Source organism: Chaetodon trifascialis, chromosome 16, assembly GCF_039877785.1.
Source record: "Chaetodon trifascialis isolate fChaTrf1 chromosome 16, fChaTrf1.hap1, whole genome shotgun sequence".
Lineage (NCBI taxonomy): Eukaryota > Metazoa > Chordata > Actinopteri > Chaetodontiformes > Chaetodontidae > Chaetodon > Chaetodon trifascialis.
The window spans coordinates 3,342,062-3,409,410 of NC_092071.1; the positions used below are offsets into that span (position 1 = coordinate 3,342,062).

At 44.7% G+C, this 67,349-nt stretch overlaps 2 protein-coding genes across 2 annotated transcripts; both read right to left on the minus strand.

The window, feature by feature from the left end:
- Nucleotides 1-45,533: 45,533 nt before the first annotated feature.
- LOC139344955 (serine/threonine-protein kinase pim-2-like) lies at nucleotides 45,534-47,615 on the minus strand. The gene is made up of 7 exons (XM_070983399.1): nucleotides 47,123-47,615; nucleotides 46,943-47,037; nucleotides 46,813-46,860; nucleotides 46,470-46,691; nucleotides 46,042-46,219; nucleotides 45,722-45,895; nucleotides 45,534-45,631 (listed from the first exon to the last, which is right to left on the minus strand). The coding sequence occupies exons 1-7, from the start codon at nucleotides 47,613-47,615 to the stop codon at nucleotides 45,534-45,536; spliced, it is 1,308 nt and encodes a 435-aa protein (XP_070839500.1).
- Nucleotides 47,616-56,789: 9,174 nt separating this feature from the next.
- On the minus strand, nucleotides 56,790-57,903 carry LOC139344257 (protein sprouty homolog 3). The gene has a single exon (XM_070982237.1). It carries the CDS (start codon nucleotides 57,823-57,825, stop codon nucleotides 56,905-56,907), a length of 921 nt encoding a protein of 306 aa, XP_070838338.1. The 5' UTR covers nucleotides 57,826-57,903; the 3' UTR covers nucleotides 56,790-56,904.
- Nucleotides 57,904-67,349: the final 9,446 nt, after the last annotated feature.

The window sequence follows — 67,349 nt, forward strand, 5'->3', positions numbered from 1 at the left end:
GAGATGATTATTAGGACTTTGCTCTCGTCTCGCTCTCTTTATCACTGTGTCTCCCCGAATCCTCTCACTTCCTGTCGTCCTCAGTCACATCTCCCACCCACTCATCTTACTTCCTCCCTCCCCTCCCAGTCCCCGTCTCTCCGTCCAACCCTCCATGTTTCTCTTTTTCTTTCATAGATGATTTGTAAGCATTGATCGCGTCTCGTGCCGCCTCCGTCCCCGCTGACAGAGGCTCGGCGTCGCTCACATCATCATCATCATCATCATCATCATCATCATCATCATCATCATCATCATCATCCCGGCTGTGTTTTCTTTTAATCCCTCCATCGTCCAATCATTCTGCCATCCTTCCTTCCATCATCCGTCCCTCTTTGCCTCCCTGGTGAGTTCGGCTGGGGGGAGAATTTGAATTTCACAGAAGCTCATTGGAGATTTGGGTTTTTTTGCTCAGCTTGTGGGGGGGGGGGGGGGGGGGCTCTTATTTCCCTCTGTGTGCGTTGTTTGTGTTTCAGTCTCCTGATTTTTTCTCTGGGTTATTAAGCACCCGCTGCCATTCAAGCCAAGAGCTGAAAATAAGCATCAGCCTAAGATCTTTGGCTTTGCCTTCAGCCACTGCATTTACAGCTCAGTAGTATTCTGGATGGATTTCACTGCTGACTTCTGGCAATATTTGAATTACACTCGATATGTCTTTACAAGCACTCTGCTGCACCGGCCCCTTTTGCCCCAAAAGCTTCACTTTTTGAACTTGTGTTGTATTAAGGTTGTCTTTTGATTTACGTTGTATGCTTTGCTCTTACCTGATCAAGTGGCTGTGATCAAAGTCACTGATGGGACCAACAGGGAGCTTTTGAATTATTTAAATAGGAGCCAAGCTGGTAAACTTCAAGCTAACTTCTCGTGATGCCTGACCAGCAGAGTTGCTTGTCTGCTGGTTATTCTCCACAGATGCAGATTTTGACCAACTGTGCCATTTGCCTCCAGTATAATAAAAGCCTGAGTCTGGCATCCAGGTTTTGTGAATAGGGCTGTTGCTCAATGACCCTCCAAACAACAGCCACGCTCGACGAATATATGGCCTTTGAGTTTCCCCTGAAGCTTAGTGTTATTCTCTGAAGTTAGGTCTTGGCAATAAATTAATAAGACAATAGTGATAAGAATATCATAAAATGGCAAATTGTGTCAATTAACTGTTCCACAATATACTATAAAACCAGTTAAATTCTGCACACTGTTGGTCACATGAACTCCATTCGACCTTCCTTTAGACCTTCAACTGATGAGTTTTACCTGAGAAGCGTAGTTGTGAGAGCAAGGACTCGCTGCTTCCTTCTGGATCAATAGTTTTTTTGATCTTACACACCTTTTGATAAGACTTTATTATGTATAAAAACTTTGACCATTCACAGAAGCTTGACCTCGTCATTAATATGATTTCACTGACAATGAATTCAATTCAATTCAATATACCTTTATTAGTCCCACAAGGGGAAATTCCAAATTACAGCAGCATCAGTAAGAAAAAATAGACAAGGTAGACAATCAGTAAGTATATACAAGTATAAATAAAAAAAAGTGTGATAGAAATAAGTGTCTCTAAATTAGAAATTGTGTTTGCAGACTGTTATATACAGGATGTATTGTACAGATTATTGCATAGATAATTGTTTTGAGCCACAACATCTTAATTAAGTGTTCAATATAATGACCAACATCTTTGTATTTGTCTTTGTGTGAGTGTGTGTGTGTGTGTGTGTGTGTGTGTGTGTGTGTGTGTGTGTGTGTGTGTGTGTGTGTGTGTGCATATGGGTTACTGAGTTCTCTTGTTTTTACTTGTCTGTGTGCATTATTATTAGACTGTTTTCCTCAGCTTGTGTGTGTCTTCATTATGAAGTGTGTGCGTGTGCGTGTGTGTGTGTGTGTGTGTGTGTGTGTGTGTGTGTGTGTGTGTGTGTGTGTGTGTGTGTGTGTGTGTGTGTGTGTGTGTGAACCAGAGTCGACCGGGGGGAAGGCTGAATTATTGATAGAGTTTCGCTGTTGAACTGTGTGACAGTTAGCTTTAATTTCCCATTTAGCTGGAATAGGGAGAGACAACAGTGCGCTAACTAATCAATACAACACAGTGCAGCGATACACACTGCTGCTGACGCACACACACACATATGACGAGCCCTGCAAACGCACACGAATGCATTCACAGAGAGAATATAAAAAGGCACACATGTTGACTCCAGACGTCATCCTGCGTGGAAACACACACACGCGTCCTGACAAAGAGGCCAATCACAGAGGCAAAGAGCACACACAGTGAGAAAATACTGATCTTTAAGAGAATCTACAGCACGAATTTTCTCTGCCATCTTTGACTCAGCTTACCTGTTAAAGCCCCTTCGTCCTGCAGTCCACCCTCACACAGGTGTTTCCAATCAGGACTGTGCACACTAGACAGACTAGGACAAGCACTGGTGAAAATACTAAGAATAAAGATGGCTGCATTCCATTTAGCGTCCTGGTGTTTGGGCATACTGGGTAACTGTTACACTGCCATGGTTGACTGGGCCACATGAATGTTATCAGCACTAGTCAATGCTATAAAAACGGTTATAGACACTCAATAGTTTTCTGGTTAGTGAGCAGTAAACTGATATTCCTGATGCTCACTGACTCGTCGTCATGCTGCATCAGTGTTAACAGAAAGAAGTGACATTACAAAGGCCTCTTTTTCTTCCCATTGTCAGACTCTCAGGGCACATTATAGAGGTTAGTATAGCTGGTATATGAAACATTGCTGTGAGGTTTTAATTCTTTTTACCTCCTCCACCTGCTCATCCCTCCGTATTGATCTCCACCCGAAGTTGGATGATGATCGGAGCCGCTACGCCTCAAAGAACAATTAATTGTGCATGTGATCGATGTTCATCCAGAAATCAATAGACACTCTGCTCCTCTCTCCGTCTCTTTGAGTGTATCAGTGTTTGTGAGTGCACTCATGTAGGTGTGCAAAAGTATGATAGTGCACGTGAGTGTGTGTATAGATGTGTATTACTGATGTTGTGGGGACATACATTTGTTTACACAGGCATATTGTGTGGACTCGCCTTCCTTATAGGGACGCCTTCTAATGTTACACTCTGCAAAATCTACTAAATCTAGTGGAGCAGCCCTGCTGCAGCCCATCTTTAAGATCATAATGTCTCCTTTTTGTTGACCTGCTGTGTCGTTTCTTGTCCTCTTCAGTCCCGTCCAGCCCGGCTGATAGAGAAAGAGAAAGGATCAGAGGTGTAGCACAGATTCTCAGATGTAATCATGCACACAAAGACAGATGCACGTGCCTAGATGTGAAAAAATCCGACTCGTGCAAGAATCCATACACATTTTCAGCGTACACAACATGTTCCAGGCTGCGGTTTATCTTCATGCACAAACACACAGAAAAACACAATCTGATACAGGTGGATACAAGTCTGCATCAGCTCCACCAGTGCTGCCTTTTCAGGATGTAAAATCAATCATCCATCCTTATGGATGATACGGAACCACAGAGCAACCTTGGAATTTTGTTTTCTCCATCAAATCGTTGTTTTCCACTTTGTTTTTGTTTTGTTCTGTTTTCTGTTTCGTAGCTGCTGGATGTATGAAGAGACTCTGGGAGGAAACAACAAAACTGAACAGTCGAATAAACAAAGATGTAGAGCCAGAAAATGGTAATTTAAGGATGGTCTTGCAAAGTTTTTTTTTAAGAGAGTGAAAGTTTGTGGATGTCACGTACAACAGATGCAGCACAGATTCATCAACTGTGCAGCCAGTGTTTGCTGTAAGGTTAGTTATGAAACTGTTTACATTCAGCACGTAATACGCAAATTAAACTGAGTTTTGACCGATGACGCACTGAGGAAAAGAGCAGAGGGGAGATAGCTCGAGGGTGATTGCAGAATGGACAAAATAGCAGAGACGCTTAATGACGTCCACTGATGAATATTTTCCTTATTGGTTTCCAAATGTAAAGGCAATGTAGGAGCAAGATGAGCTGAGGAGGAAGACAGGCAAGGCCACCCAACTGAGCGGCCTCATGAAAAAGTAAACAGGAAAATTGGCACCCGGGATGGGGTGTTTCCCTTCTGCCACCCACCAGCAGCGTTGGGTGGGGGGGTCATGAAGTAGGGGTGCCCAGTTCCTCTGCCCTGCCAGGCTGAGGCGAACCTCAGACCCTCCCCTCCCCCTCAGGGCCAAAGTCAGACAGAGAGGGTGGATGCAGAGATAAATTTTTGATTTGGGAAATGGAAAAATGATAAAAAATACATCATAAAAATACATGATAGCACTATAGAGTGTTGCTTTAAAACAGAGCTTTCAATTGATGAAATGGAATCGCAGGATTTTATGTCATTAATTATGTTTTCTTTTTGAGCGTGCAGCCTCGAATTAACATGTCTTCTTTTAGGTAATGACTATTTTTGACCGTTTAAGCTACACACATTAAAACAAACGCTCAAGAGATGAATAATACGATCACAGCAAAGATGGATTGGAGTTTCGTTTGGAAAACTTTAACTGGAGCTCCACCTTTCTCTGAATGTCTCCACAAAACAGTTTGCAAGGTGGTTAAGCTGATACCCAGCATGTCAACCAGGAATTAATCGCTGCCTGACAGGCACATTTCAGGGCAGCAAAGTGCCATAAGTGCGTTTCCACTGTCAGTTTGGAGGTGATTTGTTGAATTACATTCATCTTCTGCAACTGGGCTAAAGGACATGTTGATGTATATATAAACATGGACACACACAAATGATCAGAGGAGCAGATGAAGACAACTGCGAGGACACTTTTCAGTCTGGGATTTTGTGAAAAACACCCAGTGCATGCTGGGAGATATCCATGGCGAGACACGGACGAGTGAAATATTAATGAGACGTAACATTTTTGCAGTGAGGTAATTTTTTTTCTTTCCTCATTCGGCGTCATCAGGTATGTTGTCACCCCCTGACACACACATGACGACCACACGCACACGCACACAATGCACTTCCGCTGGTCCTGTGTGTGTGCGTGTGTGTGTGGAGGCCATTTACAGGTAGGGAAATGAACACGTTGTGGCACTCAGAGGGCAGCTGCAGCCTTTCAGTGTGCGAGATGCGTGATGCGCCCTGAGCTGGCAGCAGAGGCAGGGAACGAGAAGTGTTGTGAATGTGAAAGGTAAAGCGGAGCGTTTCAGAGTGTGTGTGTGTGTGTGTGTGTGTGTGTGTGTGTGTGTGTGTGTGTGTGAGGGAGGTGAAGTAGTCTATAGTCGCTCAGCCATCATCCGTTTTAGGATGAAAAAACCCTCCGATGAATCACGTCCCTCTCTGCTGCATCATCGTCTGTCCTCCCTCAGACAGACGCATTCAGATGGTGGTTCAACGCATTCAGATAGCAAGTTAACAGTTTCACATTTAAACATTTCCTGCTGCTCTTTTGAACAATTTTAAGATCTTAATTTCTCGGGTTTGTGCAAACTTGAAACCAGAACGTCGCAGCTGACACTGAAGGACAAGCACCAACAGACGCTTACTGATTAAACGCTTTACATCGCCTTAACTTACAAACCCTGTATTTAAACAAGTCTCCAGCCTGTGCAGTTCTGGTGATAGCACATGCCTTCATAGCTCCTATTTCCTCCATTCTGACCATAGCGGAGTTTTCTGTTCAAACAGAGTCCTGACGTGCTTGCACAGTAGCTGTGTCACAGCATGGATATTAGCTGTACGGGGTCCTGGAAGGTCAAACCGCCATGTCAGAGTCACACAGCAGACAGACTGCATAAGTCTGTCAGTGCATTTATCCTGGATGGTAGCGAAGCAGAGAGGGTGTTGTTGTGTTGACTGCAGGTTTGGTGATGCTTACAGTGGGTTATTTAGGAAATGTTGTCTCTGCACATAACTTCATAAAACAAACACCTTTTTCCCCTGAATAATTCCTGTTTGGGTCCATGTTGATGACGAAGACGTAGGTAGTCGAATGAGGAGATACAAATGGGAAAAGTGGTGAGCAGCTTGGATGGAGAAATGAGGCTGATGTCTGAGAGAACGACCTGATCCAAAGAAAGAAAGAAAAAGGGTAGAGACAAAGAGAATGAGCGAGGGAAGGAGAGCGAAGAGAGAGAAGGAGGACAAGGCCCACCACACTCAGCTGCAGGAAAGACTGCAATTAATAATTTACATCATCTGTCACTGTGCGCTCCACTGGACCACTCAACAAACAGCACCCGTAATTTAAGGCAAAAACACACACACTCACACACATGCAAGGACGCTACGCACACACACGCTCACAAAAGAAATGCATGCGTGTAAGGAGCCGCATTAACACACACATGCACAAACAATCGTGGTCGCATGCAAGTGGCTGCACACACTCACACACATGCAACACTGCAGCTCACCGGTTCGCTCTGCGCCCGGCTTCCTTCTAAAGGCGAAACAGCAGAGATCAAACGGCTGCACCGCGGCCCTCTCCTCTCTTTTATATCCGTTGTTTCACATCCCAACCCGGACCTCTGTCTCTCCGAGTTTACACTCCAGGAAGCGTGCTTCTCACAGTCCTGCCTTTTGTCTCCGCGGCGGCCATGTTAAATTTATGCAGTGTATGTCACTGCTAGCTAGCACCCGACAGTAAATATTTGATACGTTTCCCATCCCTCGGAGAAATTCCCCCAAGCATATGATTAAACCTGTTGGGGGCAGACCAAAAGCGATAGCAGCCATGTTAAATTTACAACGTTTGTTTTGGAGAGGAAAAATCCAGCAAATACCCATGTGAAAAGTCATAATTGATCTGCTGCGTCTACAGCCCGGTTCAGACGAAAGTGGTTTGGATATTCATCGCTTACAGTCACTTTAGTTTCATTTTCCGAGGAGCCCGCTAACCCTAGAGGAACACAGGCGCTGTCATAGACAACATGCACATGATCCATGCAGCAGATCTGAACAATTACAGTCCACAATTATTCATAAACCTCTCTGAAAGGCTTTCAGAGACCTTTCAGAGTAAAAGCTTTGGCTTACACTTTTAAAGCTCCTTTTAAAGCAGGACCATTTAGCCTGGTTTAGCTCATTGCTTCGGTCTTCGTCAACCTTGTTTCTAACAGCAGCAGGCAGCTTTTGCAGTGAAAGCGTCAAATGACAGATGAAGGTAGTGACCAGGTGAAGGAAAGAGCCAGATATTTTCATCTGGAGTTGGTGGAGACCAAAAGCAAAGCTAGAAGGATGGTTCACTTTGCACGCGGTGACAGTCTTTGGAAGTGACACGCGACTTGAAGTGAGATGATGATGATGATGATGATGATGATGATGATGATGATGATGATGATGATGATGATGATGAGGTTAGCATGTTGTTCCATGTCTGCCGGATGTGTAAATAGGGAATTGTTTGCGAACACGTTCACCATCAATTTTTAAGGTGATAATTTGTCAATGTGGTGTTTACAGTTCGTTGGGATGCCAACAATGATGAATAATGCAGGCATGAGAAAAAAAGAGGATTTCAGACATATCACATTATCACGGACGTACTGGAGACTTGAACCTGTAAAGACTTGATGCTCATTAAGTTAATTGGTGACTCTTAATTGTCCTTAGGTGAGAGTGTGAGTGTGAATGGTTGTCTGTCTTTGTAAGTTGTCCTGCGATTGACTGGCGACCGGTTCAGGGTGTACCCCACCTCTCGCCTGTTGACAGCTGGGATAGACTCCAGCCCCCCCGCAACCCCGAAAGGGATGGTCGGTAGAGACAATGGATGGATGGATGGTTGCCTTGTTGGACCTCTTCTCAGGGCAGAGCTTGATTGACATCTCCCTCACGCTGCTGTACCTGTGGGCGGGGCAACTTACATTGTTGTGTTATATATACTGTATTTTGCTGCATGTAAGTCTCAGCTCAGCTCCACCCAGCTACAGCCTGACAAGTTGATCAGCCAGAATAATCAAAAACACATAAAAGCGCACAAGTGCAACTTGGTATGAGGAGAGGTTTCCCATCCAGCCAATTCTCATAAGGATTTACATCAACTAGAACATTTTATTGATAAAAAGTTCTAGTTAAAAATGTTCTGGTTGCTAAGTTTGGACAGTATTCATCATTTGTCACGTGAGGGTTTTTCCAGGCGCTTGTCCCTTAAGACTTTCACACAAGGTGCAGAGAGACAGCTTGTATGTGTGAAAAAAACAGGACTGCAGTGACCACTTTTAAATGCAAACACTTCAGGACGCGGCGTGGCAGAGAATCCTGTATATTTCTATGGTTTAGTCATAATGTGGAGCAAGTCTTCAGCAGCAATGCTGTTTGCTGCCATGCGTAGGTTTCTGCATGATGTCTGTATGATAACACAGCAACAATACCACAGTGAACAGCGACAGTGACTTCAAAATTTTCCACAAAATCCATGATCATGGCTCCAAAACTCATACCTGCATCAAGGTGTTTCTTCTGCCTTGTGACTCAGTATGTTTTCCACACTGCGTGACTCATCATTCCAGCCTCATATTAACGTTCAGGAAATACTAGCAGAACAAAGTTGAGTGCCAAGAAGCCCGTCCAGGTGTTTTATTATTAAATACCCCATACCTCATACACAAAAACCAAACCTATGAAACACTCCAGCTCACTTTAGCCATGATGACACCTTCCTTTGTGGCGATGACATCATAGGTAAATGACATCATGTGTGCTGAAAAGCGGCATGTTGCTAAAAGAAGGAGACTGAGAAGTGACTTCACAGGCTGAATAGTTTATGAACAGCCGGGTGGAAAAAGTCCAAGTGTGTGTCCGGTGTTTTTTACAGCACACAGGAAACGTGTGGCGGAGGCACCTGGACGGCGAGCTCTGAGGTAAGGTGCAGCGTGAGATATGTAAAATATATTCAGCACGAAAAGTAGAACAGACTTTTATCATCTGACTTCCACATGAAGGGCGGTGTGGCCTTCAGGTGTCATTAGAATATTCAGGAATTTTAATACATATTTGAATTTTGACAAGGCTGTCGGGAGCGATCGCACATCGAGACAAGGTCAGCGACACACACGAGCCCGGATGGAAAACATTTCAATTTCACACTTCATCTGTCGTAAAAATATCTGTCCCTGTCCCTGACACACGCACACACACGCACACACACGCACACACACACACACACACACACACACACACACACACACACACACACACACACACACACACAGAAGTGCTGTCAGTCACTCACCATTGCACTGCTTTCCAGATTATTTCAGGTGCACTCGAATGGGATGGGGTGATTTAACACCTGAGCCAAAACTTTGCTTTCAAATACAGTTTCAAGAGGAATGCCGCTTATTGAAGGGACTCCTCGCTGACAAAACACAATGTGCATTTTAGAGGTTTTAGTTATAGTTATTTAGTGGACAGTGAACCTGTCGGTGCTCGAAACATGTCAAATAAAGAGGTGATGGACGGTTTTGAGGGTGTAACCTTAAATCAAATTTTGTGACTTAATTTCTGAAGTCTCCAAAATGTTCAGCTGGTCATTAACTTGTCCTGTCTGCTGTTTGGTGCTGTGCTGTTTAATGTACTGTAGGTTCATCAGAGGGTTTTGGTGAAAAACAGCTGCCTGCTGCTGCTAAAAGTGACGCCAGTCAGGGCGGTTAGTGAATCTAAAGCTTGTTTTTACATTGCTGACATGCATATTGATTAGTGCAGCTTTAACAAGAGTCTGGTATCTGCACATGGAGCCCTGGAGCTCACATTCAGAGATCCTTCTGGTCACATCAGGACACAGATTTTAAAATCAAAACATTTAACAGCGACTTATTCTGCAGTGGAGGAAGGTGACTGACACAGACTGTGAGATAAATCCAATCTGTAAACTCGTCTTCAGATGTAACACAACAGAGGATAATAAAAAGAACAATTCTCCAAAAGAAATTCCATACAGCAGATACTACATTATGAGAGGAGCCTTTAATCCTGCGTGTTTGCTCTACGGGTATTCATGAATAGTGTGTTTGACCTGAGGCTATGAAAGTCTTGACTGCGCTGCTGTATTGTATGACAGCTCGCGCTGAGAGATTGCTTTGCTGTTTAATTCGTCTGATCTTTTGATCCTGGATAAATTTAAAGCGAGACCACACCAAACAGACAGCAGAGAGAGAGAGGATGAAAGGTGGTAATTGCCGCGTGGAGGACCCTCAGGTTGTGTTCTTAACATCCAATGAGCTACATCACAGACCTCACTTCCCCGTGTCAATTCATCTTTACAGGAAGGAGCCAGACTTACGAGTACGAGGTGTTGTTGCTGCTGAGTGAAGGCCACGAAACTTTTTGTTTGCATTTGTGCTTTTTAGACCCTAAAGGGCACCTTACTGAGGTATTTTCTTACATTTAATCTTCCCTCTGGTGGTATCTTGAATGTTGTTTTGCTTTTACTTGCCCAGATTTCATCGGATCTGCTTTCTAACAGCGATAGTGAAATGGCTCCTGGAAAGAGAGGCTGAATTTTTAGCCATGGCTCCGTGGATGGTTGGTTGGTCCACCACTTTGGCTCATATCTCATCGAGAACCAAATGGATCGCCGTGAGGTTTTGAGGGTGTGTGCGCAGTTGGTTCCATGATTCAAAAAAGCAGGATGGAGACAAGACAAGGCTAGAGACATGAAAACAACCTTCTGTTGGTTTGTCAACGTTTAACTACGTGTTTGTCCTCATGGATGTTACATACACGCAAAACGCCAACCGCCTCTGTGGAAGTTCCTGTAAAACAACGGCTGAGCGTTTGCTCCACGCTGATATTAATCTCAGTCCAGGTGAAAAAACACAAAACCTCCCTCTGTGTCGAGGCATGTCTATTTTTCTAGGAACTCCAATCATTCATGACCAGAGCGCCGTGCACAGAAACTGTGGTTTTGGGAATATTTTACTGTAGCTTGTATTTGTCCATATGTAGTGATCCTCCGTGAAACTGGGGGGCTCATCATAAATAAGGTTAAAAGGCAAAAAATACGTCAGTGTCCTTCTACATATGAACTGTAAAAGTCGGCATCGCACATCAGCACACACATCATAACCCCCAACACGTCTTTAAATACACAAAGCACTCTAACACACTTACCGTGTAAGAAGCCCCCCAGACTGTGTGTCCTGCTGTTGGTTGGACCTCCAGGCCTCATCAATATTGTAAACTGGTACTTAGCGGACAAAAGACAGCAAAGACCGGAGCAGAGGACACCTGGGGCAGAGAGAGAGCAGCGAGGCGGCGGGAAGAAAGTGGCAAAGATCTGCTGTGTGAGTCTGTTTATCAGACTGTGCGTGCATGCGTGTGTGTGTTTGGACAGATGGGTGTTTAGGTAAGTAGGTCTGCAGCTGTCTGCTTCAGCATGTTTGTGTGGAGTCTCACTGACCAGTTTTACACGTTTAAATAGAGTATGTTGGCTTTAAAATTAACTTTCCACACACGTCCACACAACATAACATTTCTGCATCTTCCTAATGTGTCGCGCATATCGCTGCAGTAATGCTGATGTTTGTTTCTCTGCAGGGACACTGAGCTCTACAGCAGAGGTTAACAGAAAATTCATCTGTTTTACACCCCGCGTCGTTTTTTGGTTGTTTTGGTCGTGTTTCAGTCCATATAATCTCTTCTTCTGGCTTCTTTAATCCGTCTTTCTGAACCTTTCCTGATTCTACAGCCTCAGTTCCAAAAAGGCTGAGACGCTGGGTTAAGCATAAATAAAACAGAAAGTGATGATGAGCTAATCCTTTTTCACAAATACTTAACAGAAAACAGCACAAAGACAACATATTTAATGTTTTACCTCATCAGCTTCGTTGTTTTTTGTAAATATCTGCTTATTGTGAATCTGATGCAGCAACACGTTTCAAAGACTGGGAAAAATGTGGAACGCTCCAGAAACACCTGTTTGGAACGCTCCACAGGTAAACAGGCTCATTGGTAACAGGTGAGAGGATCATGACTGGGTATGAAAGGGGCATCCTGGAAAGGCTCAGTCGTTCACAAGCAAGGATGGAGCGAGGTTCACCTCTTTGTGAACACATGATTGGATGAGGGAGATTAATACATGGGCTCAGGAACACCTCAGGAAGCGTAACCCAACTTTTGGGCATGAACTGAAAATGTCATCCTGAAGCTGTATGAATTTCCAGAGGCGAGAGGAAAAAACTCACATTAAATATCAGATTATTGTAATATTTGAGGCCAGAGCTGTTGAGCTGTGAGCTAACAGCACAGTTACTAGAGTTAATGTCCATGTAGTCATTGGCTGTTTGCGCTGAATGAACACACGCTGCAAAAACACTCCAGCAGGATTCACTAATAAAGTCAAATAAAGCCTGAGAGCCCCTTGAGAGGATGCTGGAGAGATCAGCTCAATGAATGCTAATTATTTTTGTGCTTATATAATATAATGCAAGTACAAACACATCCACAGTCTCAGCAAGGGACTGTCAGTATCCCCCGTGAATGAGTTACTGAACCCTGAGCTGCTGTAGTGCACCAGCAGCATGCTGTGGTTGTACTGGGCAGCTCAGAGGTAAGAACAGGGTGAATATGAAGAAGGCCAAAGCCGACAAGGCGTGTGCACGCTCACCCGGCCGTCCCTGACGCAAGAATAAAGGGGAATAAAAAGACGTGTCCTCGCTGATTGACAGACAGTCAGAGATGTGAGAGGATGTGTTTACTTCTTCTCCTCCTAAACCCTGCCACTCAGCCTGTGTGTCCACAGCATCGGCTCAGTTAACAAAATCAATAAGCCTGCGTGTGTGTGAACGTGTCGTGAGGAGTGTATGAGCGCGAGAGGGGGAGGACGGGGGAGGCCAGTGTATCTGTGTGTGTGCAGGTGAGAGAGATGTTCCCAAGGCGGGACGTCCCTTTCCCTCACATCAATTATTGAGGCGTCAGGACACACTGAGAGCTCCGGGAGGGGGGTCACAGGTCAGGAGACCAGGACTCCAACGGGCTTTCAGGGGCCTCGGTGTCCCTCACCCCATCCACACACACACATTCACATAAACACACACTTCTATCGGTGAAATGTTCTACTAGAAGTCCAGATCGTGGAGGTTGGTCTGAATGATCCAGTGTATCAGCACGCATTGCTCATGGACACTTCAGCAGAGCGGATGCCCGGCGTTTGACGAGACTGAGTCATCTCTTCATCTGCTGAGGGTCGTGAAACTCCCGCGCTGCTCAGAAATAACATCGAATCAGTAACAAAACTGCAGTTATGAGGTTTTGCAGCGTCTGCAGTGTTATGTGTTCATCTTGAAGTGCGCTCCGAGCAGCAGATGTACTGTACCTCTCAGAGCAGCCCTGCAATTGTACTTCAGCTCCTCAAACTGCTGTAAATCCCTTCCTGAAATCCCTTTTTCTCTCGGCAGCACAGCAGCTGTCCAGCTCTGAGGGGTTTTGAGGACTTTATACCCCATCAGGACTTACTACATTTGCCTCCTCTCTCGCCCTCTCTCCACATCTCGATTTCGACACGCTTTGAGGGAGTTATTCTACCGTGAGACTCCCACTCCGTCTTCATCATGTCTTTCCCTCGCCTCTTCTTCCTCCCCTTCGTTTTTAGGGAGGCTATTCTGGCCCGAGACCACCAAGATACCCCCTCACCTCTCACCTCACTTTACCATCACCCCCCACCACCACCACCGCTGGCTACATTAAAGGTAGGATGGCTGATGCGTGTAGCGTTAAAGGGGCGGGCGGCCCAGCAGCGCCTGCCTGTGTCTGGGCCGGGGCCCGGCTCATGAAATATTGACGGGCGAGTGTCCCTTCCAGGAGCTGGCTCGCTCGGAGGAGGAGGGAGGAGGAGGAGCAGGGGGGGCCACATTAATATTTCAGACTGCAATCTCCTGCTTGACAAACTCTCCCACGTGATTGGGTAAAAAGCTGCTTGCATTGCCTAGCAAGCACCAGCCCTGCCCCCCCCCCCCCCCCCCCATCACATCACCTCTTCTTCCTCTTTCCACTCTCTCTCTCTACATTTCTTTCTTTCTCCCGTGCTCGCTCGTCCTCTCTCTCCGTTTGCTGTCTCACCCTCCTTCCTCTCACCTCACTCATCTTGCTTTTTAACCAAATTTGATTCCTGAGTGTTGGTGATTGGTGCCGGTGCGTGGATGCCGAGGGATGGGGTGGCGGCGGAGCGAGGGTGACCTGGGGGTGGTAATTAATTACGGCCAGCGATTTTGGCCAGCCCCGGTAGTCGTGGGCCCCCGCGCTCGGCTGGCCGAGGCCTCCGGGGGCCCTGCCCGTGGGTCCCGCCGAATGAAGTGGCATCCATTTTTTATGAAGAGCAGGTTATCCTATTTAGTCAGATTAAAACAGACGAGGAGGAGGAGGAAGAGGAGGAGAGGGGACAGATGCAAGGAGAAGAGAGCGAGCCAGAAAAAATAGAACCTTCCTCTCCTCCCTCTTCCTCCCATTTACCCCTCGTTCCCCCCCCTTCCGTCTGCTTTACTTTACTCTTAAGCTTCACTCAAAAACAATCTTCCCCTCCCTCTCTCCTCCGCCACCATCGCTCCCATCAACCCTATCTCACCCCCCGCTGTCCCCCCACCCACCCACACACCCACCCATTAACCTGGTTATGGTTCAGAGTGCTTTGCTGACCCTCTGCCAGGTGTGGCTGAACCCTCGTCTTTCTCCATCTCTTCAGTTTCATCCCAGTCTTTCTTCTCCTGTCTCACGTCCTCTCTCAGCATGTCTCTCCTCTTTAACTTCTCTGTCTTGTCTCTGTCTCTTTCCTCTCTGCTGTCTTGCCATTTTGAGCTTTATTTAAGCTTTCATCTTCCACCGTGCGGCACAGACTTCAGCAGTGAGGGCTTCTCGATTGATTTCGATTGGTTTCAAGGCTGGACATTGTTTACAACCTTGCGCGGTCATTTCTTGGTAACAGAGCACTCAGAAGAACAAACTCGTGTCAGATTCTTTAATATCACATATTCTTACAAATATCTCGACTTGGGGAAACATTAATGTGACTGAAATTTGCAGCTGAGAAAATTAAATTCTGCTCTAAATAATTTATTGACAGCAACCATCTCTGCCGCCACTTCCACATTAGATGGTTCTTTGGCTCCGCCCATTGACTTTTATGCAGCCAATCAGATTATTTCTGCTCTGGCTGCCAGTAATGCTTGTGTAACTAAAAACGACCATTTTCTGTCTTTCCAGCTGCCCTCTTTAATAAGTTATTCTTTAGATTTTAGTCAGTCTGGTCAGAGCATTTAGAATTACTGCTCCTTATGAGGAGAGGAGGATGGGATGAGCGCATACGTGGATTTAACCTTTAAAAAAGTACACACAGCATGTATACACTCATGCAAATTTCACACTCGTATGAACATCCTGCCTCTCTTTCCGTTTCTCTGATTTTGTCCATCCTGTAATCTGCCAGCTTTTCTCACGAAATTATGTTCATGCTGCAGACTGAGCGAGTTTGAGGGAGGCTGGATAAATGCTTAAAGGCCAGCTGCCAGGATAACTTACCCTCCTCTGGGCACTGGAGGTGTGAGGGAAATAAAAATATATATATATATATAAAAAGATATACTCCTCCTGGACTTCATCACGACCAGCAGACACCCACACCAAGCCCCCCGCTGGGCAGCTGGGAAGGGAAGAAACCAGCCCAGAAGCCTAAAAGCAGGATGAATTAATAACACTTGCACTTCTGTCATTTCCTAAAACATTTAGGTGATCAGCAGCAAAGAGCATGAATCAGAAAGCAGCTGTTATGAGTGGAGTGAGAAACTCTCTGAAATCTGAGTTCTAAAGTGAAACTAATGTAGTTTTTTCAAATTGTTTTAAAGCGATTTGAGGTTTTTAACTTCGCTCCAGAATGTGGGACAACGTCGTTTGTCAGGCTTTTCACGACCGAACTTTAAGGTTTGGTTTGGCTTCAACACAAACACAATTTGCTTTGAGCTGAAATAAGAAATTATTAAGAAAAAATAATATATCAGATGTGAAACTAATGTGGAAATGTGAAGGGGTTGGTTCATGGAGCATTGAGCACACTAAAGTGTTCTCTAAGTCTCCTCCTTTTAGTTCCTCAACCTCATCTCCTCTCCTCTTCTGTCCTCCTCTCCACTCATGTCTTTCCTTTTGTCTACTTTTGTTATTTTCTTCATCTCGTCTTCATCCCCACAGCCTCCCTCAGCCCCGCTTCACCCCATCCATCTCCACCTCCTTCTCTTCTTCTCTACCTGTCTGCCGCCCGCTGTGGGAGGTTTCTGTTAAATGATGCAGGAGGCGGCAGACAGAACTGTAACATGGCAAAGCCAATGGCACGTAAAAACCAGCATGGCCAGCATGAAACATCCTCCTGGGGTAGGAGGTGGAGGAGAAGAGCAGGGAGCATGGCAGGTGAAAGCAGAGAGAGAGGGAGGAGAGGATGGAGGCAGGGAAGGAGAAGGAGATCTATGAGAACTATGGGAGGTGAGAGCAAGAAGGAAAGAGGCAAAGAAGCGGAGGAGACTCTGGAGGAAAAGCTACGACGCTCAAGGCCAGGTCACACGGCTAAGCTAACGCTAGCAGGAGCTGGCTGCTCTGCTAGTGCAGCCATCCACCAATGAAGAGAAAACATGGATTTTCATTAAGGATGTAATGTCCTCTCAAAATCACAGCTTTTACACGAGGTTTGCATTGATGATAATGTTCATATCATACAAATAAGATACTGTTTTGTCAAAACTACGTAGAGAAAATAAATAAAAATGTGCCACGTGTTAATTAATGCATCGTATTTTTATTTATTTTTTATATCCAGTTCTTTACTCCAGTGGTTGTTATACCACCTTACAGTACAAGCTTTGAAGTACAAGTACAAGACAAGTACCAGAACCTCCCAGTGCCTTGGCAGCCTCCTCGGGTCACATGACCGCCACCTTTCACATTGCATTGGACATTCAAGAGTCTCCGGAGAAGAGAAGAGAAGAGAAGAGAAGAGAAGGAGGTAGGATTGATGACAGGCTGATGTGAGGCAGAAGAAAGAGAGTTGATGGAAGGGAAGAAGATGAAGGCAGGGAGAAGAAAGAAAAAACACACACACACAGACACGCACACACACTCACACACACTCACACTGGCTTGACATTCTTGACCCTAACCTCTGAGCAAAGCACCAGGCTGGTCTGATCTGTGCTTCAGTCCACACAAACACACACTCTCTCCACCCGCCTCTCCCCGCAGAGCCGCCTGGCTAACAGAAATCATGGCTCCCTGTTAGCGCTCCGAGTCCAGCCATGCAGATAATGTCGGGAAGTAACCCGGGAACACACACAGATTCACACACGCCAGTGCATTTCCTAACGGCCGTGTTTTAAAGGACAAGGCCGGAGGGACAGTCAGTGAGCAAGAATCAATGAGGAGGCCGCGACGCCCTGTGTGTCTGAGACTGAGAGCTACATGCACTCGTGTGTGTGTCCTTCGGTATGCCACTGTGTGTATCATTGCGTATCTCAATATCAGACGCAGACTAGCGCCCCCTTGTGAACGGCAGACCTGTTCGCAAATGATTAATGGAAGACGAAGAAGAAACTCATCAGAATAACATTTTCCTTTCCTCAGTGTTCAGTCCTGCAGTTAGTTTATGTTCCTGGTCCTGTTTTCACTGTTTGTTCACCTGTTGGCAGCAGAATATAAAACATTTTCAATTCATTTCAGTGAAATTTAGTGGAAAATGAAGTCATGTTTTATTCAGAGCTGAATTAATTAATTTAGAACGAGCTGCTCGGGGGAAACTGAACAAGCTAAAAACACAATAATGACATATTAGCACTTTGTTGTAACAGCAAAACTGCATTCTGCAGACAGAAGTGACAGTAGGATTCAGTGGTCACCTGACGAATTCAGATCCAATATTTAGTCTCATTTTAGCTCTTTTTTGGTCTCCACCATCATCTGAAAAATCTGTGTGTGGCTGCTCAACACTGCTCACCAGCTCATCGCTCACTTTGTCTTTTATCCCAGAAGGTTTGTTTGAGCTTTTTTGAAACAGAGGCAGATGAGAGCAGCGTTAAACATACCAAAACTCTCCGTGGTTAGTCACTATGAGAGACCACGTCCTCATTACACTGTTATTTGATCCATTTTCTTAAAGTAAAAAAGCTGATTACTGCAGCTTTAAAGTGCTTGTGTACACAGTGATATAAGGCAATTTTCTCATTAAATATTGCACTTTGGTGAAAAATTGGTCAGTCTGTTCTGATGCTGATCTGAATCCTGGTGCACATTCCCTATGATGTCTCTGTGCTGTCCATCTGAGTCTGTGTTAGTCTGTGTTTTGTGTAAATATAAAATATGAATGCACCTGTCATCGTGTCAGCATGTTAAGGCGTTTTCGCCCGTGCCGGTCAAGCTGCTGTCTTAACTGCTACCGCTGATTGAACTTTGGTTTGTCAGTTACATGTGATAGAGATTCTCTACAGTTAAAGCTGCAAACATGAATGCATGTTGGAAAGCACGCAGCCAACCTTTCTGTACCTACGTCCCCACAGACGTGTCTCATGAGTGGACAGAACAGCCACATGTGTAGAGAAAAAGCAGCAAAACACTCGCTGACACACTTCACTGGACACTAATGGCAGATCTCTCTCTCTTTGTCCCAGTGGGCCGGCTGGAGAGACTTTTCAGAACATTTTTAAAACATCCGAGTGTCCGATTGTGGACAGCATGAGCTTGTTTGTCATTTTCAACACATGAGTGCATCGAAGTATCCATGACAGCCTCCCAGTTCATACACAAACGTTACTGGCATGAAGAGATGAAAAGACTTGTAGTAGTTCCAGTGAAATCTGTTGGTGCAGAGATCTGTGGAGTATCTGCACAAACAAAATTGAATTAATCACTTTTATATTGAGGTGGAGGCAGAAATTCTCAAAACCCGAGCAGATGAAACCATCTGTATGGAGTGACGAAGTATGAGTGTGTGTGTGCATGTGTGCATGTGTGTGTGAACTGAGCCGCTGAGTAAACGCAGCCTTTAAAAACGATCGCTCTTTTTAGGATTCAAAGACGTATTTTGGAGGTGTGTTTACAGGTTTTTGGGGGGGTCAGGGGTCATCGAGCTCTCTCTCAACCCCTGAACGGCCACGTTAACTTTCAGCTGCGGTAAAAAACACGAACAAAACCCCATCAAAACTGGAGGTAAGATGTTTTTACTCCCCCACCACTCAGGACGAGATTACTCCATTAATGGACCTGCCTGCCTCTTTTTCTCTCTCTCTCCCCCACCAACACTCTTACAGTACTCTTCCACCTAGTGAATTATGGATGGAGGGGCCCCTTGTTTTTCTACCTCTGGCCGGCCCGGTGTCCACTCAGTGCACTCTACTGTACATGCACACATCACATTTGAACACAGAGCAAAATGGGATGGAGCGAGGAATCGGATCAGATCGATGGTGATAAAGTTTGTACGACTCTCAGGATGATTGTAGTCACCACTGAAGACACACCAACTGAGGACACACAGATAATGAGACACAGCTCAAGCACTTTGGACATGTTCTTTTATTGCTCGCGGCTGGCTGTGGCTGCAGCTTCAGGCTGTGTGTGGCAAAGGTTGTGTGGCTTCAGCACTCCAGGCCACACAAAGCCAGAAAGATGGAGGTGAATGGAATTTAAAATCATAATGAAACACACATGCAACACGAGTCACACGCCTTTCAGCTCTGCAGCATTACAGCAGAAAATCCTGCAAAGTCATGTTAAACTTAATGGTAACTGCATGCTATTTTTGTACAGCCCTGATTCCCAAAAAGTTGTGATTCTGCGTAAAATGTAAATAAAAACAGAATGCAGTCATTTACAAATAACCTGTGTTTCTGAGTCCATGTAGTAATCTGCTAGCTCGCTCCGTCCTCGCTGTTTAACGACTGAGCCTTTCCAGGACACCCCTTTCATACCCAATCATGATCCTCTCACCTGTTACCAATGAACCTGTTTACCTGTGGAACATTCCAAACTGGTGTTTTTGGAGCGTTCCACATCTTTCCCAGTCTCTTGTTGCTCCTGTCCTGACTCGTTTCAAATTCAAAATAAGGAGATATTCACAAAAATCAATGAAGCTGATGAGATCTGGGTTGTATTTGGGGGAATTGACCACAAAACACTTCGTAGGGAATTGCATTTGCAGTTGATTTTGCAGCAGCTGACAATATTAAAACCACTCACCAAATGAATTCCTGAGATGTGTGCTTGACTTTGCTAAAACAAGTCCAACAGGGTGAGAAACAAGCAGATGATTTTGAACAAACCCCCCGTTTCCAACATATTTGGAAGACAGAATGTCGGTTGTAAACGTCCATCATGGTTTGCAGACCAAATGAGCAATTAACTTTGTGTCTGATAATGCCCAAAACTGTGGAAATAACCCAAGATACAAAAACCTTTGTTTACAAACAAACTACCCAGACTCATAGACAGAGCAACAACGGGCAGACAGATAAATGGACAGAGAGAACTCAGTAACCTGCCGCCTCATTGGCCGTTATCATGTTGTTTCATCTGACTCAAAGTGTCCTCCTTTAACGAGGCCTCGGCAGCGCTAATGATGAGCCGAAGCCATAATTAGCCTCATCAGAAGGACTTTCAAAGTGTTTAGATTAGCTTAATTAGCTTTGGTACGCGCCGCCTGTGTGTGAGCGTGCACGCACGGATGTACACAAGCGCTCACGCTCGCACACACTCACACGGTAGCGCACATGCACACGCACGCTCAGTCCTTGTGGGCCCCGCCTGAAGCTATTGCGCTAACGAGCCTGAGAGTTCACGAAAAGCCGCTGGTTTTAAAAGTTAAATGCCACTGTGTAAATATATTTCCAGGGGATATCCGGGGAATAATCAACTTTTAATTTGGCTGCTAATTTAGTTAGTCACCACAGCGCTTGACTGCCTCCCTGGAGTGATTTGAAGGAAAAGAAGAGAGAAAGAGGGCTGAAAACCCTACAAGGAAATTGCTTGAAAAATCACTATCAGAGGTTTCTTAGATTTTCTGTCCCGGGGATATCTGTACATTTGTGGAATTACAATAAGGGGAAAAATCTGAAAAAGAAGGGGAAAAAGCGATGAGAGGGGGGAGATTTGGCTTAGTTTTGCCTGCAGAAGTGCGTCTCCCTCCCTTGTTAACTGCAGCAAAGTTGATGCAATAGCATATTAAGTCAGTCAATGGACTTTATCAATGCCAGGATCCATTAATAGACAACAGCCGGCAGCACAAAGCTGCAAAAAGGCTTCACACATAGATTTAGTGAGTTGATGCGCTTGTGTTTTTATCACTTCCAGAATGAGAAACCAGAGAAAATAAATGTTATTGATTTATGCATGCAGAGCACCTGCTTTTATTCACGTACAAGCAAAACTGAATTGATTCCTTTAAACATCACAAACAAGCTGATTCTTTTCTGATGCACAGTATCTGTAAGTCTGTGGGCGTCAGTGTGTTGGGACACACCACTGTCTGTCGCATTTACTGCGTACATGCGGAAAAGCAGTAATTTCATCATATTTTATCCAGAATGAGGCTGCTGTACTTTCTGCTGTAGGCCCACCACATGTACCCACTATATACTCCAGTCTGTATGGTGGATGCTTTAGACTGACCCTGGACTGGTGCCTGGAAACCTGAGGAAAAATAAGATGCATGCAGGTCCTTATTGAAAGCACACCTTTATTATCCTGATTTTACACTCACATACAGAAAATCTCAGTTGATTTAAAATAAAAAAAATTGTCTTAAAATTGGTCAAAGCATCTTTAATTTCTTGTGAAAAGGCTTTTTAAACACACACTGCTACTGTGTAATATGTTCTTTGTTAACGGCTGTTTGCTTTTCTGTGTAAAATGTTACAAAAAGCACCTTTGAAGAGATCTTTAAAGCAGCCTGAACATGATCTCATGCTGTTCTGATTAATAGTTGGCTTAATGGGATTAATGACAGCACTGATCACTGAGTAATGAGGAAATGCAGTTAGCGGCCGGTGGTGGGTTGTTCAACGCTCCTGGATGGTGGCTGTTTGCTTGGGAATGCAGAAATCAAACACTCTGGGTGAACAGGGGTGTGTGTGTGTGTGTGTGTGTGTGTGTGTGTGTGTGTGTGTGTGTGTGTGTGTGTGTGTGTGTGTGTGAGAGAGGCAGAAGGAGCGTTGGCCTTTCTCAGTGTGTGTTCAGCTCCTCGGTGAGAAGAAGAGCGGAGCATTGCTGGAGAGACGATGGAGGGAGGGATGAAGAGATGAAGCTGAGGATGGAGATCCAAACGCTGCAAAAAATGAGGGTAGAATCACAGGAGCGATTTCATCATCAAGCAGTTTACTTCTTTTATTCGAAGTTGGCAGCATTTAGCCAAAATCCAGCAGCAGCCAGGGCAGCGAGACGGTTCAACTGTCCCTAAAATGGGAGAGAATTGACTGCACGACTTCTGCATCAGAATGTCTCTGTTTTTTCTCGATGCATCTGAGTGGATGTAAAATAATTTGTACAGATTTTAAGGCATGCGGCTGTTACAGCGCTTCACAGGATGGTGAACAAGATCAGAAAGAAAATGAAAATACATGTTTGTGCTATTTTTCCAGGCTTCAAGTCTTTGTTTTTTTAGGATAACATGGATGGATCTGCCTGTTCACATCTCTAAAAAGTATTCTGGATGAGCAGCTTGCAGCTGTGCAGTCTGTGATGAGGGGCGACTTTCAAAGAAAGACGTGAAGAAGAACCTGCAGATTCTGTGATTCTGAGCTAAGTCTGATAGAAATCTGACATTTTTTGCAGCATTTACAGCGCAGCCTGCGGTGAAGAGGCCAGGGGCTTCATTAGAGAGATCTGGAGGCCGACCCTATCAGCCTGGGGGCACGCAGGAGGGGGGCGGGGGTCTATACCAAGCCGAACGCCCGTCTCTCCACTGGAGACGGGCCGGGCTCCCCTGGGCTCCTCGCGACCGACCTCCTGCTTCTGTGGATGGGCCAGAAAAATCAACTTCGTTCCCCTTTGAACAGCCTCCTCCTCCTCCTCTTCCTGCTGCTCTGTCTCTCCTTCATGCTCTCTCTCTTTCCTTCTCCCCTCGCTCCCTTTCTCTGTGGACCTAATGAATGATTCATTTAACCGCTCCACCACCTCCAACACCACCCAACTCCTCGCCTTTTCACCCAACCACCCATCTACCCATCTTACAATCTTTAACGCTTCATTTTCAGTCTCCTCTTCTATTTTACTGCAAGGAGGGAGGGTTTTTTTTCCAGCTCGGGTGCTGCTGGGGGGCATGAAAAGGAGACAGAGGAGACAACAAAGGGAGGAACAAACGCCCATTTGTGTCACAGATCCCTCCGTGTGTCCCATTAAAGGCAGTGTTTGACAAATTACTTTACACAGCTTGGATGTTGATTTGCCACATGTGTGTGTGTGTGCTGTGTGTGGGGGGGTAAGGAGATGAAGCACTTGTCAGGCACACACACTCCACGCTGAACCGCTAATGAGGGCAAGATGGTAGAAAAGCCCTTTAAATGAGGTGTAACGACACACTGGAGCTGCAGAAGAAGGAAGCCTGGCTGCCCACATAAAATCAATTACAGCCCTTATTATCTTGGAAGAGTCATTAATTTAATGGAATAATTGGTCGGGACACGAAGGAGCTAATTGCCGTGATGAAACCAAATTTCCAACATGAAAGGGGAAGTAAATGAATCTCGATGGCGCACTTGAAAGGCTCGCAGAATCTGGGGACAGTTTCAAAGATGGGTTTTATATTGTGGGATTGGTGTTCCCTGGGCTCCGGCTCACAGGCTGCTGTGAAGAATGATTCGACTGGAGGAGAGATCTGCCTCGACTCTGTCAGCTGGAGAAAATAGAACACCTCCTACAAGAGGAGAAGAGGAGAAGAGGAGGGAACAGGAAGGGAACAGGGCCAGGTTAGTGTACGAGGATTTGGGAGCAAAAAAGGAGACACACACCGCCCCTCACTGATCAGAGCATTGGAGATATTTAACATGAAAAAAAAGACAGAAGAAGAGGATTATCAGGTGTTTATTTTAGGTATTTCCTTTCAATGCCATATATGTTTGTGTATTTTGCATCCAAATATATTGTCATGAAATATTTACAAATAACCTAAATATGTAAAGTCCCGAGAGGACGCGTAAGTTTCAAGAAAATCGAATGTTTGAGGATCTTTTCTTGTCCCGAGTGAGATGCTGAAGTACAGAAAACTGAAAATAATTCTCTGTTCTGGAGAAACCTTCGTTGCCAGCTGCTTAGCAGTGACGTTCCTACACGTTAAATCCCTTAAACACCACGAGGACAGTTTGTACGCAACCTCCCAGCTGAAAATACAACTTCATAAGCTCTGCTTAAAGGCATCGGAAATCACACAGCTTTCTCACAGATTTGGAGAACTAGATTTTGGGGTTAGTTCAGGCTGGAGTTCTGCCAGTGTGTTGTTGTTGTTGTTTTCTGTGGAGTTCACTGTGCAGGGTTGGTGGCTTTAGCTCTGGTGCAGCTGCTTGTGCATCAACAACCCAACAGAGAGTCTAAGTCCTGACATCACATCCAGGTGAGGTGCTGTTCCAGCTTCTGGAACTCAGTGAAATCTCTATTCAAAGACAATAAACCCACTGCAGCTCCTATTTTGAGAGGAATGAGTTAGCATTTGATGATGATGCAGTTGTGAGCAGATATAAGCTTATTTGTCAAAATGAACTCATATAAGTGGAGGTTAATTGACAAAATAGAATAGAGATGATAGAATGTAAAATATGTGTCTAGATTTCAAAATTAAATATGACATGTTTGTGATTTTGAGGGAATCTGTTGACTGCAGAGTTCAGGTTTCACTTTGTGTCTAAAGAAGCTTGTTAGCCGCACACAGGCTTCTTACATGTCTGTATGTGTTCTGGTTGGCAGCAGCGTTTTCTTGTGAGCAGGCGGCCTGTGTGACGTTTGGCAGTGACATCTGAGAGGCTCAAGAGACACGAGACACAACAGTCTCGGCTCCCTCCGTCTCTGCTTCCTCCGGAGGCGCCGGAGCCTGAAGACGAGTCCGGGGCCAAGTGGCAGCACTTCAGAAATCAAGATGCTGGCCTGCTCCTCCCATCTTACCAAAACTTAATGCCAGAACTGCTATCAGGAGAAACAAAAAAGATCCTCTTCATCCTCCCCCATAATCAAAACGCATTCATTTTTACACACACGCAGGCATGTGCACACCACAACCTTAGATCTGACATGCGAAGGAAGGCCGCCATCTGCTTTCCACCAGCGATTTCTTGTGGCGTTTGCATCAGTGCAAACCCAACTGCAAGCACAAGTTTGAGTCTGACTTCAGTTTCCAGTGTTTCAGGTGTTCAGGAACCAGGAAGCAGAAGAAGGCAACTTAAAAAACTAAAAAAAAGTAAAAACTGTCCCTGGTTGGTGCTGGTCTGAGGACACATCCGCCCACCAGAAGTTCCCTGATTGATGTGTGTTTTCTGCCTTTTGATCAGTGATTATCCAGGATAAATAATTTAAAGTACTAAAAAGTTAATAAAGACTCAAGAAAATCTTTCCAAGTTGGACTTCTGAGACGAGGGAAGATTTGATAGACATGAAGGACGGACTGGTGGTGTGGATGGAGAGGGGACGCTTTGCAGCTGGGGAATCGCCCAAAAAAAAACATTACAAGAAAATGGACAGAGGAGGAGTGGAATGGAGGCAAGAGAGGAAGAGCAGCGTTGTAAGAGGAGGAGGAGAGGTGTGGCAGAACGGGCCGAGGGGAACCCGCCCCCCTAATTGGTACTTAAACACCCACGCCGAGCAGAACTGTTGCTATCATAAGAAATTGATGAATTAACTGAGTGAGAGAGATCGGCAGAGAGAGAGCAGGAGACTGTGGGACGGCAGAGAGAGAGAGAGAGGGTTCTGAATCTTTTAAGAGGATAACTTACTTGGGCAAAACAGCTGTTTATGCATTATTTGTGCGGCGAGCCATTTACCACCGTTTAGGATGAAAACCTTGGTTCCCGGGCTGCAGGAGTTGCCCGCGGGGACACCGAGGGTTTTGGGAGGGACCCGGCGGCCCATCAGTCACTGATAAGAAAGGATGAAAAATTAATTTGCTGGTAGTTTCGTTTTAAAGACTCAGATATCGGCCTGTCAGTCTGCGAGCCTTCGTTTAAGTGACAAACAGGCGTGCAGGGATTCAGGCGAGAGGAGGAGGAAGCAGGAGGACGAGGTGGGCATGGACGCAGGGGTGGAAGCTGTGTGGCTGCACCTTCGTCATCAAGTCCGAGACTTTTTTCTCTATATCTGTTTTGTTTTTTATGCGCTCATCTGCTCCGCGCCTGACCTGTCAGTCTAATAGTTTAGACGAGACTAAAAGCATCATGTGTTATTTGATCTGCATCAACTGAAGCCCGTCGCAAACAGCAGACGCATAATAAAGACATAAGAAGTGTGACAGCTGTTTGTCAGGAGTGCTGTCACATGACAATGCATGCAGCTGTTTTAATTTAATGATGTTTGATGCACTTAAAGGACCAGTGTGCAGGATTTAGTGGCATCTACTGGTGAGGTTGCAGATTGCAACCAGCTGAAAAGCCTTTTCCTCACTGTGCGTTTACAAGCGTGTAGCTCTCCAGAGTCACTGTCTGGTTTGTCCATTCTGGGTTACTGTAGAAACGATGCAATATGGCGGAGTCTGTGGAAGAGGACCTGCCCCCTCTATAGATATCGAGAGCTCATTCGAAGGCGACAAAAACCAATCACTTCTCCTGATTTAGAAATACTCGATATATATGCTAGCTAGAATATGCTAGCTGAAGAACACCTTACACAGGTGTCTGAGCACTGGCTGCTAATCAGATGAAAAGCCAAGCAGAGCGATGAATGCAGCAGTGTCCAGGAAGCAAACCGGATTCATCCTGAGCTGCTGCGTTAAGTCATCTGGTTCAGAAAGGTCAGACATGCCCGCGCTGATGAACAGAAATCTGAATAATGGTAGAATCATGTATGCTGAAAGAGCCAAAAAAGCCTGGTTTCTCTCTCCATCATATCTCAAATATGATGAAAAGCATGAGCAGACTCAAAGGAACACCAGTTTGCATGGAAACGCTATTAGCAGACGTTTCAGAGAGCAAAGATAACAGCAGCACAGAGCAGCATTTAATGGAGGTAAACAGGCATTTTCAGAGCAGAACCTGTTCACCTTCAGCTTCTGAATGACTAACAAGCAGAGTGAAAAAGTCAGCGTAGGTGCGTATGGAGGACTGGATTGACGGATGGCTGATGGCCTCCTTAAACTCTGTCCAGAAGGACGATTTGACATCATCACTGTTTCACTTTGATCACTTCAAAGAAAGCCTTGAAGTCGACGCTGGAGATTCACACGACAAGCAGTAAAACAGCCGCTATCGCACATCTTCAAATACCATCGGCTGTCACTCAAGTCCAGACAAACTGCGAGAGCCTCGGCCTGCACGAGAGCAACGAGACGGGAGAGCAGCTGCGAGTTAATCGGTTACTGCAAGGAAATTTTGAGCTTTCAGGGACTCACGTCTCTGAGGTCCAAGACTGCAAGACGTTACGTTTCTTTAACTTTTATGTTGTGACGAAGCTGTAGTCAAGGTCTGCTTTGGTTCAGGCACAAAAACCGCTCGGCTGGTGACCACAAACACAGCTGGAACAGTCGTCCCAGTGTCCCAGTGTCCCAGCGTCCCACCACCACGAAGAAACGTCCAACGTCGCTGACTGAGCGACTTGATGGAGGAATACGTCTTCAAAAGGCTCTTGGCGGTCCGCGCAGGTGTGCGGTTTCCCTGCATCTGTCACCTGCCCTCGCCGCCTCTCATCCTCTCTCCTCTCCTGTCATCCCTCTTGTTGCCGTGGTGACTGCCTCAGGGCGACAGCCACTTCCATGTCATGCTGGGCGGCTCTGATGCTGATCGGTCCTGATGGGGAGAGCTTTGTCCCTGTTTGTTCACCTAAAGCACCGGCATGTAACGGCACCACCTGGGAGGGAACTGCCTTTCACACACACACACACACACACACACACACACACACACACACACACACACACACACACACACACACACACACACTGAATACTTCAATACTTTTGATCATCCTTTGACATTTTGGCGGCTCTTGTTTTCCTATATGTCTCCTGTAAACGAAGCTTTTTAGCATAAAAAATCAAAATGAATTTGGAGGCCAAAGAGCGACAGAATCATGATTGACAGCTTTTAATTTGTGACATCGGTCTTCCAGCACAAGGATCGCTGACAGCACTTTGGATTGAAATCCCAGATTTCACTGTTCTCATGTTTGTTTGTCCTGAAACACAAAACATTTTTCTAACTTTGGAGTAATTTTACAGTTCAGTTTGTATCAGCAGGGTGAACTATGGATCATGGTCTATGAAATGATGTGTAGCTGTGCAATGATGCAGCCATAGAAATCACTGTATTTGTCAAATACTTCTCTCAATAGAAGCATGATTGTTTCTCGAAACAGGCAACAAAGCACATAAAAGAATGATCATTTTGTGAGCATTAAAGAGGCATCGGAGCTGTGGTTGTTTAATGCAAACTGGTTAAAATAAAGATAGAAACACAGAAAGCTAATCGAGCAGAATAACCTCGATTAATTTTAACCGGATAAATCAATAACTGTTTTGTTAGTATTCAACAGCCACGGCTCGGATGATGCGTTCAGCACCGTAGCATGCCTTCATATTAGCTCTTTCATCAAAAGCAAAATGATTTTAAGCTCCAGTGCAGTCGCAGATCGCTATGACACGCCAGGAACATGTTTTGATTGTAGCGCTGAAATACATGGAGACCCAGAAATGAGCTAACACGCAACAAGAGCTGGAAAAAAGTTTTTAATCTCTTGATTTCCATTTCCAAATGCACTGCAAATAGCACACTAGCTAGTTAGCAAGCTAGCTACAGATGGATGGATGGATGGATGGATGGATGGATGGATGGATGGATGGATGGATCCTCTCTCACACACTTTGACTCTCTCTCGTCCCACATAATGAGAGTTGGTTCTGGAGGAGGAGGGGTGGGCTCGTCTGGCATATCATCATTCAGGCCGGGCGCGCGGGGCGAGTCGTGATTAGCTGGCAATTTATTCTGGCGGGCGCGATTGAGAGGAAGGGGCCCTGAAATGGTAATGTGTTTAAATGTCAGAGGAAAGGTACGGTTCTCATCAACCTTTGGTCACCCGTCCGCTTTGAATATTCTTATTGCCGTCATGTATTAGTAATGAGAGTTGAAAAGTAAGTAAAATTTAACCTTCGCTGTACCTGAGGAAACTATGAATATTAACGAGGCCTATTATGTGTACCTGATCTGAAAGAATTTTAACCCCGCGCCTGGCTGGCTTGCCGGCTCGCTCTTCCTCCCCCGATTTCTCGACGTCCATCCCGCTCTCTTCCTCTTTCACTCCTTTTCTCTCTTCCCCACTCCATCTTTCCTATGTTCCCCTCCCTGTTATCCACGTTTCCTCCCTCTTTCCTTTATTTCCTCCATATCATCACTCTTTCTTCCTCTTTCGGTCTGTCGCTCTCTCCTTTTCTTTCTCTGTCACTTGTTTCACCTCCTTCATCTCGAGCCTCTTTCTCTTCCTCTCTGGGAATCTGTCGCTCATCATCAGTCTCTTAAAATAATGACTTTTTGGCATTCGAACGTAGGTCTCCATTACGTAAATAGTCTGTAATGGCCTCATGCGAGCATGTCTGGACTGTTTTGCGCAGAGCTGCAAGGCTCAGGTGATCTTTGGCTTCTGGAATGAGAAAGAGCTCCAACTCGACGCTCATCTTTCAGCTGAATAACTCGGCATGCAGGAACAGTGTGACTTAATTACAGTAATGACCATCATGAGCTCAAGGGACAGTCATGAGTCTAACAAACCCTCAGTACATTTTCTCATCAGTGCATAATTCACTGCGTTAGACTCACTTTTGAAAAGCAGATATTTGGTTTGCCGAAAGCAGGAAAAGCTCAGGTGTGTTTGCTAACATTAAAAATGACTGCATTCCATTTCGCTGGGCTGATCCTGGTGCTGTGCATGCTGGGTCACAGCCATGGCTTCAGGGACACTGGATGGAAATAGGCCATCATTTCCAAAACAATTTTTATGATTGAGTAATCCAGTAAATGATAAATTGGTGAAATAAGTTTTAAACAAGACAGATTTATTGATGGAAAATTTTCTCCTGTTTTTTTGCATATATATGCTGTAATAAAACATATCTCAGTGATTTGATTTTGGGTGAATAATCCCGTTTCATGACAAATGTGTTAACGAAACATCTATCTACAGCCAGAAGTGGACACCAGTCACAGGTTTTAGTGAGATAAATTAAGTCTTAGAGTGTTTTTATCCCTTTTTTTAGAGCAGCTAAGTCACAGCTCAGTACCGGATTTGGACTGAATGAACACAATCAGCTCCTGATGACACTCACAGTCTCTCCATATTCCTCTCTCCTCCTGTGTCTGTCATCCCTCGCCGTCTCCTCATTTCTCTCCGTCATGAGAGGGGAGGAGGCTGTTTACCATGCAGAGATGGTGTTTGCATAGATCAGGCCAAAGTGGGACGTGTGTGTGTGTGTCTGTGTGTTGGGTGGAGGGGGTGTTACTCCCTGGATTAAATCTTGATCAAGGCGCCATCGACACACACACACCCTCACTTCCACCTCCCCCATGAGGGCCTGGGGTTTTTGAGTGGGGGGCTGTTGACACGTCTTTCTGCGATGGACAACAAAGACAGAGGAGACGTTTTCTCTCCTCCCTCACTGTCACTTATGACGTGCACGCGTTACATCTCAGGAACCGTCAAGCACAGAGGTTACTGCAGAGACGCTGAAATGCTGCTTTGTGTGTTTATCACTTATTATTACAAGAAAAGCACATTTGGAAGCATGTTTTTCAGTGAAATCATCACCATGACCTCTCCTTTCAGACGTATGAGGGCTGCAGCCATCCAGCACAGACATGCAGGGATAATTTGGACAAACCTGTGGATGTTTGAGCATGTTTCACATGAGATAAAGGGCGAAATGTAGGTTTATTTCGATTCTTTAGAGGAGTCTGAGAAATGAAAATGTAGAAATTCAAGTGAAAATCAGGGTTTAAAGGCATTTTTAGTGTAATTTAACAACAACAAATATTGTTTTTTGTTATTTCATTGAATAAGCTCACATCTGTCTCCTTATATGAAATGCAGTGGACGTGTACTATCTGTGAGAGCAGAAACAAACAACAGTATGAAGCACTAAACTGGCATAATACAAAACAATAATCCACATGCTTATTGTTATGAAGGAAAAAAATGCATGTTTATACAAGAGCTATCAGAACTGAGCGAGCATATAGTGTTTATTCAGGCCTTTAAAGTCCACACACACACACACACACACACACACACACACACACACACACACACACACACACACACACACACACACACACACACACACACACTCACACACACACACACACACTCTCTCTCTCCTCCCAGGGGCTCCTCTCTGATACCAGATAATGTCCACCAGCTCGGGCCTGTTGTCCTGAGAGTGCGGCCTCCCTCCGCCTGCTGTGATCTCTGGGTAACGGCCCGGCTCTTATTAGCTCTCTTTATTGATTTGGAGAAGGGATTCAGAGCTGAGCCGCTCTCATTAGCTCTGGATAAAGTCATAATCCACTAACCTGCAGGGTCAGACTCGGCCTGAGCGCTCGGCTGCCTTCACTCTCTCCGCCTCAAATTCACACCTAACGAGTCCAAGATGCTGCACTTGTTCAGTGATAATGAGACTTTTTCACAGACGCTCTGACGAAACAAAGACTTTTCTTTTATGCTGCACCAACAGTGTTTAACGCTGCATAATTTGAGACATTGCATGAACTGATCTGCAGCATGGAACATAAATACGCAGAGATGATTGTTTTTCTCTAATTTTTTTAAGTGAAAAGGACATCTAGTGATTTATTTAACACGTCGGTCACACGGTGAAAGCAAGTCTGCATGCAGCGATCGTCGTAACAGCAAAGGCTAAAACTTAAGCTTTACATCCTGGATGTAGATAAGTAATTAAAGAACTATGTTTGTTAAAAAGAAAACTTAAATCTACCAACTTTTTAAAGGCTCCTCATCGTGTCCCAGTGTTTCCCAAAGTAGCCAAACAGGAGCTTTCAGATCCTGATTTATGTCTGTTTTATGGCTGTCAATCACCCTCCGTCCTTCCTCAGCAGGGCTGCTGGAAACCTTCCTCATCCTCTCTTCCCCCTCCTCCTCTTCTTCCTCCTCCTTGTCTTCCTCCTCAAGCCCTCCACACCTAATTCACTCCCAGCCCTCTCCGAGCCGGGGTTATCGATTTGCCGGTGTGATAGTGGTGGGAGGTGCGTTCACAATGTGGCGGGGGTCTGCCTGCTTGGGCTGCATCTTTCAGAGGGCCAATCGATACCGACTCCTTTTCTCCCCTTCAAAGCTTTTCATTCACACAGACAAACAGGGAGAGAAAGGAGACGTGAGGAGCAGGGGAAGGAGGAGGAGAAGAGTGAGTGACATGAGAGTTATTCTTCCTTTCTTTCTTTTCGCTCCCTCGCCTTTCTCTCCTATCCTCTCTGGACTCGTCGCTTGGCCTCAGGGTCAACCACGGGAGACAGAGGGAAAGGTAGAAAGAGGGAGGTGAGGAGAAAAGGAGAATGAGGCGAGCACGAGGGTGAAAGGCAAGACAAGCCACATGGGAGGACGAAAGAAAAGGGAAAGACGGAGCAAAGTATGCAAAAAGTAGCAGAAGATGGAGTCAAAACGCTCACAGACGGAGTGGAGATGTGGCCTGAGCGGGTCTCAGCAAGGACTCCTGCTCTCTCTGCTCAGGAGTTTCAACCCCGAGCAACCTCGTCCTCCTCCTCTTCCTCCTTTGTCCATGCTTACAGTCCTCTCTCATCTGCATTCGTCAGTCCAGAAGTGGACGAGCTGGAAGGACACCGCTTTTTAAAACATGTGACGCTGACATCACGTCCGGGCAAACGAACTTCAGGTGTTTCATTGCTCAAAAAAGATAACAGTTTGTAAATCTAAAGCCAGACTTGACCACATCCTCACATTTAAACCATTCAGTAGGTTGATTACAATGACTTCCAGTATCACATATACGATCGTTGGAGAGTAGCAGGCGTACCGGACCTTCGTCGTCATATTGCGGTCCTGTGTTTGTTTGAACCATCCATCCACCCCGTCTTCCTCCACATGTGGACTTTCTTGCCTATTACACTACATCAATTGACTTCCTCCTTTGCTCCCGTCGTAATTACTGCAGCCACTAGAGGTCGCCACCTAATAGAAACACACACAGGTCGTAATAACCTGCCTGAACGGACGACGTCTGGTGAGGACGGGCTGCAAGGTCACACGTCTCAGCACTTTGATCACTGAACTGCAGAGGTGCCTCAAGAATGACCACAGAGCTACTGTAATTACACCAAATAGTGTTTCAATATTTCATTTTCTCTTCCCCTCATGCAGCCGTTGGTCTCCACTAATTCTGTACAGATGGTAATAAACTTTTATTATTATGTCAACTTTACAGCATTTTAAGATGTGTTATTTCTGAGCTCCAGTGGTTTAACTTGCTGCACTTATGTGTCCTCCAGGGAATGTCAGTAATCCTGATGTCACTGTCTAGTCTGCTCTTATTTTTTTTCCACTGTAGTGAGATAAGTGCAAAACAACATGGAAGTCAGGAAAAGCACATTTAATATAATCTCAAATCAAGCATTTTGAGAGCTTTTACCCACCTCTCATAGCATGAGACCCTAACGCTTTTACTTCATTCATTAAAAATGTTTTTATTATTTTGCTAACAGAAGTTATAGTAGGTGTGGCATTATGTTTCAGTCAGATGGTGGTATATTCAGGTTTGGACACAGCGTTTTAAATGACATATCTGATTGATGAACCTTCAAACAGCGACCTTGAGATAACGAGCGTTTTCCAAACTACATCATCGTCTGCAGAAGGGGACGATTCGAAGACGAGAAGCTCTGGGAAATAATTTTCTGTGAGGCAAAGGGTTGAGATTTGTAAGGTTAAACCGTATCCATTAACAAACAGGGAAAACAAAGCCCTGATTATTCAAACACACATGCCACTGTAGGGCCTCCTGTGGGACTGCGATCCCATTCATCAAAGGCTTCCACAGACAATGAGCCTCCCTCACCGGCTTCGACGGACGGACGAGTAGATCTGCTCTCAGGCTGGAGATTAGCGCTGCGATTCTCCGGCACCTTTACATTTGACAGCCTGAAGTTTTGTCCTTGTCGGAGGACTTTTATTGAATATTACAGCAGTGTCAGTAGTAAACTACAACAGCGCTGTCAGTGAGTAAACTTTCCTTGAGCGCCTTCCCCGCGTCTCAGCTCGTAATGTTATCCGTGGCTCGAGGCGTCAGAGACAATTACATTTTGGTGATATCTCTTCCTTTCTTCACCAGAGGTTCTTGCTAATTTGATGCTCTGGTGAGGAAGATCGTTGGCTTTAATACAAATCATGTTTCAATCGTTACTTGAAGACCTTAAGCCCTACCCCGGCTCTCTGGAGGACCGCGGTAATGAGGCCTGCTGGGATTTCAATCATTTTTACATCTGTTGAAAAATAAGGAGAAAAGAGAAAAGGAAAAAACTGAGAAAAAAGAAAAATCAACACCCCCCCACCCCCACCCCTTCCCTTTCTTACTCTGTTGAAAAAAATTTTTGTTTTGAGGATTGATAATGAAAAAAATATATAAAGAGCTCTTTTTTCCTTCTGCTTTTGTGCTCTCAAAATTCTCTGGCCTTGAAATCTCTCAGCGCACTACCTCGATGCTTAAAACTCCCCCAACAATTTCTAAAGCCCTCTTCTCGCCCTCCCCTCGTTGGAAAATAAATAAATCTTTCTGATATTAGATTTCAGACACCTCTTTATCACACAAACCCACTCTTTCTCCACATCATCTCCTCGGTCTCTGCGGTTCCTGCTGTTTTCCTCTCAGAAAACAGCAGCTCCCCCACTGTACAGAAACATTACTCCATCCCTCCTCCATCTTTTTCCACTTTAGTTCACTCTAAATGTGGTGCCCAAGGTCCACACAGGTGGGACACAATAAACATAGAGCCTTAAAAAGCACCTACTGCTCTTCTGGATTCATTTGCAGCCATGGTCGATCTGTCTGGATGCCTGAAGCATGGTGTCCTCATGACGTGTGATGCCTTCTCTGAGAAACCTAATAGCACATAACTGAAGCGCGATCTTTCAACAAAGCTCAGGTGTTGCTGACTTCGTCTCATGAAGTTCACGCAGGTCTGGAGAAAATCTCGTGGTGTATCAGTGTATTGTGTCGCCACCTTTTAATTTCTCCAGACCTCTGTGAACCTGTCAGGATTGATGTCTACGTGAATAACAGCTGCACTAATAGATTTCCTGGACTCTTGGGAGAGCTGGAAACACGACATCTGATTTCAGCTGTTATGGTGAACGTGCATGGAGAGTATTAACACTCATTTGGAGTCATGTTTGACTCTATGCTTAACTTTATCTGCTGCTGGAGGCTGGCAGCACACGGTTGGTTTATCCCAGCTGTCTGCAGGCCAAAATAACCTACGAAAAACCCGACACTTACTATTATTGTGTGCATATCTTTCCGTAGGATCTCAGTGTTATTTTAGCAGTTTGCACGAGTTTGCGGTCATTTTCTGCATAAATTTTCCAATTTCAGTGTCTTTCCTCTGTCATGAAGTGCAACTTATTTGGTGAGGTTGAGCCAGAGGCGAGGTCAGTCGGGTCAGACTGTCCCAGGTGGTGAGAGACGTCTTAGAAATCTACATTGCTAAACAGCTGTGAGGGTTATCAAAAGTCTTGCAGCACTGATGTAATGGTTACAGAGCCAGCCGTGTCCACGCTGTCCCATATACAAAGCTCATCGTGTTCAGCTTTCAGATTTTCACAGAAGAATACCTGGACTTTTTATGAAGGAGTGCATGAGTTTAGACTTATTCTCACCTGGATTTTAGGTCTGGTCAATCAACAGCTGTGTTTCCTGCAGCTAGAAGACACAGAGAACCAGCAAAGTGTTGTTGGCGGCTTGGAAAACCTTTCTTTTATTAAAGCAAAGCAAAGAGGAAGATGCAAACAGCATTTTAAAGACATTACTGATTTTTTAACAATAGGACAGTGTGGACTGAATGGTTGTTGGTAGCAGTTCACTTTCCTTAATCACTCATTTACTCATTCTGCATTGCCATCATGCTGTTGGAGGAAGAGAGATTTTCCTCTCTGCTGTTATTGTGACAGAATGTCCAAATATTGAAAGAAGCTGCAACCGCTTACAAGTAGGAAGCGAGGCATTTTCTGACTCGGGGTGTCTGAAATGTTTCGATACCAGTGGCGATATTTGATCAGTGGGTTTTTTTTCTCTGCGCTCCAAAGCAAAATCAAACATATATTTGAATATCAAGCGATCAGACAGACACATCACTGAAGTCTGGCTGCCGAAGCCTTTGAAGCCTCCTGGCAGAGCTGCGCCAGGGAGCCCAGAACCGGCTGCAGTGGTTTGGCTGCATTGAAGTCAGTGTTAACACTCCACCTCAATGGTGGATCAGAAGCACCCTGTAGCGAGACACCTCACCTCGACGCCACAACATCAGAGGTGGAGTCGGCCTGCCGGGGAGCGCAGGGCGGCTCGCTTTGCTTCTCGCATCAACACTTGTGTGTTTGTCTGCCTGACTGATGCATCTTTGGTGTGTTTTGTTGTCGGCTTTGTGCTCATCTGTCTCCTCGCCCTCCGCTCTGCCTGTCACTTTGACTTCCCAGCTGTCCGATTGCTTGTTTGGGTTCCCACCTGCTTCTTTGTCAATCTCATTGCTTCCCCGCTTACCTGACAGACTTGTTGTATTTTGACCTGCCTGTCTTAGCTGTCAGTTCGAGTGACAGCCTCTCCGCCTGCTTGATTTCCAGTTTGCCTACCTGTTCCTCTGCCCCCTGCTTTCCTCCCAAAGTATTTCTGCTTCTTAGTTTGAAAGTCAGCATTGCATAAGGAGACTGTTAAGAGTAATAATGTATGTGTGTGTCTGCAAAATGGCCACTGCTTTTCTGCTAGCCTTAACTCAGCTGTCATCAGAACATGCTAACTCCACAACATGCGTATGGTACATGTTCCATACTGCACTGTGCATCTCTCAATGTAAGCATGATTGCACAGCATGTAAAAGCTGCCTCTAAATGCTCTACATGCCTCCTCGCTGACCCAGTTTCTTTCCTCAGTGTACAGATGTAACATTTATTTTCCTGCCTGCCACATCCACTTTATCCAACGGCTCTATACGTACGGCCGCAGCGGTGTTGGAGCAGAGCTGACAACGTACGAGCCTCGATGTGGAAAAGGTTATAAATGTTTCCTGCAGGTTTTGTTGGAATAATGGATTTTAAAGCCTGAGAAGTAGTTTTGTGTCTCAATTAACCAAGGAAATGCTTCACTCAAAGTCCAAATGTGCATGGTCCAAAGGATGCTGATGGAGAGATGATCAGTCACACAGATCGTGAGACATATGGACAGTAAGACAGACAGACAGTGAAGGCATCATGGGCTCAGGCCTTCTCCTCTGCAGATGTCAGACACTGGATGAGTGACAACTAAACTCCCTCAGTGCAACTTATTGATCAGCCTGGGACTCGGCTGCTGCTGCTAGACACACATGCTTATGTAGGTGTGTGTGTTGGGGGGGCAGGGGTCTCAGAGGTTATAGAAGCAGTTTTCAGTGACCCTTATATGAACTCTATATGTGTTCTGCTCAACAGGTCCATGCAGCATGACTCTATGAGAGCTGTGTGAGCATCCTGCAGCTGACACGATATCACCATTTATTTCCCTAAGCTGCCTCTTTGATTATGAGTTTCAAACAGTGTGAGTACGATCAAAAGCTCCAGAACAGCTTCTACACGGAAGATGAGGTGCTGTCTCCAAAGATTACATGCAACTGCAAATCCAAAGAGCGCCACACTGTAAAATAAATGCAACGAAAAAGAAAAAATTAGAAGTATGTTTCTGATTTTAATCACAAAAGAGGCACTGAGACTTGTTTCAGCATCCACAGGGTCAGAAATTAACCTAAATTCAACACGGGGCAGGTTAAATCATGGAAAAACATGTAACTCACACCTGAATGCAACATGTTCACATCTGTTTTCTGCAGGCATGAATTGTATGAAATCACTACATTAGAAACAGTGAAGGTGAACAGTGAATCAGAGCACTTTGATTGTGTCAGACATCATAAACTCATGATTATATCTCGTAGCGTGAGAGTGTCTGAAGCCCAAACCTTCACCTGAGCTCCCTGGTGTGAATGTGTTCATCAGGGTGTAACGTGCCCTCGCCGAGTCACGTGCTGCTGAGTCAGCCTCCTCCTTTAGGACCTGGACGAGCTGGCTGCAGTCTGCACAGGTGGATCCAACCAAAACTGCTGCCAGGAAGTGCTTGTTGTAGCTGCAGCTCCCTGAAGGTAGCAGGCTTGTAGCAGACTGAAGCGGACTCCTCACAGCAGCAGGAGGAGCACACAGTGAGTCCTGGTGTTCGTTACCATGCTCCAATACTGACACCGTGTGGCCCGAAGCTCTGCTGGCTGTCCTCCTCTTACTGTAGTTCACTCACCACTCCTGCTTTCCTCTTTACTTCCTGCTCCTATCCACTGTTTCCTCTCTTCTTCTACTTCCTCATTTCCCTTTTCTACCACCTCCTTCCCTTTCTTTCCTCTTCCTTTCCTCCTTTCTCTTCTTTTCATCCTCCTGAATTCTCCTTCAGCAGAAGATGTGCATGTCCTCCTGGTCCCTCTCGTCTTCCTCACCCTTGGTGTCCTCCTCCTCCTCTTATCCCCCCAAACTCATTGTAGGAAGTAGAGCATTAGTTTATTATTAATGAGGGCGGCTCTGTGGTGAATGGAGGCAGGAAAACAAACTTTTGTGCTCCCTGGGTTTTGCTGCTGGGGTACAGTCGACCGGGGCCCAGTAGTGCCGAGGTTAACCTGTAACTTATCAGAATGAACAAATATGACATATTTACCTCATATACCAACAGTACATAAAGTAGTGCAAATGAACTCAACCTTAAGTAATGCAGCAGTAATATTAATCCAAAAACATCTGATATGATAGTAAAACACTTAGAGGAAACATTCAAAATTGAATTGAATTTTCCTTTTTACTTTGCATGCCTAAGTACTTTTTGCAGATAATATTTGCATACTTTTACTTAAGTGAGGTTTTGAATGTGGTACTGGAGTGTTTTCACAGTGTGGTATTTGTACTTTTCCTAAAACAAAGGATCTGAATGGTTCATCCATCACTGCCTGGTTCAATGTGAGCCGCTGAAGACTGATGTGGGACCACGTGGGGCCCCCTGCTGGTCAGTCAGAGTAACTCTTTTGGTTGGGACCTCGTTGGCTGTTTCCACTCATCATTAACTCGGTTATTGGTCCATGCTGTGCAGCTAAATAATGTATCACACACTTTTTAGATAAAAGATAATTGATGTCTAGACGAAAAGAGTAAAAGAAAAAAAAAAGATCTATCTATCTATCTATCTATCTATCTATCTATCTATCTATCTATCTATCTATCTATCTATCTATCTATCTATCTATCTATCTATCTATGCTTTTCTCTCTGATGGACATATTATTATTAATTATGTTTCAAATTATTATTCAGGTTTGAATTTTTAATCAATTAAAACGTATGAAAAAACATTACGGTGAAAAATAGTCAAAACCCAACATGACCCCGGAGGTGCTGCTGATCCACTGATTGGCCAGGTGTGCTCAGGTGCGCAGATGGGCGGGGGCTTCGACTTTTGCGCATAACAGTTTTGTTTTTTTTTTTTTTCCCACCTCCCCCTAAAACGGGCGCGCACAGGCCGCGACCTGACCCAGTTTTGGATTATTGACGCGTGCGTACAGTTTTCCAGGTTTAAAGTCAAAATGAAGCTGTCAATCATTTCCAAGGACTTGTGGCTGAGCTGCGCGTGCTGTTTATCTCGTGGAGACGTCACGGAGACGCTGTGAACGTCATGGACCACAGGTGGGAAATGTAATTCCAAACTGGAGTCATGACTGCTGTAAAATGCGCTTGTTTTACAGCCGCTGCGCCGATTCATCCAAAGTAATCAAGTAATTGATCGATATTTGCCGCCTGTCGTGACTTCATTGAAGTTTGTGCTTGAACGCGTTGTTGTCTGGTTTTACGCAGCAGCCTGGCTGTGGTGCTGACATGTTGTGTATTGCTTATTTTCTGCTGTAATGTAATTGTATCAGTGTTTTCTGTGTGTGCAGTTTTTTATTGTCCGTGCAAACACAACAGAGACCAACACACTGATGCAGGAGCTGGATCAGGCTGAAATGGAGGCTCCTGGTTGGTTGAAAGGGGATGCTGTGGTTACAGGGTGTAGGGCTTCCTGTGCTTCATAAAGTGTGTGTATGGATACGGAAATCAGACGTGTGTCCTCTGGGAGAGATATTTAGAAGAAGATGGTTTTGTAAGAACAAATGGACGCTTGGATTGCTTTTGTGTGAAGTCAAATGTCTTTGCTCTTCACTGACAGCTCGAGATGCTTTGATATCCTTTGCAGTTTTGTTGTTTTGTGCCTGAAACATCCCCAGAGATGGAGAAGTACTTAGGCAACTTCATCACGTGCAAAAGTGAAGTGCAGGTCCCTGCTGGAGCGTGTCATCCATTTCCTTTCTAGTGGCGTCTCAATAAGACCACAAGAGGGCGCTACAACCGCACAATAAGCTGAAGGCGTTTCTCCTTTCGGCCGCAGGAGCTGATAGACTGACAGATTTATGAGGAACGTGAGAGCATCTCAAACACCAAACTGATATTCACGCAGAACATAGCCTCCACGTGCATGTGCCCCGTGTAAAGCGGCTTTAGCTAAGTTATTACAGCGTTTTCCAGCTCGTGCATGAGAGCATGTGGCAACTTCTCACTTTCAGATATTTATAATCTCAGCTGTGTGATGCATCAATCAGTGAGCACGTAGCAGATTTTAGGCCTCTGCTGCTGTCCTCAGAACAAATGCACTTTTTAAATTACAGCCGAAATTTAAGTGTGTGCGTGACTCATCGTGCGTTTGGCACACACAGAAAAGATTCCCACACTCGCTATGCTCTCCGTCCAGAACACTGTGGGAAGAGCAGGAAGTGTGTGTGTGTGTGTGTGTGTGTGTGTGTGTGTGTGTGTGTGTGTGTGTGTGTTTCCAGACTCCATCTTTAGACTCTGGGACAGTTTGCAAACCGTTGTTTGTTGGCTCATTTAGGCTTTTCAGAGCCGTTTTAGCAATGCTGAAGTATAATGATGAAGAGGAGGACCAAGAAAAAGAGAAATAAGAATAAAAGAGACGATACAGTGAAGGTAGAGGAGAGTGCACTGACAGCCAATCAGAATCAATCCAAACTTCCAGGGCGTCACGTTCAACATGGCAGCTGACGTTGCAGAGAATCATTTTACCTGAGACATTCTGCCAAGCAGCCTCTGGCTCTGATTGGTCCTCTGAAGGTCGTTTTGACCTCGCCAATCTGAAGGTGGATACCGTCAAAGTGATGCTGACTCGCATGAAAGTATGAGTAAAATTTTTCTCCTGAACTTTGACATTGATTGTTGCTGATTCATAATTAGGTAGAAAAATATCTAAGGCATTAAATGAATGAGATCCCAGCAGTAAAAGCTTGAGGATGTGGCAGTTTTTCAGCGCAGGATGACTGGGACTACTTTTCCTGTTTCTAGGGAAACAGCAGTTATATTTTATTTTATAATCTTCAGCACTCATGGATCCAACATGGAAGCTGATCACCCAAAACAATGGCTAATAGATCACATGCAGGCGTTTAAAGGATCTCTGAGGTATTTCCAGGCCAGCGTGTGTGTTGGACCAGTGGCGTGATTGTGTGTGTTTTTGCACGGTGACCTTTCTTTCCTGTGGAGGCAGCGGGCAGTCCGTTACCCAGGGTCCTTGGCGGGGCCAGCTGTCAGGGCCTCTGTCCAGCGTTTTCCAGCTCAGACTGTGGGAAAGTGGGAACCCCGGTTCGTCCCACAAGGCTCGCTAATATCTAACAACTCCCCCCCTTTTCTCATCCTGCTTCCTGGACCAAACGTCTAAATATAATACACCCAGGGCCGTGGATTTCCCGCCCTGTCCCAAAATATGGAGCCAAAATACAGCGCTGGCATCAAGCGTGTTCTTTTACTTCCAGTGGAGTGTTTCCAGTCACAATAACTCAACTTTAGGAGATGCATTGGCCCAATTAAGCCTTTATATCCTCATATCATATCAATTATTTAATATAATTATCAACTGTGTCTTCGATATGATTCTATTGATATGAATGACTCATCATTTATCATAACCTGTGTAACAGAGTTGCTTGATGTGCATGAGATTTAAACATAATGTTAATTAAAATTAATTTATAGGAAGGTTTTCATTTTGATTTTTTTTTTTTTTTTTTTAAACACACCTCTCCTCTTCATTGAGTGTGTTTTGTTTGTGCAGGTTTCTTAAAGTCTCAGTTTGAGATTTTTTTCCTCCGTAATTTCCCAGTTTTTACGCTTTGTGGCTGTAAATAAACTAAGGCCAAACCCAACTGGGATGGATGGATGGATGGATGGATGGATGGATGGATGGATGGATGGATGGATGGATGGATGGACAGACAGACGGTTGGTGGCTGGCTGAGTACACACAGCACTTAACCCCATCGCTGAATACCACACCGCCATCAGCAGCAGCGGCAGCAGACCATTACTGTTCAGGAAATATGCTGAATTATTCAATCACTTCCTCTCTGCATTCTCTACAGGATGCACAGAGACTATTGAAAATCACAGAAAGGGTGTGTGTGTGTGTGTGTGTGTGTGTGTGTGTGTGTGTGTGTGTGTGTGTGTGTGTGTGTGTGTGTGTGTGTGTGTGTGTGTGTGTGTGTGTGTGTGTGTGTGTGTAAAGACGTAAGTGTATAACTCACATTGTGGGGACTCGCTGTCCTTATGGGGACAAACCGAAAGTCCCCATAATGTAAATGTAAATCATTAAATGTTAGGGTGTAAACTTTGGTTAAGGTTTGGTTTAAGTTAAGGCAAGTACTGTTATGGTTATGGTTAGTCACCAGGAAATGAATGTAAGTCTGTGTGTGTGTGTGTGTGTGTGTGTGTGTGTGTGTGTGTGTGTGTGTGTGTGTGTGTGTGTGTGTGTGTGTGTGTGTGTGTGTGTGTGTGTGTGTGTGTGTGTGTGAATGCATGACCTACATTATGTTGCCTGCTTGTGCTCCCAACAGATTTACACAAGTTGACGAGAAAACTCTTCACAACGTCTTCAAACTGAATTAAAGAAAAAGAAACCATGTTGTGTTGTAGCATAAAGAATCGTGCATCCCCTCCATGCACCATCGAGTCTGTGAACCATGTCGTCACGTCTTCTTTTTCAAGCAGGGAGACGATTTGTTAATGATAACCACACAACGTGTGATATAATGACAGAAAAACAAGCAGACTTCGTGTAATCAGTAATACTACAGCTGGGTGTGGTTACAGGTGCAATGAAGCACACCTCTGACCACACCCAGCTCTACCAGAGACAGCGTCCACATGCTGCTTTTGAGCTCTATAACCTAGTTGTCATTGAACATAATCCAGGATTCTGCAGGGTTGTAGAAATGCGATGTGTTTGGAAATATCATGACGTGATCGGTCTGCTCATTGGTTTGAGCCAAAGAGAGGACGTCGAGTTTGGTCCATTTTTGTTTAGTTTCTCAATGACTTTGGAAAATAAAGTCCAGCGGCTCGTTCATTAGAGGAGTTTGCTTTCCAGATATGAAATTTCATGTCAGTGTCTGTCTCCTCCCTTGGGTTTTTGGGGCTGTTTCGTTGGGATCCTCTTTCTTAACAAACCACGCCACAGTTTGGTATTTCTCTCACTCGGCCAAATTCATGCAACCGAAGGAGTCTCAAAAGTGGCTTTTTGTGCAGAACATTTTTGAACCAAATGTTTTATCTGAGTCCTTGAACGCAGCTGCGTCTCTGACTGGATGCCAGCTTCTCATTTCGACCACTGGATCAGCAGCAAACTTTTGTGTTTGGAGAACAAAAAACACGACGTTGAGAGCAAAAACAAAACCTCCTTCGAGTGCAAAATCGAGGACATTTAAATGCATTTCCTCTCAGCTCTTCTCATTCCACACATCAAAACTTAGGTGAAAATATCTGAACGTGCATTGTGAGTTGCTGGAGTGAGGAAAAAGCTGAAGACAGGACGGGATGAAAGAATGAGAGTGGGAGGGATGGATGTGAATTCCAGAGGGCAGGGAGAGGAGTTTTGTCATCCCAGCAGCAGAAACAGGAAGTGAGTTAAAACCTCTGTCCTAACCTCTTGACCCCTGCAGATAACATTCCCACCCTCCCCCATCCCTGCAGCTGTGTGACGCCCTCCCTCGCTCCCTGGATCTTTCTCTCCTCGTTCTTTCCTGTACGTCAGTCCAGCTCCATGAATCTCCAGTGTGAAGTTTTCCTTTGCTACGGTGTCACGAGCTTCGGGACTTCTTCCCACATGTCACAAATGTGCAGTGTTTACGCTGATACACAAACAACCCAGGCATATGTTGACATTACAAAACTTGGAGGCTAGTTTCCAGATGTTGATAACAGTGTGCTGATGAAATGAGTTAAAGTGGCAGATGTTTGCACAGGCTTGTGATGAGTGCAGGTTGATGTTGGGCATCGGGCTCAGGAGCTGGATGCAACAGGTGCAGCTATAAAAATCACTTAAACCATCAGGATGATAGAGAAAGCAGCTGTTTGAGCTGATTTCCATCAGGTTCACTAGTGGATTTGTTTCTCAACAACCATTGGATGGATTGCGCTGTGCACAGGCATTCACGTTCTCCTCCGGATTAATTGTAATAGCTGACGTCAAATTTAATTTCCCCAATACTTGAATTAAAGACTAAACACCTGCAGAACAAATGCTGCTGCACTTCTGTGTTTAATGCTCATTAACAAATGTTAGCATGCTAACATGTCAAAGTCAGACTGCTAACATTATCAACATTATAGCTGCTGAACATCAGCATGTTTGTATTGTTGATAGCATGTTAGCCTGCTGATATTAGCATTTAGCTCAAATTACCTCTGAGCCTAACAGAAATGTTTTGGTCCATTTTGCAGGAAGCTGCAACCAAATGCTGTCATCTGAGCGACTTGTGCTAGCCGTGCTAGCTGAGTATTTGTGATATACTGTTGGACATGTTATTGGTACATCTAGCTAAAACTAATGAAGTAAGGCTGCAGTCAGCCTTCAGGATGTTTATACATGCACACACAGCTTATCTAAAAGCTTTACCTGAAATTCACATCATGAAAACCAATTAAAAAAAAACAATGATTTATTTGTGACACTGTCCCAACTGTGGAACGAGGGCTGATGGGACGACCCTCCCTGAGGGTTTACTTTTGGCCTCAGGTGGGCTGAGAGCTGAGTTTGAGCTGTAGCTGCTCCAGAGTGGCTCGCTCCACGAGGTTTCTGGCCAAACACATAGACAGCAGTGTCTTGACCTCTGAAAAGCAAGAGAGGAAGGTGTAAATGGGCAGATTCAACAGAGAAAAAACAAATCTGAACAGACTTTCTTTCTGTGTGGATGTCGTACCTGTAGACAGTGCACTGTTGACTTGAATGTGCCCTTGGATGAAATCCATGGTGGTAAAGGGCTCATGTCTTGGCAGCAATTGATAGACGAGCGCACCCAGCTGCCAAACGGTGGTGGGACGCGCCCAGTACACCTGGTGATCGGTCCATTCAGGAGGGAAGTATTCAGGCGTGCCTGTCACACAGTGCACCAGAGGAATGGAGGGAGACGGACAGAGATGGAGAGAAAAAACAAAGGATGAGTTGAGGCTTTGTTTCAACATGAAAGTCATTATTAAATGATTGACAAATGAGTGAGCAGCAGAAAACTAGATGTCATACCAAGGAGGGAATGGAAGGCCGCCTCCACTGAGAAGCTGCTGCAGCCAAAGTCGATGATCCGCACTCGTGGTAGAGGAGAGTCGAACTGAACCAGGACGTTTTCTGTCTTGATGTCACGGTGAAAGACCCCCTTTGAGTGCATGACAATGGCTGCATCCACCAGCTGTCTGAGGATCATCTGAAACAGACAGAGACCGAGTTGAAGAGATTGTGAAGAAATATTTTCTCCTGATTCTCGACAGGGTAGAAAAGTGTCCTGAACAACGTAATGATGATGACATGACAGGGTAAACTATGGCAATAAAATACCAATAAATGAGCTCCGTGTGATTTTTATTCATAAACACATTTTCTTCTAAAGGTCCAGTCAAGGCAGCATTTAAAACAAAAAGGTTTCAATGGGATACACACACAAACAGCTTCCATACCTTTGCCTGATCTTCAGTGAAGGCTCCTCCGCAGGCATAAAGGCACATCGGGAGGCTCATTGAGGGGACTGGTTTTTCCATAACCAGTACCAGCTCCTGGTCCAGAATATACCAGTCCAGCAGGGACACAGCAGCGGATTGTCCAGCTGATCCTGGTAGACCTGCGGTTTTCAGCATGGAGGCCACCTCGACAATGATGTTATACACGCTCCCATTGCAGTACTGAAGAGAATAAATGCATACATGCCAAATGGTTATCACCTGTTCCACCAGTTTTCAGGACAGAGAACATGTAGGTTTACAGGTTTCAGTCTGAATTTCAGCAGTTACTCAAATTACTTACCACATTTTCACGTGTCACAGCCACACTTGGAACGTGCTTGATGGCAACCTGCAAGACAGAAATACAGATGTGGTTGGTACTTCCTGAGCATCGCTGAAATGTGTGTGCGAATATGTGAGCATGTACTTACTTGCAAAAGGTCTGACTTGCGGAAGCCATCGTACACCGAGCCGAAGCCTCCTCTGGCCAGCAGATCGAGCTGATGGTACTTGTTCTCAAACTCGGCTGAAAAGACATTTATTTAAGCAAACCTCTCATTTAGCAAGTCAATTAATTCAAAAAGTCCTTCTGTTTGCCACTATTAGCTCACCTCTGCTGGTGTTTCCTGAGGAGGAGATCTGATAGATCGCCTCCTCCTCGGCTGAGGCGCTGCTGGAGTTGTGGATGACCTGACCGTTGTCATCACAGCTGACATCCTCCATTTCCATGAAGGAGTCAGAGGTGCTACAGATGGAGAGGTCAGAGCCACAACTCCTCCTGTCGTGAGTTGCCTCACCATCATCGCTGGGCTTTCTTTTGGGGCTGTTGCTGCACCTGCTCCTCTTTTTAGGAGCCCCAGCATCAGCACTGGCCTTCCTCTTGCCATGCCGGATCCTTCCATCCTCCACATCCCCACACTGTAAGGTGGGGTAGGTGGGGCTACTGCACCTCATCCTCTTGCGGGGCATCCCTCCATCATCTCCAGCCTTCCTCTTCCTCACACTAACCGAGGGGTCAGTGGAGTCGCTGATGTCGCCTCTACCCTGAATGTTGCTGGGTGATCCGGCAACATCAGCGTCTTTCCCTTTCTTGACTGCACGCATTACATTTTAGTTAAAACACAGAGGTGAAGCGAGTAAAGACTCTGTCACACACCTGATGCAAAATATTGCGGTGTGAATGCCAGTTAACCACTATGTTAACAGATTTCATGTCTGAAGGGGCTGTTCTGTGAACTAAACCCTGGATTAGCTGCTGTATACTAACAGTCAATCCTATATTGAAGATCATCTGAGAGATCTGCTTAAAATTACACTGAATCCACATTGAACTAAAAAAATGAACACTAACTATTGAAACTTAAAATCTGTTTGTTTTATTTGTTAGAAATTAACTAGGAGTTTATATTTCTATCAGTTCGTCACTTTAGAGTCAGCTTTAGGAAAACACAAACACACAACAAGGCTGTAGCTCTTCACACTTACCTCGATCAGTTTCAGACATCAGTCTCCAGTAAAAAGAGCCAAGTTGTTAAAATTTCCAAAAATTTTTTTTACCAACAAACAAACACCTGCAGATACCTGAGGAGTGTGTGCTCTTTCTGAGAGTGTGTGTGTGTGTCGGGGCTTCTTTTATACCTTTTCATCAGAATGTGAAGGTGAACTCCACCGAACATTCTGCTCTACGTTCTGTTTGCCTTCTGCCACAGCCGTGCGCTGTTTGGTCCCATCCTGAGAGACACTTTTTAAATGTCTTATTGTACACACAGAGCTTTGGTTATTGTCACTGAAGCATAAGTTCATTAGGTCTTACAGCCCCACAGTAGGTCTGTATTTTGGCTCTCTTTAGGTGTGAAACAGGACTGGAAACTGGGAGGCTGCTGAGGTCTTACTGGACTTACTAACTGGAAATACAATCACTGTTTCTCTAACTTCTGTAAAAGTTCAAAGCATCTTTTCAACTAAGAGCTTAAAATTACATCCATTTTGCAGACCTTACAGCAATTTGCACGCTTGTTTACAGACACGTGCCTAAAAGACATGCTTTTAACTTATGTTACGACTTCATGTGGTCATATTCATATTATGACATGCTAAATTCACCCCGGACATAAACAAAGTGTCTCTCCTCTGGTGCTCTGTCCATAATCTGTTCACATAAAACCTGGAAAACCCTTTTAGGATTTTAATAACATTGCTGTTATATTTGTATATTTTGAACACACACAGAAGAAATGTCAATCTTTTGTGACGGCTGTCAAGTTTTTATTTCTTACACTTCCATTAAGAGTCCATTGACATGTCCGTTAACAGCAGAGCTGTAGCTTGGCTTACTCATACACGCAGAGTAAAACCACAGCTGTGACCTCTTATCTTTTCCAAACACCCTGCCAGTATCTTTGTGTCCTGAGTTGTAACATCACAGAATGATGATGTAAACACTACTGAGCTTGACTTAATATTTTAAAAACATTATTTATTAGCCATGTAAGGTTGGAAAGTGACCCTGCTGCCACTGACAGCTATAAACAGCAGTGATGTGTGTGTGTGAGGCCACTGATGGTCCGTACCAACAGCGGAGCTCCAGTATCGCCTGCGTAAACACAGAAGAATAGCCGTTGGAGTGATTGACAGCTGTATGGGCGTTTGACGGACAGGCGGTTTTGTCCCTGAGGGCCAGTGAGGGTGACTCCCAGGGTGCACCAGGACAGCGCCTGCATAGAAACAACAAGGACCACAGCGACGATGCACAAGTTGGTGAGGGTAGGGGGTCGGGCAGGGTGGAGGGCGGCTCCTCCACTGCTTTTACAGCGGGGTCAGAGGTCATGGCTGGAAGTGGCATCGCTCATCAACTCGTCTCATCACTGGAGTGGAGGAAGAGAGAGCTTTGTTTAGTGAATGAAAGAGCGTTTGTTTGTTTCCCAAACATGTTGATAGATATTCCTGTCAGCAGATCATTTGTCACATTAATGCCAGTTTTAAAATGGACCTTTAGTACTGGCACAATTATTACCAAAACTCCATTTTCCAGATTTCCACATTGAACTTTGACTGACAGTACTTGCCGTAGTTGTGGGCACACAGTTGTCCTGCATGAGATGAAGCATTATTGCTGTTTTCTTTAAGTTTTACCTTTTTGACTTCTGCTTCTTTGTGTGAATCTCAAGTCAAGTTTAGAAAATCAATTATTTCAATGCACAGTCAGTTCACGATGCAAATATTAGGAGTTAGTTCATCGACATAAACCGTCGCAGAAGAAGAGGGTGCAACGATGCAACCAAAACAGCACCGAGGGTCAAAACATGGTGGGAATAAGGCGCTGATGTTTGTTTCATGTGTAAATTTATGTAACTTTCAGAGGAGAAGAAGCTTCAGTGGACATTTAAGTCACGTGACGCTTCATGTGTACATCATGATTTATTCGCTAAGCCGGTTTCCGTTGCACTTTCTTGCATTTTGTTTTTATTGGAAACACCAAAGTGTAAAATCTTTTTTTAATATATGACAGGGGTCAGAGGTCAGGGAAGGTGGACGGTGACAGTTTACCTGCAGCAGGTAAAGAAAAAGCCCAAACAGCATGTATGCTGCACGCAGCAGTGGAGTTGAACCAGCAGCCTTCGGCGTTTGGGGTCGACTGTCAGGCTACCAGGTCAGCACTGACCTATCAGAGCCCAGAGCTGGTGAATGGGTTTATTGGTAAAAGCTAGTGGAGGGAAACATCCATGCATTATTTATTTTCTCTATCACACTTTTAACACACACACGCATGCACACACACAGTCTGCTGAGTGTTTGTGTGTCAGAAATGACAGAGAAAGTGTGTGTGTTCATTTCCGTGAGCGTCTGTGCACTTTCTGTGTGTTTGCACATGTATGTACACATGCAGTGCATCCACACTGTGTGTGTGTGTGTTCGTGTGCGTCTGTGTGTGCGTGGCTCCAGAGGGAAGTGTGTGAGGGTGGAAGATGCTAAGAGCTCTGCTTTAATGCACTTTGATTTGAGATGATGAACAGAAAGGCTGCACTATTTTTTTTTTCCCTCCAAGGCTGCATGTGCACACAAACACACACACAAACACACACTTGCGTGCTGTTTCTCTTCCTCTAATAATCCCTCGCTCCTCGTCTCTTTTTGCGTGTCTCTCGCTGGCTATGCGCACACACACATCTGTATCCACTGCTCTGGGAAGCCATTAGTGTGACCCAGCCTTGATTACTTATTTATGGGCCCAACAGAGTAAAGTGAGGGGAGTGGAGTACCAGGGGGCCTCATTTATAAAACTGTTGTTTGACTTCACCCAGATCTCACCACAGTTCATTCTGTCATTTCTAACAATGCCAGCGAAAAAACGCATCGAGTAATATCCACATCATTTAGAATGGCTGTACACGTGATCCGTTGGAGATGTTTTCATTTGGCAGCAACTGCATTAAGCCTGATCAGATAGTCCCGAGGTGGGAGGGGACACTTCAGACGTTTAAGGCTCTGGAAGTAAAAGTTCTCACGTTAGGTGACTGAGAGTTGGTGGACTTTAACGGCTCGGATGGACCTGAAACATCAGCACATCAGTACAAAACATGACGGCTGTTTGAGACAATGACTTCTGATTAAAAAGTCAAAGATCAACTACAACTCCCAAGGTGCAGTTCAGTGAAATACATAGAATTACCCAGCTTAAAACTGAAGCTACAAACATACAGCAACAAAAAATAAATCCCCTGCAAACTTCTATAAAGCTGCTCTCTTCGTATTATGAAAGGCTAAGCAATGCTAACGTGCACGTGCTAAGCAGACTACTTATTTGGTGCATCTTCTGCACGAGCAGTTTTCATCCTGATTAATAGGTGCTGTCAGCTTCTTCACCGTTTTACTCGGATGGAGGGTTGAAATCTCTTTGGTCTCTGTTTTGTGGACAGCCTGCTGCAGAATGTTAGCATGCTCTGTTAGCCTCGACAAGAAGACATATTTGTCTTGCGTGCTGTACCAACCGCTCTCAAATCGTCGCACACGGCGTAAGGTTGATTTCTTTTTCAAGAGAAGTAATGTCAGTAACTAAATGGATCTAAGTAATGTTTGTAACTAACCTGTGTGGACGTTGCGGATTTATTATTGCTAACTTGCTAACCTAGCACATTGAAAATTGACGCCAAGTGGTCGTGACCCAGCGTCCACATTTGACGGGCTCAGAGCGAGACTGTACATGTTGTGTCTTCTTAGCTGGCCTACGTGTGAACTCCACATCTTTGCTCAGCTAGCTCTCGACCAGTAAATAGCTCCAGACTGTATGCTAGCAGCTTCTTAAACCACAGCATCATGTTTTCTGTTTCTACATGTTGAGGTGCTGGTGTTGAGTTGGTTTAAAGTGACATAACTATCAATGCAATAATACAGCCTGCTGTCAGATGGCCATATCAATTATATAAATGTGTTAATAAATATTGTGTCACTTTAGTGATAAGATGGGGCAGCGGGACGATAAATCATTAAGTCAGTCACAAAGCGCTTATTTGTTCTGTTTGGAAACTCCTTTTTTATTGGTTCATCTTTAGCCAGGAGGGTAGCAGCAGCCACACCACACCAAGAGGAACAACGAAACAAACTCAAAGGACAAACAACAACAACACTGGTGCTCTTCATCTCCCCTGACCACTCTAAAATAAATACTTCACTCATCAACACCATCCTCATGATTATTGTTACCGCCATGGTTGCAACCATTTAAATAAATACCCATGAAGCAATATCAGCAGTGAAACAAAGTGTGTAATGCATATTGTTCCATATATAATATATTCATTTTAGATAAATTTCTATATATATTTGTTCCATATACTCTCCTTAAATTCTTTTACAACATACAGGATGCCAATTTGTACCAAAAGCGATGCTTGCTAAGACACAAGAGGAGACGTTTCCTGGTTATAGTGGCAGCCTGCGTACGTACGGCATCAGACAGGTTCCTGACATGAGCTGCGGCCCTGAGGGACGGATGTTGGAAATGTTGGGAAACGTTTGGAAATGTTGTGATGAAAAGATTTGGATGATGGACCGCTTTATTTGTATATGCAGACACACACAGCGTAGTCAGCAGAGGGTGTGGTACTTACACACATGTAATGAGTGTAACCTTTGACTTTCCCAGGAGATAAATCCCACAAAACATCCCAAAAATTCCCTGAAGTCTTGAAATCGTAATGGCTGCCGTTCATTTCCCTTAAAATGCGTAATATTTTCCTTTAATTTAATGATGCCATATGCAACGTTCTACTGCCATCATCGAGCTGGCTCCCTTAGCAACGCTCCAAAACATTTTAACCATAATTTTGATGTTTTTAAAATGTAAATTTGTTTTCTGTTAAGCTGTTCATTTCAGTAAAAATGCTTTTAGAAGACAGAATATCTGAAGGGAATATCTGAACTTTAAGACTGATCATAACTGACAAAATCTTTGAAAAATCGCAAATTTTAGACTCAATGGAAGTCGACCTACATTGTACCCCACAATGCACTGCTTGCACCATTCAGTGTGTAGATGTAGTACATACCAAACGCCACATACTGAACGGGTTGTGATTGGAGAACGGTCACTGCAGGTATTTTAAGGCTGCTCTGAGCACAGATGAAACACAAGTAGTTAAAAAATAAGCAGTTTCCTCTGTGACGTCATCTCAGCTCAGATACAAATGTTCCTCAAGTCATCAAAGCACCAAATCTGACTGAAGTCATCCAGCCAATGTCAGCCAAGCCAAGTCATTCACAGAGCACGCATGCAGGATAGAATGTGCCAGCGAATTATCAGATGACGTCTGCGTTTTCGAAAAGCTCAGTTTTTCCCTTTTGGACGCACTTGTTCTGCTTCAGGTGGTTGAAAACGTTTATTTAGTGTTGATGAAAACATGACGGGAAGGAGTTTTCAAATTCATCAGCATTAATGTGGACATGATGTCAACTTAGGTAATTTGATAGGTGTCAATTACAAAGATTATGATTTTTGATCGCCAATACTTCTGATAATAATAATGATGTCATACGTAACACTAAAAGTGGAGAAAGCTGCGACGTTAAAGAAAGAAAAAGCTTAAATTGAGTGTGTCCTCCACAGTTGCCAACCCGTCGATCAAAGTGAAACCAGCGATGAGCTCAGAAACATTTGGGGCAACAGTCACACATCGTAAAAACAAACATCAGTAACACATTAAAGCTGCTAAAACAAACTACAATGCATGAATTAAAAGAAAATATATTGTGAGGCTACATTTCAGTGAAGCACTACCGACGTTGCACATCTGATAAGAAGTGCTGGAGAAATCCTGATTTTGTTCGCTTTCAGGGCTGCAGGAAGAACATTTGATGCTTGATGCTAGAGGCGTGTTTGGTGTCAAAAAAGTTCAAAACCAAGCCATAACTCTGAGCTATGCTAAGAAACGTGGTAATAAACTGAAGCTACAGCATTTTCTGAAGTCCTTGTTCAGTGTTGGCTGTCAGAGGTGCCCCAAAAGTTCCTGAACTGATCCCAGGTGGACTGTAAATAAGTAAATATTCACTATAATGGATAACAGCTGTAATAATATCAATCTCATAGAAACAAAATGCAGAATAAAAATAGTTATACTGTTAATAGCCCATATTTACATATAAAAATATAGCAAAGTAACATTTAACAAATCAGGTCAGTTTGTGTGTGTCTGTGCTTAGGTGACGCACGCTGACACACACACAGAAAAGCCCATACGCATCCAAACAAGAACACACACACACGCACACACACATGCCTAAAAACATGTACACGCACATGCACGCGCCTGATGCAGTGTTGTTTTTATCAGCTTTGAATCCTTCCCTCTGAGACGAGCCGTGCGCTGCATTTTTACTTTGAATTTGGACTTTGTACCTGAAGTGCTGAGTAAGTTTATAGAAGTCATTTTCAACCTGAAAGTCACATCTGCTCTTTGTAAATTCTTTTTATTTAGAGCATGCATGGTCTCCATCTGACTCCACGGTGACACCAGCATCCTCTCCTTCCTTCCTTCCCTCCATCCAGCCTCTCTCCTTTCTCTTTCCTCCCAGCATCCCCTGCTCCTCATCAGCTGTCCATCTGCCAAACACCACAACTCCACTCATCCTGTCCCCTCGCTTCCCTCCCTCCCACGCTCCATTCTTCTCCGGCCCATTAAGAGCTATCATGGAGCTAATTGCCTGTTTGATCAACTCTCTGTGGACCAGGAACTGGAGGCTTTTAGCCCTCTGAGTGTGAGGCAGGGGGGATGCATGGGTGTGTGGGAAAAATACGCCTCTCGTCAGCTGGCTTCTGCTGGTTGTAATTTGTTTTTTTCTTTTTGTGCTTTGGTAATTCCAAAACTGAATGAGAAGATAATTCCCTAAATTTTAATCTTTATGTGTCATTTAAAAACAGGCATCCAGTACGGAGCCCTCGTCAAGCTCACGAAAGGTCTTGGGCCGTATTCTCAAAGTAACTTCCACGCTTGAGCTTCTGGGAATGGGTGGGCTTAACCCTAACAAACTCCAGGGATGTCATCAAAGCGAATACCTTTTTAAAAGCTTCTTATCATGTCCAAATAATGCGCATTAGCCGGAGCAGCAAACTGAGTTTTATGAGGTCTTTGGGGTAGTCGGGAAGACTTCTAAGGCACTAACACCCAAGATTCAGCAGCTAGCTTTAGTGCTAAAAGCTGAAGCCGTGTTTCCATCGACGTGTTTCTGTGCACATTTTGAAACATCGTATTCAAAAAACTTGATGCAAACAACAAAATTAGAAACAAAATATTGCAAAAAAGTTTTTGTGTTCGTCTGAGGTGGTGCTTCTTCTTCTTCTGCTGTATATTATAGCCATGTGTAATGTAGCTTATGTTTTGTGTAACCTAGTTTATTCACTCCGAAACAGTTTATGGAAATGTGCCTAAATCGCATTTTCTTTGTTGTTTCTTCTTTGCAGCGTTTCAAAGTTTTCCTTAAAATTTGCTTGACAATAGATGAAAACATGGCGATGGACTGGCATTGTTTTCTCTTAACTTAACCTCTCTTATGCAGCTACTGCAGCTTTGTTCTGGTTAAATACAAACATCATCACTTCCATGGTTGCAGGATTGATGTTATTGTTGTTAATCGAGGAGCTAAAGCGACTGTTTTTCAGCTGTAAGTCATTCTTGAACAAGGTACTAACTGACTGAGGTACAAAGATGGTTCAGAGAAAAGGACATTTGATCTGAGGATGGGACAACAGTGGGTTAAATGGTGGAGGAGGAGAGAAGGCTGGAGGTGGGGGCAGCGAAGGAGGTCGGACAGAGGAGGGAGGTTGGCGACAGACTGACTTCGGGAGGAAACCCGACCAGACCCTCAGAGCTCCACTGAGGCAGCACTGCTAAAAATAAGACAAGGGAGGCTTCTTCTGCTGACAAAACAACATACACACAGGCTACATACACAGGTTGTTGTACAGTGGGAGGACACACACAGACACACACACTCACCCACACACACACGCTGCCTGGACAATGGATGCACCCTCCCTCCGGTTAAATAATCCCCCATTCAGCTATAGGCTGCTGGGGAAAACGTTGTCCGTCTACCTCACAGTGCTTTTCCTTTACAAATGAGCTTAGTAGAATTGAAATTCACTCAGTTTGTACAGTGCATGGTCCCTTTTTGGTGTCAAACTGTTGTTACAGGTATGTTACAAGTGTCTTTGTTCTCACTTTATGCCTTGGCGCTTTGCTCAGAGTCCCAGTCTGATATTCACCACAACACAACGTTGCTTTCTTCATTCTTTCACCTTCAACCTCCTGTGTAGTTTTCGAATGTCTTTGCAGTCAAAGTCCTCAGTCTCCCATGCTTTCTGCTTCTGATTCTCTCTTTCTAGAGACCACAAACTCTGTTGGCATAGACCATACACATTGCCACAGGCGTCTTTCCTTCCTGATTTGGTCCATCGCCCGTCTCTGTGCTCTGTGCGTTCTCTTTGCAAAGGGTGAGGAGGAAGGAAGTTCAGCAATAAATAAATAGATTTTAACACGTCCAACTGACACCACAGAATGCAGAGAGAGGTGTTTTCTGTCTGGAAGTCTTGGTTAAGGTTGAAGGGCAGTCCAGCAAAGCACGGCAGCTTCTTCAGGACAGGGTTTTGTTTTTAGGCATGAAGTCTCCAACGTGAACAGGCACAGTAAAGCTTTGGTCCCTCCTGAGCTGGAGAAGAAGTAAATTCAAGGTACATCAGGTGAACAACACTTCACGGTGGATTGGTTGGTTGGTTGGCTTGTCGTATGTAGGTAGGTGGATCACAATGGCATTGTCGTCACAGCTGTGGCGCTGATGGCGACAGCATTCCTTTGGCGACGGCTGAGGGGAAATGGATTTGCCTGGCCCTCACCTAGGCCTGTCATAACGGCTTCTCCAGGGCCTTGCTACGGAGCGAGGGATGACCAGGGTTAGGGTTGGAGGCGGAAATCTTGCGGCACACAGTGTTGGTGTTGCTGCACCTGCAGCCAGGACGTGTGGCACGGTCGTGGGCACACTGGCACAGGGCAAGGCACAGCCTGGCAGGGGGGTAGCAGCATAGGCAGGGCAGGCAGAGCGCAAGCAGCCCCATGGTGCCCCAGCGGGCACAGGCGTGGGCTGGAGCGCAGGAGCACGGCCGGTCGGCACAGTTATCCTCGTCGTCCTGGGCGGAGCAGTGGTAAAACAGGCCTTTAACGCAGCACAAGCAGGTGCCATACTCCACAGCGCTTTCGGCGGAGCACAGACAGCGCTGTCCACAGGCCCAACAGGAAGGCAGGCGGCGGGGAGCGCAGCACTCTTGGCACTTACAGCGACCACACCGCTCGCAGATGAACAAATGAAGGCCCAGCTCAGCCTCGTCCTCAGCCAGGCCTTTACCCAAAGAAGCGTCAGGCTTGAGTTCTCCTTTAGGCTGAGAACGGACCACCGAACCGAGGCCAGAGTGAGATGGCGTCAATCCTGCCAGAAGCCGCTGGTCTGAGGTGGCACTGGTCCGAGACATGGAAGAGCTTATAGTACTGGAACGGCTCAGGTGGGACAGGTGAGCGTGCTGCTGCTGACTTTGGCTGCGGGGCATGGCTGAGTGGAAAGAAGGCTGGGGGTGGTGGGGGTATACTCCGTGAGGGTAACGGTCATCATGGGCATAGAAAAATCCGGACTGAGACGCCAGTTCCAGTGCCACGGGCCTCTCCACGTAGTCATTGTTGGCCCGGATGGCATGTATCTGGTCGAGCGACAGCACTGGGACCTGCTGGAGGTCCAGCCCGTCCAGCTCCACCCTGAAGGAATGAGCAGGGTCCATCCTGGTGAGCCAGGCTGGGTGGCACCAGGGCTGCAGGCCGGGGCTGGGGCAAGGTGCTCCCAACTCTCACGGCACATCAGATAAACCTACAAACACACAGAGAGAGGAAGTGACAGTGGTTAGTGATGTTGACCTGACAACCTATCAGACAAGCATGTTATTATAAAGACAAAGTTTATTAAAAAGACAAAGTTTTATTCACTTTATTCCAACTAGTAGAACTATGCCTGGTTATTGTCTGAAACCTTTTTTAAGTCGAGAAAGTTTTAGCCCAAATTCCCTGATGCTTTCTTTTATTTTAAAATTATAAGACAGGACATTTTCATATAAAGACTTGAGCATTTACATAGTCTGTAATTTCTCTGATCCAATGAGAACAATCCAGGCTATGTTCTGTGTTCACCGAGAAGTGCCGCCTACACAAAGTCAAACTGCATTAGCATAAAACTCAAAGACGAAATCATCGTCTCCCGGTGTTTGATTGACAAATAAGCTCTGAGAACACTGAACACATACTCTTAAAAATCACATCATTACTAAAAAGCAAAAATTTGCCTTAAGGGGGCACCACATCACGTGTAGCAAACAGTAGCATGCACACTCCATATTAATATTTAAGCTTCACTTGATCAAAGATAGATTTTAACCACAGACTCCACACAACCATAAGCCATGTCATCATGACCGCTGAGGTTCTCCAGTGCTCAGGCTAACGCTATTATTAGCCTGCCAGAGCCGGAGAGATACAACCATAAGGTCCACACTGTAATTTAGCATCTGTTGGACACAGCTGCTGCTGCCACGGAGGAAACCCACCTGCAGACAGAGACTGGCAGCATCAGCAAGCTAAGACGACTGCGGAGGAACTGGTTTCATTCCAAAATTCAGCTTATAAATCAACAGACTGGTTTCCTGTTGAAGGATGAGAGTTTACCTGCTGGGCTTCACACGACCGCTCAAGTATATGGATCAGTACCATTCTGCAAAACCTCATTGAAAAGATGACTTATTTTAGAAAAGCAGTTGATAAATATAACGTATGCTGAGTGTTGGTCTGTGGTTCTAACCAAACAGCAGCCACAGCTAAATGCTGAAGCCAGTACAGAGATCCCTTAAGACATGGTTTCTACAAAATCTGCCAACAAAAATAGGAAAAAGCAGGAGTAACTGGGATACTGATTCTTGAAAGATGAGATTTTTATATATATTTTTAATTCTTCAGAACTGACGTCTGAGCATCTGATTACACTTTTCATGTCCCACCTCTGTTTCCAACTCAATTTCTCATCAATTTCGATTGTTTTCAGCTTTATTTATGAACGTGTCTGTCTCCCATGCTTTTGTTTACATGCAGATTTCTTGCTTAAGTTAAAATATTTTCACCCGTTCGCTCTCCTCAATGCATGAGGAGAAAACACTAAATTAAATAAAAGCTCCAAGTCGTGTTGAGCATGCAGCTGATTTGATTCCCTGCTCGGACATCAGATGAGCCCTGCAGGAAGAAAAAAACTGAGCTTCATATCTGCATCTCGCTTTGGAAGGAAAATGTGTTCATTGTTCATAAAGACAGAAGAAACCCTCCCCAGCCAGCATGCTCTCACACACACACACACACACACACACACACACACACACACACACACACACACACACACGCTCAGCTATATGTACACAAAAAAACTGCAGTCTTGCCAAGTGGCTGAAGGGGAGAGATAGCTGACTCGCTGCTCGCATGGTGCCAGTCCTCCCAGAGAGTAATGAGGCCAAATGGAAATGCATTTAAAGCAGCACAGATCGTGAGATTAGATGGAGGTAAGAAGGAGCCGCCGCGAGTAACCATCTCAGGCCACGCCCACGTGAGACAGGTGTTTATGTTTGTTCTCAGATCGTTTGCTTACAGTTCACATTGTTCACTGACCGTTAAAAATCTTCTCCTTCATTGTCTTTTAGTTTAATGGTCATCTGATAACAAAGTGACTGATCGGTCGATGGTCGATGGAGGTTTGAAACAGAAAATGAAAAAAGCATGTTGTACAAAAGAAACTGCTTTCTGAACAGCACCTGTGCAGGTTTGCTCATGTGCAGCCCAGAGAGAGAGGTTGTATTACAGGAACAGTATTTTATTCGAGTAGTTCGACAATTTCCCGCATACGTTTTTAAAAAAGCATGTGTTAGAAGAAGAAAAGTAAAATAAATCGTATTTTAGATAAATTGATGTTTATTTAGTTTTCTATAAAGACAGCAAGCGTACACATCTCAGAAGTCAGTGGAAAATTGAAAGGTTTGCTCAGAATTTATTTTTTTGGCCCCAGAATTGTGTAAAATGTGTCACATTGTCACCGTATGATTTCCTGTAGGCTGATTAATGAGCACATTATTGGCCTGTTACGTACAGCCAAACAGTTAAATACAGAAAGTAGAAGACAAGTGGCTTTGGGAAAATGCAGTGCAAAAGCAATAAGAGAGGAGATGGAGGATGTGGATGAAACCCAAGAATGGCGATCCATCAGTGGGAGGGAAGGAGAGGTGTTTAGCAAGCGGGGCTGTAAAAACAAATAAAACACAAAAACTCTTCCTGTCCGCTGGCTTTCCGAGGAGAGGCTTGTGAGCGTAAAAGGTGCTCTACCCTCCAGCGTCTGTCTGTATCTGTCACTTCCAGAGGTCCGGCCATAAAGGAGCAGATAAGACGGCCCAGGTTTGTTAGATGAGGATGCATTTTCAAATTAGTCCGAGGAGAGAGGAGAAGTCCTGGTGAGTAATCTCATCAGGCGCAGCGGTGGCCGCGGCTTGCTCATACTCTGCCCGCCTATCAGCCCATCTAATTGTTAAAAAGAAGAGGCCTGCCGTGCATTTCCATGACCTCATATTTACTGGCTGGTTGAGCCGACCGCTGCCAGACACCCCCACCCCCCCAGTGCAGCACGAATAGTGCAAGTCATGTCAAAAAGTTGGACTGTTGCACCAGAGATGGAAGTCTGAACTTTAAATCCAGCCAAGCAAACAGATGTTGAAAGAGTCAATTGATGCTTTGGCATTTATGAAAACAGAATATTTAGCAGCCAAAGAACAAACATCAGCCCAAACTTCAGCTTATTCCAGCACGGATCCTTTCACTGTAAATCACACCTGAACGTCAGGTGTGTCACAGTGAGATGAACAGGTTAGTCAGTAGCTGTGACCACAAAGAAGGTGCTTTCTCTTTGCGTTCACTTTTGTTTCAAACATTATTTCTGGCCATCATGGGACAATAACATCTGTCTCTGTGGCTCTGGTGTCAGCATCATCACATGACCTGAATCGGCTACACTGATTGGCTGTGCAGAGCTCTACAGCTGTTTTGGGTGGTGGTGCTGAGGACGTGAATGTGGAGGGATGGGTAACGTTACACACAGCTCTACCTACAGTGTCACTATTCCACTGATCAACAGGTGGCGGTAATGTGTCAAGATATGCTGCTGCGCACCTGCGAAGGTGAGAAGAAGAATGCAAGCTATCATAGCAAAAAGTCCTGGAGACACCTGTTGTAGCAGGAACTATTACAGACGTGGTTTTGAGTGCTTCATCGGGTGTTTTTTCGTCTGCGGACAGTCTGTTAATGCGAAGATGAGTGGGGTTGGACGTGAATACTCAGGTCAGAACGTCTATAATCAAAACGTCTCTGCTCCTCAAAAACTTTTGCACTCGGTAAATAAAACAAGCTGAAGTTGGGTTTGGGTTCATTTCATGTCGAGACCCCTGAGGAAGGCATGCAGGCTAATGTGCATCTCTGTATTTTTAAAATGTGCTGGCCCATATTTGTTTAAGGCTTTTTTTATTGTTAACCATTCACTTGTGTGCCTGGAACTTGTTTTCCTGCCACTCTCGCATGGATACGGCCATAAAAATAAAAAAAATCATAATAACCCAAAGTCAAATGCAATTGTTGCTGATTTAGTTCGACTATAAAAGCAGTTCATTTTTATATTTCATGCTGTCAGATGAGTATTGTTAAAAATTTGATACTTGTGTCAAAACAATACCCAAGTCTCAGCAGTGCTTCCTAAAGCAGCAGTTTTTTAAATATCTTAGTTTGAGCAAATCCCTTTTATTTACTAAAATAAATCAATTGTTCACCAACTTTACCTGATAAAGAAGTTTTTAGCTTTTGTCTTGAAACGTCCTCATCACAAACTCAAGCATTTGTACATTGTAGCAAAACTTCAGCAGTATTACATTCATTCTTCTTCATGATGTTCCCACAGATACGAAGGTGATTCAGGCGAAGCTTCAGGAGAAGCAGGTTAATGGTTAAAAGTGAACCAACATGGCCGGCAGCACACGACTGTTTTATTTAGTAGACAATCCATCTGGCTCAGAGGAGAGAGGACGGGAGAGGCATCATCCTCTCTGTGCCTCTCTCTCTGAAACTGGTGCTCAGCAGCGCCATCATTTTTCAATACATATGTGGTACATGTGATTTTCATAGTACACCGTCGATGATATCACGTCTCACTGTGCTGCAAATACGATCTGATCAATGACATTAGTGACAGACAGAGTGAGGGAGCAGGGCAGAAAAGGCAGGAAGGGCTTTTCTCTGACATGCATCTTTTCTTCTGTGGTGAATTTTCCAAACATTGCGCGAGTAAAATGTGAAAAATGAATGTCAATAAAGCGCAAAAATAAAAATAACATCTGAGAGACAGTCACTCACAGAGAGCCAGAGAGAGAGCTGCTGTTTCAAGAGGCGGTTGGTGGTAACCTGAGGATGGACCTCTGTGCTGGGGGAGTATCAGTGATGACTGAGCCTCTGCCCTGACACACACACACACACACACACACACACACACACACACACACACACACACACACACACACACACACACACACACACACACACACACTCCTGCTCCATCACTCTGGTGCACAGAAACACAAACTGTGTGCACTCTCTGCTGTCCAGTCACCATCCACCCTGCCAGGCCTGTTAGCAGTGTGGATGTTAGCATACATGCTTTGCAGGAATCAGTGAATTTCTCAGAAGACGTCTCAAAGCTGGAGTTGGTAACGCTGGAGAAACCAGCAAGAGTTAGATGGATTTTGATGTATACAACTGACAATTCCCCTTCCCTCAGGCCTCCCCCAAAACACAGTAACGCTGCCTCCACCAGAGAGGAAGAGGAGCAGTGATGAGAAGGCTGGTTTCATAAATACATAAACTACTCAGTGATAAACATGAGAAAAGAAGCCATCATGGACGTATCTTTCAGACTGAAGTCCAGCTGGCTTTATCATAGCAAGCGTAAACAATGAACATGGCTGTTGTTTGCACTCACACCTGTGAAGCTAGCATGTTAGCATTCGCTAAATTTGGCTGCACTTTCTCTGTCATTCATGTGCAACTAGCTCACTGTAGCTTTAGCAACATACCTGTGAAGCCTTGAGGAAGATCGTCATGAGCGTGCACAGGAAGGCAAAACAAACAAATATTTTCTCTCGCCAGCTAATGTTAGCATTAATGCTCGTTTCAGAAGCCAGAAAGCTCCTTGTCTCATAACGGGAAAGTGTTGGTTATAGCAAACACTTCTATGACCTTAATCCATCTATCTGGGTCCAGGTTAATTTGATTAAATAGTATCATTAAGAGTTATTGCTCTATACTCCTGGGAATTACTGAAAAATGTGATATGATAATGGTTTGGACATGTCCTCCAAACTGGTTTTCCATCTTATTTTCATACTTAGGCATTATGGCCATGAAATGGGTAGAAATTTCTTTCTCCGTGGTTTTAAAAAGGCCTTAAAAAGTTTAAAATTGACCCCGGTGAACCCTGCAGACATGCTGTCTTTTCTGTCTCTCTTCATTGCTCAGGCTAGCCGTTCTCTGTTGTTCTGCTTGTGTCAGATGAAGCAGAAACTATGAGTCACAAGACTGTTCTTAGGTTAGAACGATGGGTAGCAAAGCATCAGGAGTAATAAATAATATACTAATGAGTAGATAAGGTTGTGAAATATCATTCAAACCAGTGCTACACAGCAGACGGACACACACAAACAAATATTTGTCTCAAGGCCTCTCGTCTTCGTTCTCGATGGTGAAATCAGGACATTACTTTCAATGAGCTCAGTGTTTATTGCTTATTCTTATCACTTGTTAAGATTTTCTGGGAATGCTGTTCAGTAGGACTAAAATGTGGGTCACTTTTTAAGGAAAAGAAAATCAGCTTGAGGTCAAAAAAACGGGCTGAGTGAAATGTCAAAAGTAAACGGACACCTTTAGACTGTGCCGATCTCTCGTCTGTCCGCTGACTCTCTAACTTCCGCTGAGTCTGGACTCGACCTGCCGATGGTCGATTGAGTTTAATGGACGGAGCGTCGCTGCATCTCTCGCCGATGACATCATGGTTTCGGGCTATTTTAAAACCGACTGCAGTGACCCCTCGCCTTGGAATGAGGAGGGGTTGCCCTCTCCTCCTCTTTCCTGTCTTCTCCTCCTCCTCTGTCCTCCCTTCCTCTCATTTCTCTCCCTGTCCTCTCACATCCTCTCCTCCCCTCACATCACCTTCACTCTCCCCTTTCATACCTTCTCTGCTGTCCTGCCCTTCACTTCCTTTACTATTCTGGCTTTTTGGCCTCTCTAAACAAATAACCCAACAAGAACTCTGAATGCGTTTTCAACCGAGAGATCGGTATTAATTTAATCTCTCAGCATCCAGTGAACCTAACAATTCTGAGACTAAGAAAAGCCAGAAAACCTCAGACTCTAACAGGGCTGTAGTCTGGATTTTAGAAACTCCCCCAGCACAATCCCACTCCCCCTAAGAAATACTACTCTACTAAATATACTCTTTATGTATATTTCTTAAAGTACATTTATTAAATTAGCTACTCTGTTACATAGCGCAGCCAGAAATATTGTAATAAATGGCCTTTGCACATAATTTGGAGGCACAAGGAGCAACAAGCCTGGAAGAAGCCTTCAGTTCAGTCCTGTCAAATCAAATGAGAGTAAAGCTGTTGGAATAACAGACTGGTTTCCAGTCTACATCCTCACTACTGAGTCTATTAACCTTTAGTGTAACATGAACAATACGTCAACATGTGAGCCGTGTTTTGATGCATTTCGGTAGTTTTAAGTTTAGTAACATGTTATTAGCACATTGTAAGTTGTGTTTTTCTTGCAGCAGTAAAACCAGATCTTCAAAGTCTGCAGCTGTTAGATGAGTGTAATCGAGTAAACCAGGCCAGTGTGTGTGAAGTAGTTTGTCCTAATTATAGCAAGGCGGAAAGTAAAGGTTTATTTCCAGTTTATTAACTGTAACCAGAATCTTCCCAAAGTGTTTTAGTGGCCTAACAGTAACCAGAGCTGCTGCTTCTTCCTGTATTCCCTTCATTGTAGCACGGCCAATGTGCAGATTTAGCAAAAAGCAAGAATTTTAAAAAGCATTGGATGTGAAAAATTGTCCAATATCGACATTGTCTGGTGTAAACATGATCGATAAAGAACCCAGCCCCAACACAAAGACCCTCAGCAAAACAACAGGACCCTCCTCATCCCAATTGGACTGAACTGAAAATTGAAATTTGGACGCAGCTTGGGTCTCTGTTTTCAGGACCACAGTGGGCCTGTGAACCCGCCGTCATCAGCTCAAAACTTCAGCTTTAAAGCTCAATCCAGTGTCAATCAAATGGTGGATTTCTGATTCACTGTGACTGAAAACAGGTTTGTTTGTTTGTTGTCTAACAGCATCATCAGGGCGTCGCTATCGTCACAAAAAGGCATAAAAATCACGGAAAAGAAAACAACACATGCAGTCAGAAGCATGTTCAAACCAGCAGTTTCATGGGGTCAAAACATTTGATCACAGTGCTGCCAGCTTTTCTGTGTGTGTGTGTGCATGTATGTATGTGTGTGTTCAAGACCCATCAGGCACTAAGACCCAGGGGCCTTCCTCCTGATGCCCTCCGGGAGCACAGCAGGATTGAATGACAATAAACTGGATGAGATACCGGATGTGCCGAATCTGACCCCAACGGAAAGACTGAAATAGACACTGCAGACCAGCAAGTCCAGGCAGGGGGGAGGCCGGGGGGGGGAGAACGAGAGGGGAGGAAGGAAAGAGGCAGTGAATGAGTGAGGGATGGTGATACAAATAATGATAAAAATGAAAGTGGTGGAGCCAGATGTAGAGCGAGAGATAAGATGGACAGAAAAGTCAAAACAAGAGAAGGAAAGCAGGAGAGGGAGCTGGACAGGAAGTGGGAGTCGGCTTGGATGTTATTTGACAACACGTTCACCCAAATTGAATAAAGCCAGATTGTCGCGGAACAATCCACTCTGCCCATTAGGCTAAATCAAAGCCATAATGATAAGACATGGATCGGTCATGTTTGTCCACATTCGCTCCTGCTTTTGGTGCAGTCGCTGGTACAGAATCGATTTGTGCTCGCAGCGACGTGCAAATGAGAACCAGTGAAAAGCCAATGAGTTTTATGAGCGTTGCTTTGTTGAACAGCTGAGGTAAATTTCATCTTTAAGGGCTTTCCTCTGTGCTCACCAGACCGCGGCCTGAAGAATAATCCAACACATTTATGGAAAAACACTGCAGTAAACTTGATGTTGGGACTGAGTGAAATGAAGGCGTTTGGCTGAAGCACGTGTCGGCCTTCTGTTACAGTCTTTACTTTTCAGGTACATGTGATGCAGGGTTTGCAACTAAAGTCATGAGCAGGTTGGCTCTTGGACACAGTTTTGGTACCTGTCGCCATGTAGTACAGCTCTTTACCATGTCTTCAACTGCATGTTTTGGTTTTATCCTCATCTCTTTTATTGGAGTTTTCACTAGTGAAACTTAGATGTTGTTGGAGAAACATCAGGTACTGCTGTAACTGAATGCGGGTTAGTGGAGTGACTCAACAAAGTTTGTCCATATGTAGGTTGTTAAATGCACATTGTGTAATTTCTGCAGCAGCGGGTATTTCAAAAGATGGTGTTTGATGGTGTAGTAGCGTGGGATCATGGAAGTTTTCATTGCTAAATGACCACCTTTGCCAATGAAAACCCATCCGACGTGACTCAGGCAGACATGTTCGCAGGCGAGGTTACACGTTAAAGTATTATTCGTGTTACGATCGGTCACAGTCGCTCACTTCCTCCCTCAACATCATTTCAGGAGCTTTTGGAGGCCAAGGTTTTTTTGTGAGTCAAGACCCTGAATTTCTAATGCAGTGCTGTTATGTTGTGCAATCGAAACTGCAAACAAAAATGCGAACTGTGGCTCAAACTGTTGCAGCCATTCTGTGTTCAGTCTGAATAATGCCATCCAACAGACGTCTAAATTGTAAACAGGACAGTAAAGAGCTGCACACAGCTGCCACTTGTTTTTTTTTGTTTGTTTGTTTTTTGCTGTTTGTGTTTTTGCAAGTTTGACACAAATTCAAAACTTTGCTTTTGGGATTATCACTTACAACAATCTTGCCGGCTGTATTAGACATAAAGCCAAATGTAGGCAAAGGGGCAGAGGGTGGGTTCATCAGACTTGGCT

Bases quoted from the DNA above. Each gene is read 5' to 3' on its own strand.
- LOC139344257 (XM_070982237.1), bottom strand. From the start codon at position 57,825: ATGGACCCTGCTCATTCCTTCAGGGTGGAGCTGGACGGGCTGGACCTC.
- LOC139344955 (XM_070983399.1), bottom strand. From the start codon at position 47,615: ATGCGTGCAGTCAAGAAAGGGAAAGACGCTGATGTTGCCGGATCACCC. The intron at 46,692-46,812 runs GTAAGTAATTTG...TATTCTCTTCAG, and splicing joins CTGTGACACGTGAAAATGTG to TACTGCAATGGGAGCGTGTA. The intron at 46,220-46,469 runs GTATGGAAGCTG...TGTCTGTTTCAG, and splicing joins TCACTGAAGATCAGGCAAAG to ATGATCCTCAGACAGCTGGT.